This window comes from Macaca mulatta, chromosome 10, assembly GCF_049350105.2.
Source record: "Macaca mulatta isolate MMU2019108-1 chromosome 10, T2T-MMU8v2.0, whole genome shotgun sequence".
Lineage (NCBI taxonomy): Eukaryota > Metazoa > Chordata > Mammalia > Primates > Cercopithecidae > Macaca > Macaca mulatta.
Genome location: NC_133415.1, coordinates 33103406 through 33165452, shown reverse-complemented (window position 1 = coordinate 33165452; position 62047 = coordinate 33103406). Strand labels below are relative to the sequence as shown.

General features: G+C 48.1%; 1 protein-coding gene and 3 long non-coding RNA genes across 6 annotated transcripts; 2 read left to right on the top strand and 2 right to left on the bottom strand.

Moving 5' to 3' along the window:
* Positions 1-11662: 11662 nt before the first annotated feature.
* Positions 11663-42098, bottom strand: LOC107000534 (uncharacterized). Of its 3 annotated transcripts, none has more exons than XR_013399605.1 (4): positions 24544-25299; positions 17988-18071; positions 16977-17532; positions 11663-12237 (listed from the first exon to the last, which is right to left on the bottom strand). XR_013399605.1 is itself a non-coding variant. In XM_077950982.1 (4 exons), exons 2-3 carry the CDS (start codon positions 26703-26705, stop codon positions 18052-18054), a joined length of 570 nt encoding a protein of 189 aa, XP_077807108.1. In that variant the 5' UTR covers positions 26706-29110; positions 41425-42098; the 3' UTR covers positions 11663-12237; positions 17988-18051. The 3 variants fall into 3 exon arrangements, 1 of the variants encoding a protein (XP_077807108.1); XM_077950982.1 differs by lacking the exons at positions 16977-17532; positions 24544-25299 and adding exons at positions 26156-29110; positions 41425-42098; XR_001447677.3 differs by lacking the exon at positions 16977-17532 and having other exon boundaries at positions 24544-25454.
* Positions 14526-16587, top strand: LOC144331969 (uncharacterized). Its single transcript, XR_013399627.1, has 2 exons — positions 14526-14683; positions 14985-16587. It is a non-coding gene; the product is annotated as an uncharacterized LOC144331969 (long non-coding RNA).
* On the bottom strand, positions 23121-24088 carry LOC144331986 (uncharacterized). Its single transcript, XR_013399644.1, has 2 exons — positions 23882-24088; positions 23121-23571 (listed from the first exon to the last, which is right to left on the bottom strand). It is a non-coding gene; the product is annotated as an uncharacterized LOC144331986 (long non-coding RNA).
* On the top strand, positions 37263-40834 carry LOC144331983 (uncharacterized). Its single transcript, XR_013399641.1, has 2 exons — positions 37263-38318; positions 39383-40834. It is a non-coding gene; the product is annotated as an uncharacterized LOC144331983 (long non-coding RNA).
* Positions 42099-62047: the final 19949 nt, after the last annotated feature.

Sequence of the window (62047 nt, the reverse complement as noted above, 5' to 3'; positions counted from 1 at the left end):
TGAGGAGGGTGGATCACAAGGTCAGGAGATGGAGACCACCCTGGCTAACATGGTGAAACCCCATTTCTAGTAAAAATACAAAAATCAGCTGGGCGCAGTGGTGTGTGCCTGTAATTCCAGCTACTGGGGAGGCTGAGGCAGGAGAATCACTTGAACCTGTGAGGTGGAGGTTGCAGTGAGCTGAGATCGCGCCACTGTACTCCAGCCTGGGCAACAGAGCGAGACTCCGTCTCAAAAAAAAAAAGGAAAAAGAAAGATTTCTTATAGATATAGGCAAGATTATTCTAAAATTTATAAGAAAAACCAAAGAATTAAAATAGTTAAAACAATTCCAAAAAAGAAGAATAAAGTGGGAAGAGTCACTCTACCAAATTTCAAGATTTGTGTAGACTGTTTGGCATTAGTGGAGGGATAGATACATTCGTTCAGTGAAACAGCCTAGAGAACCCAGAAACAGCCCCACACAAAAGTATAACCGGCTGATTTTTGACAAGCACGTAAAAGCAATTCAATGATACAAAGGAAACCAGGAACTCAGACAGACATTTGTACCTCCATGTTCATAGCAGCATCATTCACGACATCCCAAAGGTGGAAAAACCCAAATGTCCATCAGTGAATGACGAGATAAACAAATAACTAAACCTAAAAGTGGCATATCCATACAATGGAACTTTATTCAGCCTTAAAAAGAAAGAAGATTCCAGTACATGCCACAACACAGATGAACCTTAAAGACATGATGCCAGGTGAAATAAACCAAACGCAAAAGGACAAATACTGTATGATTCCATTGATATGAGGAGGGGCCTAGAATAGTCAAATTCATAGAGACAGGAAGTGGAATGGGGATTACCAGGGGTGGGGTGGGGTGGGGCAGAGTACAAAATAGGGCTTTTCTGTATCTATTGAAATTTTGTTGTTGTTTTATTCTGTTAATGTCGTGATTCACACTACATAATTTTATACCAAACTTGTATTTTTGCGATAAATCCAACTCTTAGTCATGATGATTTATCTTTTTTTTTTTTTTGAGACGGAGTCTCGCTGTCGCCCAGGCTGGAATCATCTCAGTTCACTGCAACCTCCACCTGTTGGGTTCAAGAGATTCTCCTGCCTCAGCCTCCGTGTAACTGGGACTACAGGCGTGCACCACCACGCCACCTGGCTAATTTCTGTATTTTTAATAGAGACGGGGTTTTACCATGTTGGCCAAGCTGGTCTTGAACTCCTGACCTTAGGTGATCCGCCTGCCTCGGCCTCCCAAAGTGCTGGGATTACAGCCGTGAGCCACCACGCCCGGTTGATTTATCTTTTTTATATATTATTGGATTCAGTTTGCATCTCTGTTCATGAGTGAAATTTACCAGTAATTTTATTTTTTTGTCCTGTTCTTCTTCAGTTTGTATATCAAGATTAGGTTCGTTTTGTAAAACTGAAGTGAAAGTGTTTCTCACTTTTCTATTCTCTGAAATAATTTTTACAAGGTTGGAATTGTCTGTTTTTTGAAAGGCAGAATTTGTTTGCAAAGTTATTTTAACATTTTTGGGGGAGGAGGGGAATATTTTAAATTACTGATTACGTTTCTGTAATTGTTGTTAAGACAATTGAGGTTTATTTCTTTTTTATTCCATTAAAATAAACCTGTGTTTTTCCAAGAAATTATCCAGTTCATCTGTTTCCAAATTTGTTGGCATAAAGTTGATATAAGAGCCTCTCTTATATTTTCATATACTTCCAACAAATCAATGTTTGACTTTGCTGCCTTAAATTTTATTTAATCTGATATTGACCCAATTAACAAGTTTTCTCTTGGTTAGTCTTTGCATGGTGTATCTTTCTCTCCCTTGACTTTCTTTCTTCCTTTCTCTTTCTTTCTTTCTTTCTTTCTTTCTTTCTTTCTTTCTTTCTTTCTTTCTCTCTCTCTCTCTCTCTCTCTCTCTCTCTCTCTCTCTCTCTCTCTCTCTTTCTTCTTTTTTGTCAGTGTCTCACTCTGTCACGAAGGCTGGAGTGCAGTAGTGCAGTCATAGCTCACTGCAGCCTTCAACTCCTGGGCTTAAGTGATCCTCCCACCTCAGCCTCCCACCCAAGTAGCGAGACCACAGGTGCACACCACCACTCCAAACTTTTTTTTCTTTTGCAGAGACAGGGTCTCACCATGTTGCCCAGGCAGGTCTTGAACTCCTGCCTCAAGCAATCTTCTGCCTTCATCTCCCAAAGTGCTGGGATTATGGGCGTGAGCCACCACACCTGGCCCATTTGGGTTTATCTGTGACATTTTATTTTATTTTATTTTATTTATTTATTTATTTATTTTTTGAGACAGAGTCTCGCTCTGTCCCCCAGGCTGGAGTGCAGTGGCACGATCTCGGCTCACTGCAAGCTCCGTCTCCTGGGTTCAGGCCATTCTCCTGCCTCAGCCTCCCGAGTAGCTGGGACTATAGGCGCCCGCCACCGCACCCGGCTAATTTTTTGTATTTTTAGTAGAGACGGGGTTTCACCGTGGTCTCGATCTCCTGACCTTGTGATCCGCCCGCCTCGGCCTCCCAAAGTGCTGGGATTACAGGCGTGAGCCACCGCGCCCGGCCTATCTGTGACATTTTATATCCAACTCTCCCACTCATTGCTCCTTTCTTGCATCTTTTGGGTGAGAGAAAGAGTGTGTGTCTTTTTTTTTTTTTTGAGACAGAGTCTCGCTCTGTCACCAAACTGGAGTGCAGTGGCAAAATCTCAGCTCACTGCAACCTCCGTCTCCCGGGTTCAAGTGATTCTCCTGCCTCAGCCTCCCTAGTAGATGGGACTACAGGTGCCTGCCACCATGCCCGGCTAAGTTTTGTATTTTTAGTAGAGACGAAACGGGGTTTCTCCATATTGGTCAGGCTGGTCTCGATCTCCTGACCTCAAGTGATCTGCCCGCCTTGGCCTCCCGAAGTGTTGGGATTACAGGCATGAGCCACTGCGCCCGGCCGTGTGTGTGTCTTTTATTCCCTGCTTTCCCTCCTGCCTGTTTGGCACTTATAACTACTGTGCCTATTTCATGGTTGCCCTCCAAAGTTAATGGCTGAGGTTAGTGTTTTTCCCTCCTCCCATTCCAGTGGGTATTCTCCCGATACCAGAGCCTTAGCATGTGTCATCTGTTACCAGCTCACATGCTGTTGTTGCCCAGCGCACGTGCTGGGTGTGACTGGTGTGCAGAGTGCAACAGGAGGGCTGGGAGAAGGCCCCCGACCTCCCTGCCCTCTCAGACTGTGGCCGCACCCAGCTTGCCAGACGGAGAGCCCAGGAGCAGGAAGCTGGTGTAAACACGGGGCGGGCACCCACACTGTTCCCAGGAGCCAGTCCTTAGATCCTATCTGGCTCTCACCCTGCTTTTGTCAAGCCCTCAGGACTTGGCATCCAGGCCTGGCCTGGGTGGGCGTTTGTCCAAACAAGAAGTGAGCCAGTGCTGGACATCCAGGACCAGAGCAGACCATGCAGAGGGCATGGGGACACTCTCCCAGGGCCTGCAGCCCTTCCTGGGGCTGCTCTTGGCAGCCCAGTCACCCTGGAGGATGTGCAGTCCCTCTCTGCCCACTCGCACCCCTCAGGGGCTGGCAGGACCTGGGGTGTGCGTGGGCATGCAGGCACATACACATCTAGCCCTTGGCTCTCCTCATTGGCCCCCTTTAGACACTCCTTTCTCTTCATACTTTTAGGGAAAAGGCACAAGTGGGGATGTCCTGCCCTGTGACTGGCCTTGGTTGACCTGGCCCCTGTAGCACACGCTGGTGGAAGGAACGTCCGCGTTGCAGAAGGCGCTGCTGCAGACGGTGGGCTCACCCGTTCTCATTCCACCTGCTTGTGGACCAAGCCTGGGGTGGCGGGGACAGGCCCCACAGACTGAAGTGACAGGGGATGGAGAAGGGCTGGGCAGAGGGGACACAGCCACCTACCTGGCAAGCTAAGAGGTCGGGAGGAGTAGCTGCCCCTTATGTGGGTTTAGAGAAACAAGCAGGAGTTCACCAGGGTGAAGGGAAACGGGAGACCTGGGTAAAAGCAGGAAAAAGTACCAGCGGGAGGGCGGGGGCAATGGCGGAACCCCAGGGAGGGTCAGTTGGGGTGCGGCGCTGGGAGGCCAGCCAGTGCCCTGGAAGAGAGTTTGCAGGACTGAAGCCCAGAGCGTAGGTTGCTGCAAAGTTTCCCAGAAGCGGCTGTTCAACAATAGTCATACGGCCACATCCAGCTGGGAGGAAAGGTGAAATGTGTTTTAGCTGGATGGCCGCGACTAGCGAAACATGGGGCCTGGAATCTGGCTGGGGCAGGGAGCATCCTTGGCCACATGCTGGGCTCCAGGGGGAGGGCTGGGGGCTTTGGCCAGGGAAGGAGCCCAGGAGAGCAGACAGAACCTGCACGCTCACTCATCTCCCTCCCAGTCCCATGTAATCTAACTGTGAAGACAGTGAAAACTAGTAAGCCCATAGTAAGACGGGAAATATTCGAGACTGCCATCAGTTGACCAGAAATTTTAGAAGAGTTTGAAGAATTTTTGGAAGAGAGGAAGCAGATAGGATCAGGGCATAGTTAAGAATACCCAGGCAGGGCCAGGCGCGGTGGCTCAAGCCTGTAATCCCAGCACTTTGGGAGGCCGAGACGGGCGGATCACGAGATCAGGAGATCGAGACTATCCTGGCTAACCCGGTGAAACCCCGTCTCTACTAAAAAATACAAAAAACTAGCCGGGCGAGGTGGCGGGTGCCTGTAGTCCCAGCTACTCGGGAGGCTGAGGCAGGAGAATGGCGTGAACCCGGGAGGCGGAGCTTGCAGTGAGCTGAGATCCGGCCACTGCACTCCAGCCTGGGCGACAGAGCGAGACTCCGTCTCAAAAAAAAAAAAACAACAAAAAACACAATACCCAGGCAGGAGCCACGGCCCTGTAGGAGCCCCCGGCAAGGGCAAGGATGGCTGCAGGTGCCAGCTTCAGCCCTGAAAGCAGCTTTGTGAGGCAGGCAGAGCAGTTCCCGGGAGGGCCCACCACAGTGGCCGGGGAGGCAGCAAACTGGCTCCGCCGTGCAGCTTTGGGTGAAAGGGCAGGTCCTGCCAGGAAAGAAACCAAGCAGAGTCCATTAAAGGAGGTCTCCTGGTGGTTCTAGAGTGTTGTGGGGGAGGTTACGAACAGGTCTCTCACACACCTGGTGGGAGTGTGAGGTGACACAACCACTTGGAAAATAGTTCCCCAGTATCTCACGAAGCAGAACGTGATAGTGCCTAGCCCATGAGCCAGAAAACAAGGACCTATGTGTGCCAGAGCAGTGGTACAAGAATATCCATGGGAGCATTGTCCTTAATCCCTTAATAGTGCTAACTAGAGTGCACACAAGTGTCCGTCAACAGTAGGCTGGATGAATGCATTGTGGTATATCCATACAGTGGAATACGTGCAATGTAAAGCAACTCGCAGCTTGTATGAATTTTATAAAGGTAACAGCGGGTGAGAGGCACAAGCCCCCGAACTGTATGTTGTATGATTCTGTGGCAGATTGTATTTTCCAAAGATGCCACCAAATGTAGAGACATTCAAAGATATCACCCATTGCACATTCTCTTTTTCATTTTAATTTTTTAAAAATTGTGGATGGTGGTGATGGCTGTACAATGTGAATGTACTTATTGCTACTGAACTGCATACTGAAAATGGTTAAGATGAGACCAGGCGCGTTGGCTCATGCCTATAATCCCAGCACTTTGGGAGGCCAAGGCAGGTGGATCACTTGAGGTCAGGAGTTTGAGACTAGCCTGGGCAACTTAGCAAGGCCCTATCTCTACCAAAAACAAACAAACAAACAAAAAAACACTTTTTTTTATTAGCCAGGCGTGGTGGCACATGTCTGTAGTCCCAGGTATTCAGGAGGCTGAGGCAAGAGGATCACTTGAGGCAGGAGGATCACTTGAGCCACGAGGTGAAGGCTGCAGTGAGCTATGATTACGTCATTACACTCCTGAGTGAGATTCTGTGTCTAAAAAAAGAATGTGGTAAAATATACATGACATGCACTTTACTTTTTTTTTTTTAAACAGAGTTTTGCTCTGTCGCCCAGTCTGCAGTGCAGTGGCGTGATCTTGGTTCACTACAGCCTCCACCTGCCGGGTTTAAGGGTTTAAGCAATTCTCCTGCCTCAGCCTCCCTAGTAGCTGGCATTACAGGTGCACACCACCACGCAGAGCTAATTTTGTATTTTTAGTAGAGACGGGATTTCGCCATGCTGACCAGGCTGGTCTCAAACTCCTGACCTCAAATGATCCACTTGTGTCGGCCTCCCAAAGTGCTGGGATTACAGGCGTAAGCCATGGCGCCCGGCTTCATCTTAACCATTTTCAGTATGTAGTTCAGTAGCAATAGGTACATTCACATTGTTGTACAGCCATCTCCCATCTCCAGAACTCTTTTCATCTTGTAAAACTGATACTCCATACCTGCCAAACACTACCTCCCCAGAACCCTCCTCTTCCCTCCTCCCTAGAGGCAACCATATCTACTCTCTGTCTCTATGAATTTGACTACTCTAGGTACTTCATGTAAGCGGAATCATACATGAGGTATTTGCCCTTTTGTGACTGACTTGTTTCACTAAGCATAATGGCCTCAAAGTTCAAAGTTCATATATTTTATAGCATGTATCAGTACTTCATGCATTTTTTTTTTTTGACACAGAGTCTCACTCTGTTTCTCAGGCTGGAGTGCAGTGGTGCAGTCTCAGCTCACTGCAACCCCCGCCTCCCAGGTTCAAGCAATTATTCTGCCTCAGCCTCCCAAGTAGCTGGGACTATAGGCGCTCGCCACCATTCCTGGCTTTTTTTTTTTTTTCCCATAGAGATGAGGTTTCTCCATGTTGGCCAGGTCTCAAACTCCTGACCTCGAGTGATCCACCCACCTTGGCCTCCCAAAGTGCTAGGATGACAGGCGTGAGACACCACACTCAGCCTTTGTTGTTGTTGTTGTTGTTGTTGTTGCGACAGGGTCTGGCTCTGTCACCCAGGCTGGAGTGCAGTGACCTGATCATGTCTCACTACAGCCTCTACCTCCCAGGCTCAAGCAATCCTCCCACCTCAGCCTCCCAAGTAGTTGGGACTACAGGTGCACACCACCACGCCTTGCTAATTTTTTTGTATTTTTTGTAGAGATAAAGCTTTGCCATGTTACCTGGGCTTGTCTCAAACTACTGGGCTCAAGCATCCACCTGTCTCTGCTTCCCAGAATGCTGGGATTACAGGTGTGAGACACCATGCTTGGCCCTTCATTCCATTTTTCTTTTTCAAGACAGAGTTTTACTCTTACATCCAGGCTGAAGTGAAGTGGTGAGATCTCTGCTCACTGCAACATCCTCCCCCCAGGTTCAAGTGATTCTCCTGCCTCAGCCTCCAGAATAGCTGGGATTACAGGCGCCTGTCACCACACCCTGCTAATTTTTTATTTTTAGTAGAGATGGGATTTTGCCATGTTGGTCAGGCCGGTCTTGAACTTCTGACCTCAGGTGATCCACCCGCCTCAACCTCCCAAAGTACAGGCGTGAGCCACCGCGCCCGGCCCCTTCATTCCTTTTTAAGGCTGAGTAAAATTCCCCTATATGGTTATATTACATTTGTTTATTCATTCATTGACCAAAAGCCCACTTGGGGCCAGGGATGGTAGCTCATGCCTGTAATCTCAACACTTTGAGAGGCCAAGGTGGGAGGATCACTTGAGCCTAGGAATTCAAGACCAGTCTGGGCAACATAGCAAGACCCCATCTCTTAAAAAAAAATTAGCCAGGCATGATGATGCATGCCTGTAGTCCCAGCTACTTGGGAGGCTGAAGTGGGAGGATCACTTGAGCCTGGGAAGTTGAGGCTGCAGTGAGCAGTGATCGCACCACTGCACTTGAGTCTGGGTGACAGAGTGAGACTGCCTCAAAAAATGTTTTAAAAAATACACTTGTATTGGCTGTTGCAAATGATGGTGCCATGAACATGGGTGTACAATCACGTGCTGTTCTTATGATACAACGCGGATGTGCTCGCCATGAACATGGGTGTACAATCACGTGCTGTTCTTATGATACAACGTGGATGTGCTCCCCACCAAAAGCTGGGGTCTATATTCCCTCTCCTTGCACCTGGGAAGGTTGTGACAGAAATGATGCTATGTGACTTCGAGGCTGGATCATCAGAGGTGACACAGCTTGCTCCTCGTCCTCTTCAGTGGCTCACTCTTGGAGCCCAGTCGCCATGTCGTGAGCAACTCAGACCAGACTTACAGGCCACATGTAGATGCTCCAGCTGGCAGCCAGCATCAACTACCAGAAAGAGGGAAAGAGTTTTCCAAGCAACCCCAGCCTCCGTGACTATCTGAGCCAGAAGCACCCAGGGAAGCCCAGTCGACCCCAGAGCCATGAGAGATGACAGAAATGACTGTTGCTGTTTCCGGCCACTGAGGTTGGGGTGTTTGGAGTACAGCCACTACAGGCATCCTACAAAGAGGTCTGCCCTGGGATGGGACCCCCCCCACATCCCACAGCCACCTCCCAACACAGGGCCAGAGACCCCAGGATCAGCAGGCCAGCATGACCATAAAGGAAGCCCAAGCTTTCCACCCTGTCAACCAGGAAGTCCCAGATGGGAGATAGTAATGTGAGAACAAAGGCAAACGTAAGCAACTTTGATGATGTGAAATAATAGTAAAGCTGATGGAAACGGGAGGTAGAGCAGGAAGGAGATTTCTTCATCTTGCACAGTGAGGGTCGTCATAAAATATCTACAGCAACAGAGATCTGGGGCAGGTCCAGGCTCCGCTGGGTGGCTGTAAGGTGGCTTGTTGGACTGACCTGAGTCACTGGTGTCACTAGTCCCTGAAATCACAGCATCTCCACTGCTCTGACAATGATAGGTTTAGAGGCTAGGCCCCAGCCTACTGGGTATACATTTCCTTTCGTGCTGGAGATGGACTCAGAATGCGCATGTGACCCTATGTGGGCCAGCAATTGGCCAGTGCAAGATCACTGGGGCTTCTGGGACCAGGGTTCTTATTTTCAAGATACAGCCGTGTGAAAAAATGGCCCCTAGCAACACACGAAGAGGGAAGCTCCACACTCCTATTGCTTGGCAGCCATCCTTCCGTCACTAAGGGAGCCAGCCTTAGGATAAAGCTGAGGGGTGGAGCAATGGAAGGTACTCAGGTCTCTGCGACAGTTTTTTGTTTTGTTTTGTTTTGTTTTGTTTTGTTTTGTTTTGAGACAGAGTTTCACTCTTATAGCCCAGGCTGGAGTGCAATGACACAATCTCGGCTCACTGCATCCTCTGCCTCTTGGGTTCAAGCGATTCTCCTGCCTCAGTCTCCCAAGTAGCTGGCCCACCACCACACCCAGCTAATTTTTTTGTATTTTTAGTAGAGACGGGGTTTCACCATGTTGGCCAGGCTGGTCTCGAACTCCTGACCTCAGGTGATCCGCCTGCCTTGGGCTCCCAAAGTGCTGTGATTACAGGCATGAGCTACTGCGCCTGGCCCCAGCTAATTTTTATATTTTTAGTAGAGATGGGGTTTCACCATGTTGGCCAGGCTGGTCTTGAACACCTGACCTCAGGTGATCTGCCCACCTCAGCCTTCCAAAGTGCTGGGATTACAGGCAGGAGCCACTGCGTCCAGACTCTATGATGGTTCTGTAGAGCCTGTAAGCTGAACAGTCCTGGAGCCTACCTTACCTCTGAACATCCACTGGCATGAGCCAATAAATTGCTATATTAAGACCGTTCTAGTTGGAATTTTTTCCTTTTTTTTTTTGACAGGGTGTCACTCTGTCACCCAGGCTGCAGTGCAGTGGTATAATCATGGCTCACTGCAGTCTCAAACTCCTGGGCTCAAGCTATCCTCCTCCCTCAGCCTCCTGAGTAGCTTGCACTACAAACACGTGCCACCACATCTGGTGAATTTTTAAATTTTTCTTTTGTAGAGATGAAGTCTTGCTATGGTCACCCAGGCTAGTTTAGAACTCCTGGCCTCAAGTGATCCAACCACCTCGGCCTCCCAAAGTGCTGGGATTACAGGCATGAGCCACCATGCTCGACTGTTTCTTTCCTTTTTAAAACATTTTTTATTGAGATATAATTCCCAAAACATAAAATTAATCATTTTAAAGTTTATACTTCAGTGGCTTTTAGTATATTCCCTATGCTGTACATGCATCGCCACGATGTACAGAACATTTCCATTTCCCCAAAAGAAACCCCCAATCTGTTGGCAGTTATTCCCCACTTCTCCCCAACCCATGCCCTAGGTATCCACTAATCTACTTTCTGTCTCTGTGGGTTTGCCTATTCTGGACATTTCATAGAACTGGAATCACACAGTATGTGGGTTTTTGTGTCTGGCGTCTTCCAGGTTCATCGGTGCCATAGCCCGATTCAGCACCTCATTATCTGTGATGCTGAATAATATTCCTTTATTCTGTTTATCCATTTTTCTGTTGGTGGTCATTTGTGTTGCTTCCACTTTTGGGCTATTGTGAATAGTGCTGTTATGAACGTTCTTTTTTTTTTTTCTTTTTTTGAGACAGAGTCTTGCTCTGTTGCCCAGGCTGGAGTGCAATGGCGTGATCTCGGCTCACCGCAACCTCTGCCTACCAGGTTCAAGCAATTCTCCTGCCTCAGCCTCCTGAGTAGCTGGGATTATAGGCACCGCCGCCACGTCCAGCTAATTTTTTTGTATTTTTAGTAGAGACGGGTTTTCACCGTGTTGATCAGGCTGGTCTGGAACTCCTGTCCCCAACTGATCTACCCGCTTCAGCCTCCCACAGTGTTGGGATTACAGGCGTGAGCCACCGCACCCAGCCTGTTATGAACATTTGTGTACAAGTTTTTGTGAGGACATATGTTTTCCTTTGAGTACCTACAAGCAGAAGTGCTACGTCATAAGGTACTTCTATATTTAACGTTCTGAATTCCTGCTAAACTTTTCCACAGTAGCTGTACCACTTCATATTCTCACCAGCAATGTATGAAAGTTCGTTTTTCTACATTCTCACCATCACTTATTTTTTTTAAATTATTATTGTACTCATCCTAGTGGATGGGAAGTGGTACCTCATTGTGGCTTGAATTTGTATTTCCCTGATGACCAATAGTATTGAGTACCTTTCCATGTGCTTATTGGCCAGTTGCATATCTTCTTCAGAAAACTGTCTATTCAAATCCTTTGCCCATTTTCAAATTGAGTTATCTTTTTCTGCTTAGTTATAAGAGCTCATAAATATTCTCTATACTCAATACTTATGACATAGGTAATTTGCAAATATTTTTACCCATTCAATGAGTTGTCTTTTTACTTTACTGGTAGTGTCCTTTGATGCATATTTTTAATTTTAAGGAGGTCTAATTTATCTATTTTTTTCTTTGGTTGCTTATGTTTTTAGTGCCAAATCTAAATATTGCCTAATCTAAGATCATGCAGATTTTTACCTGTTTTCTTCTAAGAGTTTTATAGATTTGGCTCTTACATTTAGGTTATTTAGTTGACTTTCAGTTCATTTTCATATTAGCCCTAAGATAGAGTTCCAAGTTTATTCTTTAGTATGTGAATATCTGGTTGACCCAGCACCATATGTTGAAAAGGCTATTCTTTCTCCATTGAATGTTTTTGGCAAACATTCAATATCAATTGACATTAACATAAATGTATAGATTTATTTCTGGACTTTCAATTCTATTCTGTATCTATACTCATGCCAATATCACACAGTAATGATTACTCTCTCTCTCTCATATATATATACACATACTTTTTGTTGTTGTTTTTTTGTTTGTTTGTTTGTTTTTGAGACAGAGTCTCACTTGGTCACCCAGGCAAACTGGAGTGCAGTGGCACGATCTCAGCCCACTGCAACATCCACCTCCCAGGCTCAAGCAATCCTCTTGCCTCAGCCTCCTGAGTAGCTGGGATTATAGGCACTTGCCACCAAACCCAGCTAAGTTTTGTATTTTTAGTTGAGACGGGGTTTCACCATGTTGGCCAGGCTGGTCTCAAACTTCTGACCTCAAGTGATCTGCCTGCCTCGGCCTCCCAAAGTGCTGGAATTACAGGCATGAGCCACTGCACCCCGCCGATTACTATAGTTTTGTAGTAAGTTTTGAAATGGAGAAGTGAATCTTCTAACATTGTTCTTGTTGAAGATTGCTTTGGTTCTTCTGGTCCCTTGCAGTTCCAAATGAATTTTAGAATCAGCTTGTCCATTTCTGGGAGAAAAAAAAAAAAAGTTGAAATTTTGATAGGGATTGCATTAAATTTGAAGATCTTAATGTTAAGTCTTCTAGTCCATGAATATAGAATATCTTTCCATTTTCTTTCAACAATGTTTTGAAGTTTTTGTATACCAGCCTTGCACTTTTTTTTTTTTTTTTTTTTGAGATGGAGTCTTGCTCTGTCGCCCAGGCTGGAGTGCAGTGGCCGGATCTCAGCTCACTGCAAGCTCCGCCTCCCGGGTTTACACCATTCTCCGGCCTCAGCCTCCTGAGTAGCTGGGACTACAGGCGTCCGCCACTTCGCCTAGCTAGTTTTTTGTATTTTTAGTAGAGACGGGGTTTCACCATGTTAACCAGGATAGTCTCGATCTCCTGATCTCGTGATCCGCCTGTCCCGGCCTCCCAAAGTGCTGGGATTACAGGCTTGAGCCACCGCGCCTGGCCTGCACTTCTTTAATTAAATTTATTTCTAAGAATTTAAGGAGTATTCTTTTGATGCTATATTTTCTTAATTTGATTTTCAAATTGTTCATTGCTGGTAGATAGAAATGCAACTGGTTTTGTATATCAATCTTGTATACTGCAACTTTACTAAACTCACTTATTAGCTCTACCAGTTTTTCTGCAGATTCTTTTTTTTTTTTTTTTTGAGATGGAGCCTTGCTCTGTCGCCCAGGCTGGAGTGCAGTGGTGTGATCTCAGCTCACTGCAAGCTCCACCTCCCAGGTTCACGCCATTCTCCTGCCTCAGCCTCCTGAGTAGCTGGGACTACAGGCGCCCGCCACCACACCTGGCTAGTTTTTTGTATTTTTAGCAGAGACAGGGTTTCACTGTGTTAGCCAGGATGGTCTCGATCTCCTGACCTCGTGATCCATCCGCCTCAGCCTCCCAAAGTGCTGGGATTACAGCCGTAAGCCACCGTGCCCGGCCCTGCAGATTCTTTAGGGTTTGGTTTTGTTTTGTTTTGACAGGGTATTGCTCTGCCACCCAGGCTGGAGTGCAGTGGCATGATCATGGCTCACTTAATCTTCCAGGCTTAGGTGATCCTCCCACCTCAGTCTCCTAACTAGAACTACAGGTGTGTGCCACCATGCCCAGCTAATTTATTGTAGAGACGGGGTTTTGCCAGACTGCCTGGGCTGATCTTGAACTCCTGGACTCAAGCAATCCACCCACCTCAACCTCCCAAAGTGCTGGTATTAAAGGTATAAGCCACCATGCCCAGCTTCTTTGGGGTGTTCTTTAAACAAGATCATGTCATCTGCAAATGGAGACTGTTTTACTTCTTTCTCTCCAATCTAGATGGCTTTTTGTTATTTTTTCTTGTCTAACTGCCCTGCCTAGAATTTCTAGTACAATGTTAAGTAAGTGGCAAGAGTGGCCATCTTTGTCTTGTTCCTAATCTCAGGGGAAGGCTTTCAGTTTTGTACCATTAAGTATGTTAGCTGTGGGTTTTTTTCATAGATTCCCTTTATCAGACTGTGCGAGTTCCCTCCTTTGCCTAGTTTGTTGCATGATTTTTATCACTAAAGGGTATCCTGACTTTGTTAAAGGTTTTTTTTTTTCCTTTTTTTTTGAGACAGAGTTTCACTCCTGTTGCCTAGGCTGGAGTGCAATGGTGTGATCTCGGCTCACCGCAACCTCCGCCTCCCAGGTTCAAGCAATTCTCCTGCCTCAGCCTCTACAGTAGCTGGGATTACAGGCACCTGCCACCATACCCAGCTAATTTTTTTGTATTTTTAGTAGAGACGGGGTTTCACCATGTTGGTCAGGCTGGTCTCAAACTTGTGACCTCAGGTCATCCACCCACCTTGGACTCTCAAAGTGCTGGGATTACAGGCGTAAGCCACCACACCCTGCCTGTTAAATGTTTCTTTGTCAAATTCTTTTGTGACTATTTAAATAACCTTGTGGTTCTGTCCCTTTATTCTATTAATATGATGTATTACATTGATTGGGCTCTGTATTTTAAACCAATCTTGCATTCCTGGGATAGATTCCACTTGGTCATGGTGTACAATCCTTTAACATGTTGCTGAATTTGGTTTGTTAGTTGTTCGTTAAGGATTTTTGAATCCAAATTTACAAGGGATATTGGTCTGTATTTTTTATTGTGATGTCTTTGTCGAGCTTCACAGCATTAAGTCAAAAGTGTTCCTTCCTCTTCTCTTTTTTTGGACACATCTGAGAAGTACTGGTGTTAACTCCTCTTTAAACATTTGGTGGAATTTGCCAGTAAAGCCATCTGATCCTCTGATCCTGGGCTTTTCTTGCTAGAACAATTTTTTTTTTTTTTTTAAACTACTAACTCCAAATTCATCAAATTCGGGAAGATTTCAGCCTTTATTTCTTACTGAGAATGAGCCATTTCTCTTGAATGTTTTCCCTCATGTTGCTGCAAGCCTGTTTTTGTTTGTTTGCTTTTGTTTTTTTAAGATAGGTCTTGCGGCCGGGCGTGGTGGCTGACGCCTGTAATCCCAGCACTTTGGGAGGCCGAGGTGGGCGGATCACAAGGTCAGGAGATCGAGACCATGGTGAAACCCCGTCTCTACTAAAAATAGAAAAAATTAGCCGGGCGCAGGGGCGGGCGCCTGTAGTCCCAGCTACTCGGGAGGCTGAGGCAGGAGAATGGCGTGAACCCGGGAGGCGGAGCTTGCAGTGAGCCGAGATTGCGCCACTGCACTCCAGCCTGGGCGACAGAGCGAGACTCCGTCTCAAAAAAAAAAAAAAAAAAAAGATAGGACTTGCTCTGTTGCCCAGGCTGGAGTGCAGTGGCATGATCTCAGCTCACTGAAACCTCTGTGTCCCGGTTCGGGCGATTCTCCTGCCTCAGTTTCCCAAGTAGCTGGGGTTACTGGCATGCGCCACCACGCCTGGCTGGTTTGTTGTTTTTTTGTTTGTTTTTGCATTTTTAGTAGATACTGGGTTTCGCTCTAAGACTGGTCTCAAACTGCTGATCTCAAGTGACCCATCTGACTCGGCCTCCCAAAATGCTGGAATAATAGACATGAGCCACCACGCCCAGTCTGCTGCAAGCCTTTTAATGTCCAGAGCTATAAAAAAAAAAGTTGATTTTTGAGTTTTTTCCCTTTTTTCATTGTTTTTGTGAAGGGGTGAAATTTGTATTTCTTCATCCTCCATCTTCATTGATGTCCCTCCTTAGCTGGATTTCTGATAGGGCAGACACAAATGCCCCAACTCACAAGACACTTATTTAGTTATAAGGATGATGGTTCTCAAACTTTAGTGAACACAATTAACTAGGGGAGACTATTATAAATGCATATTCCTAGGTCCCACCACAAATTCCGATGAGTTTGTCTGTGGCCTGGGGACCTGCATTTTGAAAGCACTGGATTACAAGATCTAAAAGTAACGAACAAATTGGGAGGTTGAGAGGAGGAAAGGTTGTATAAATATGTTAACTTCACATTGATTTCATACAATAGAGCCAAAAAAAACTACACAGTTGAGAAATCAAGATGTGGGGTGTATGCTTTAGAGTTACGAAGGCAACCACTGTAAGAACTAGAAACAAAAATAGTTAAGACAGGCCACCTTCAGGGAGTGGAGCTGAAGTAAGACAGGGCAATTTTAAATTTTCTTTATAGTTTGAGCTTTCTTTCTCAAATACAGCTGTTATCTTTATAATAAAACAAACACAAAAATGACAAGAAAATCAGTAAAAGGGGGCTACTGGCCAACAATTCTGTCTTTCCTTCCCAGTGCCTCTGCCAGCATAGTCATCCATCCACCAGCAGCTATGGCCCAGGGGCGTGCAGACTGGCTCCTCGGAATGGCACATGGAGCTGGGCTCCTCCCAGGAGCCACATTCCTTCCCACCTCCCGCCAGAGGCAGGCATGGGCAACTGAATGCAAACAAGATGAAGAGGACACTGTAATCTTAGCAATTGTTAGCTGCCAGCCGCAGCCATAACCTGGAGTCACAGAGCCCTGGACTCAAGGTCAAAAGAGACCTACACAAGGTCACATAGTGACCCAGTCCTTACCAGAACCAGTAGTCTTTGGAGCTTAAAACAAGTATAGGCCAGGCGTGATGGCTCATGCCTGTAATCCTAGCACTTTGGGAGGCCGAGGCAGGCAGATTTCTTGAGCTCAGGAGTTCGAGACCAGCCTGGGGAACACGGTGAAACCCTGTCTCTACTAAAGTAATAAAGAAATTAGCCAGCTTCGTGGTGTGTGCCTGTAGTCCCAGCTACTTGGGAGGCTGAGGCAGGAGAATTGCTTGAGCCAGGGAGGTGGAGGTTGCAGTGAGCTGAGATCGCACCACTGCACTCCAGCGCGAGATAGAGCAAGACTCCATCTCTAAAAAATAAAATAGGGCCGGGCGCGGTGGCTCAAGCCTGTAATCCCAGCACTTTGGGAGGCCGAGATGGGCGAATCACGAGGTCAGGAGATCGAGACCATCCTGGCTAACACAGTGAAACCCTGTTTCTACTAAAAAATACAAAAAACTAGCCGGGCGAGGTGGCGGGCGCCTGTAGTCCCAGCTACTTGGGAGGCTGAGGCAGGAGAATGGCGTAGACCCGGGAGGCGGAGCTTGCAGTGAGCTGAGATCCGGCCACTGCACTCCAGCCTGGGAGACTCCGTCTCCAAAAAAAATAAAATAAAATAAAATAAAATAAAATAAAATAAAATAAAATAAATAAGCATAAATCTAAAACACTTTGCTTGGAAGCTGGCCTCAGGTTTAGCTTATACCATAAATTCACCTGCCAACTGTTTCAGAGGTCTGGAACATGCAAGTGGGGATGGCCGATTCTGAGGGAGGTATGGGCATGTGACAGCTGTGCCCTCTGAGCTGTGGGGGAATGTGGCTTCCCCGATCCCTGGGCTCTGGAGGGCTGTTTTCTGGGTGAAGGTGATCCAGACCATTCAGGCCAAAGCCCCAGTGCCAGAGACTCATTGTCCTTCCCACGGTGGAGACGTTTCTCCCTCTCAAGACATCCTGCACTAGCATGGGACGGGCTCCTCCACTCCACAGTGCCTGGAATCCATGTGGGCAGGGATGAGGAGGGAGGCAGCTGTTAGTGGGAAGCGAGGCTGTGGGACTCCAGCGTTCTGGACAGCCCCAGCCAGAGGTGACACTACTCTGATGTGCTGAGTGGCTGACTGGTAGGGTGTTAGTGAATGGAGGTTTTCTCACAACTCCATGAGAATCCGGGGCAGGCCATGATAGTGGGGAAGGCTTTCAGATGACGCAGCACTGGAGCTGGACCTGCTGGCTGGGCAAGCTTCAGACACAGGAGGGTGGTGGCTTGTCCCTTGCTGTAACAGGCAGAAAATGTAATGATGTGACACGCCCCACCTGGGCCCATCTTGCCTCTGGCTCTGCAGGCCTCCTGAAATCAGCTCTAGGAGGCCCAGGGAACCCCACAGGCAACACCAGATTTGACCCCACCGAGGAGGCCATACCAGGTCCCAGTCCACAAGATGAACACTGTGCTCTTTAAAAAGAACCCCTGTCTTTGTTGGTGTTAGTTCCCAGCCAGTGAAGTCACAATGATGGTAGCAACCAGTACCATCACCTGGTACCTGAGTGCCAGGCACGGCTCCGAGGGATGCACACACACAATGCTACCCCTCAGCCCCAGCCATCCATGGACCCTGTGGAAAGGAAGGCATGGAGACACATCGCAGGACTTGAGAGTGGCAGAATCAGGATCTAGGTGGGTAGTCAGCTCCAGTGGGGGGTTCACGGCCCCTCGCTCCTCTGCCCTTACCTTCACCCATGAGAATGTGACCAATCATCTCTGTAGCTGCAGAGGCCAGCAAAGGGTGAGACTCCTAATTCCAGTGCATATTTGCTGAAAGAGAGAATGAAAATGAGTACCCGCATATCTCAGGTACCTACAACAGACTGTCATTATAACTGCAAGGGACAGAGTGAACTTAATAGACACCAACATGTCCTCAGCAGTTCCAACAAAACAAATGGTGACAAGTACCAAGTCAGTATGACCTACTAGTCTCCATAGTAACTGGAGGTCAAAATGAAGAGGCAGGACATTCCAGAACAGTACGGACGCACCAAAGGAACAGGCAAAAATGCGCACCTCCTTCTTCTTCTTCTCAAAAGTATGTATACTGGTTTTCTGTTGCTGTCATACAAATTACCATAAATTAAGCAACTTAAAATAATACATCCCAGTGCTTTGGGAGGCCAAGGCGGGAGGATCACTTGAGCCCAGGAATTCGAGGGTGCAGTGAGCTATGATCAAGCCACTACACTCCAGTCTGGGTGACAGAGTGAGACGCTGTCTCTAACAACAGCAAAGCCCAGTTCTGGCGGTAAAGGTGGCATTTCATAGCAATGGGAAGGTGCAGGGTGATCCTGGCAGGGCACGTGATGAGGGTGTGGAGGCAGCGCCTGGGAAACATCCATGTCAATACGATCACAGAAACAATGGCAGCTCCCTCGTGACTGAAGCAAAGTAGAAAATGCACCGATGAAGGTGGAGGGTGCAGAATGCAACCCAAAGTACAGAAGAGGTGAGGGTGCAGAAAATTATGGGCAAGAAACAATGCTCTCAGGTTCTAGATTTGTGGTCTTAATTGAATCATAATTTGGAGAGTCTTTTTTTTTTTGAGATAGTCTCGCTCTGTCGTGTAGGCTAGAGTACAATGGCGCCATCTCAGCTTACTGCTACCTCCGCCTCCCCGGTTCCAGTGATTCTCCTACCTCAGCCTCCTGAGTAGCTTAGATTATAGGCACGCACCACCATGCCCAGCTAATTTTTGTATTTTTAATAGGGACTGGGTTTTACTATGTTGGCCAGGCTGGTCTTGGACTCCTGACCTCAGATGATCCACCCGCCTCGGCCTCCCAAAGTGCTGGATTACAGGCATGAACCACTGTGCCTGGCTGGAGAGTCCATTTGGGCCACGTGTGGTGGCTCATGCCTGTAATCCCAGCACTTTGGGAGGCCAAGGCGAGTGGATTACCTGAGGTCAGGAGTCCAGGACCAGCCTGACCAATATGGTGAAACCCTGTCTCTACCAAAAATACAAAATTTAGCTGGGCATGGGGGCACGCACCTGTAGTCCTAGCTACTCGGGAGGCTGAGACAGGAGAACTGCTTGAACTCAGGAGGCAGAGGTTGCAGTGAGCTGAGATCATGCCACTGCACTCTAGCCTGGGCAATAGAGTGAGACTCCGTCTCAAAAAAAAAAATATTGTTTTTGTACAGATGGAGTCTCACTGGGTTGCCCAGGCTGATTTCAAACTCCTGGCCTCAAGCGATCCTCCCACCTTGGTCTCCCAAAGTGCTGGGATTACAGGCATGAGCCACCTTGACCAGCCAAATAAACTCTTTTAGACTGTTCCCAGGACAAGTTTAGGGCAAATGTTCCACAAACCATTACATGTAAGCACATGTGTGATTATGACTGAACTTTCACCTGATTTGTGAGGCCCCACAGTAGCCTCAGAAGGAAAGAGCCTGGCCCCTCAGACTGCAGGGAGGTGAGTATTCCATGCTCACCTGGGCCACCTCCACCTCCTGCAGCTCAAGGGCTCAGCCTGGTGGGTGCTGGTCCCCAGGGTGCAAAGGAGGAGCCAGCTTCCGTCTTGCATGGGTTGATGGCCATGCAGTTTGATTTCTTCTTTGAGTCAAAGGAATCCCGTCAGGGCCAGCCTGCAGCTGCCCTCCTGTCTTGGAAGACTAAGAACTGCACCCCGCTCCTGCAAGCTCGTCCATAGCCCCGGCAATGCCACGTGCTGCCTTCCTTTGCTGCATACTGGTCTTGGCCACCTGCTATCACCATGTGGCTTCTCCCATGTCCTGGTCCTTGCCCCTGCGGCATTTAAGCACATCTCCGCACGCGCTCAACACTGCAGTGCAGCCACTTTTGTGTGCTTCTGATCTCAATGAGTTCACATGCTCAAGAAGCCGCAGAGCAGCCATTGCTGTGTGCTTCTGATCTCGGTGAGTTCGCATGCTCAAGAAGCCTTTGGCACAGAGTTTATGACCTCAGGCTCTCCAGTTCAGTGGGCTTAGGTTCACCCCAGACCTGTTCTATTTACTAGCTAAGTGCAATTCTCTTAACCTCAGTGTGCTCATCTAGTTATATACAGAATGGTGATGGCAGTACCTACCTTATAACATTGGACTGATTCACCCAGCAAACATACCTTGGGCACCTTCCGGTGCTCTCTGTGTGGGGGTACAGCTGAACTGCTGCAGGGTGACAATGGAACTAGAGCTGGGGCGGGGGCTGGGGGCTGCAGGGGCTGGCCCAGGCAGGACCTTCAGTGCCTGGCTAGGAGCCTTGGACTCTGTCCTCAGAGCAGTGGGAACCCACTGGAGGGCTTCAGTTGCAGGGTGGGAAGGGTGATGGGGTATGCCAGACTCATCTGAACAAAGCCACAGTCTTTGTGGAGGGGGCAGCAACTAGAGCCCCGGGGACTACACAGGCAGCTGTTTGCAAGGATTCTGCAGGCAAAAGTAGTGTGGGGGGAAACTGAGGATGAACTTGAAACTTAGGGTGACAGGTGGGCGTGTAAATTCGTTCAACCTTTATGGAAAACAGTATGAAGATTTCTCAAAGAACTGAAAATTAAACTACCATTCGCTCTGGCAATTCCATTGTTGGGTATCTAAAGGAAAAGAAATCATTACATCAAAAAGACACCTGTATTTGTATGTTTATTGCAGTACTATTCACAACAGCAAAGACACAGAATCAGCTTAAGTGTCCATGGATGGATGAATGAAGAAAGCAAACATGGCATATGTACACAATGGAATACTATTTGGACTTAAAAAAGAATAAAATCATATCTTTTGCAGCAGCAAGGATGAAGCTGGAGGCTATTATCTTAAGTGAAACAAGCTGGACACAGAAAGACAAATACCACAGGTTCTCACTTATAAGTGGGAGCTAAATAACATGTACACAAGGACATAGAGTGTGAAATGATAGACAATGGAGACTTTGAAGGGTGAGGGGTGGGAGGGGGTGGCTGGTGAGAAGTCACTTAATGGGTACAGATATTTGGGTGATACCCTAAAAGCCCACACTTCACCAATATACAATCTATGGATGTAACAAAACTGCACCTGTACCCCATAAATTCATACAAATAAAAAAGAAATTTAGGTGATAAGAGCTACGGGCCTTGGTTACCAGTCCTGCGCATGTGCATGAGTGTGTGATTTGTGGCGTCACACCGTGTCAGGAAGCCAATCGGGGCACTGGGAGAGGTGATAAACTGGAATTTGGAAATGCTGAATTTGCGGTGCCTGTGAGGTAGAAAGTGAGGAAGTCCAGCAGCAATGGGCTAGACATCTGGAATTTAGGAGAGATCTTAATGGAAGAAAAATATTTGGGAATTAGGGTTTTCAGGGGGTAACTGGCAGAGAATTGAGGGAGGAGATGGCGTGGGGTTAATAACGTGATTATATCTTCTTTTTTTTTTTGAAATGGATTCTCGCTCTGTTGCCCAGGCTGGAGTGCAGTGGTGCAATCTTGGCTCACTATAACCTCTGCCTCCCAGGTTCAAGCAATTCTCTGCCTCAGCCTCCTGAGTAGCTGGGATTACAGGTGCCCACCACAATGCCCGGCTAATTGTTTGTATTTTTAGTAGAGATGGGGTTTCACCATCTTGGCCAGGCTGGTCTTGAACTCCTGACCTTATGATTCACCTGCCTCAGCCTTCCAAAGTGCTGGGATTACAGGCATGAACCACTGCACCTGGCCCATATCTTCTTCTTCTTCTTTTTTTTTTTTTTTTTGAGATGTAGTCTCGCTCTGTTGCCCAGGCTGGAGTGTAGTGGCACAATCTCAGCTCACTGCAAGCTTTGCCTCCTGGGTTCACGCCATTCTCCTGCCTTAGCCTCCCGAGTAGCTGGCACTACAGGCACCCTCCACCACACCCGGCTAATTTTTTGTATTTTTAGTAGAGACGGGGTTTCACGATATTAGCCAGGATAGTCTTGATCTCCTGACCTCATGATCCGCCTGCCTTGGCCTCCCAAAATGTTGGAATTACAGGCAGGAGCCACTGCGCCCGGCCCCATTCCCATTCTTGTTTCCAAAGGACTGTATCAGCTGTACTATCACCCCTGTAGGGACACGCCCTCAAACACCAAGGACTCCATTTTACAGACAAAAAATTGCAAAGTATAACAGTTGCACTTTGAGTATCTGCTGATCAAGAGAATACATAATGATAAAAGTGCATTATAAGTTCAGCAGCCTAGGATTTTTTTATAATTTTTTTTTTTTTAAAGACAGGGTCTTGTCATGTCCACACTGATCTCAAACCTCTGGGCTCAAGTGATCTGCCTGTGTTGGCCTCCCAAAGTGCTAGAATTACAGGCATGAGCCACTATGCCAGGCCAAGCTCAGCAATATCTTAAGTGAGTCTGTATTTTATTAACTGCGATGACATCTATACACATTTGGAAAATACAGTATTGTGTCCACATGTTCTGTAGAAGCTTTGTTATATTAATTTAACGATAAATGCAAATTACTGAGCTATCTGATCTCAGGAGGTATAAATTACTTTCTCTAATTGCTGCCTTCAATCAATTTCTGTCAAATTTCCCTTATTTCCCTTAACAATACTTTGGGCAGATCCCGTAAGTTCCCAAGCAGTTATTCAAAGTCCAGTCAGTTCAATCTCAAATACAAGGTAAGCCTTTGCCCACTCCCATCACCACCTGGGTTTATGGCTTAGGACACTTTAAGAGAACAGGTGGGATGTGCTGCCTCAGAATTCCCACCACTCTCCTTAGGGTCTCCCTTCTCTGATGTCAGGTCATGGAGAATGAATTAGGGAAAAGGGCAAAAATCTTTCCATCCACAGGGTCACTGGCTGTATTTTTCTCAGGCTAACACTAATTCAATTTTTTTAAATTGAGGTATACTTTACTTATAACAAAGTTCACCAATTTTAAGCACACATTTTAATTTTTGACAAATAACTACCACCATTATGATACAAAATATTTTCACTGCCGAGCCCACTTTGTGCTCCATGCAGTCAATCCTTTCCCCCAACACCCAGCCCCTAAGTACTCATCTGCTTTCTCTCACCACAGTGTTGGCTTTCTGGAATTTCACAGTACGCAGCCCTTGGTGTCTGGCTTCTCCTGCTGAGCCTGACAAACGTGAGACTCCTTGCCACGTGCAGCAGCAGTCTGGTCCTTTATTCTGCCGAGTGGTATTCCACTGTATGGATCCACTTGTTCCACTTTTTTTTTTTTTTTTTTTTTTTTTTTTTTGAAACGGAGTTTCACTCTGTCACCCAGGCTGGAGTGCAGTGGTGCGATCTCGGCTCACTGCAACCTTTACCTCCTGGACTCAGGTGACTGTTCCACTTCAGCCTCCCGAGCAGCTGGGACTACAGGCATGCACCACCACACATGGCTAACTTCTTTTTTGTTTGTAGAGATGGGGTTTTGCCATGTTACCCAAGCTGGTCTCAAACTCCTGGGCTCAAGTGATCTGCCCACTTCGGCCTCCCAAAATGCTAAGACACTGCATTCAGCCTGTTTGTAATTTTCTTTTTTTTTTTTTTTTTTTTTTTTTTGAGACGGAGTCTCGCTCTGTCGCCCAGGCTGGAGTGCAGTGCAGTGGCGCGATCTTGGCTCACTGCAAGCTCCACCTCCCGGGTTCACACCATTCTCCTGCCTCAGCCTCCCGAGTAGCTGGGACTACAGGCGCCCACAACCACGCCCGGCTAATTTTTTGTATTTTTTAGTAGAGACGGGGTTTCACCGTGGTCTCGATCTCCTGACCTTGTGATCCACCCGCCTCGGCCTCCCAAAGTGCTGGGATTACAGGCGTGAGCCACCGCGCCCGGCGTAATTTTCTTACACAGCCAAATTAGTTCTTTATGTATTCTGAGTAGAAATCCTTTATATGTATTTAGATTTTCTCCTAGTCTGTAGCTTGCCTTTCATTGTCTAAATGAGATCTTATTAAAAATTAATTTTCTCTGGGTTTATTGAAGTATAACTTACATTTAATAACACTCACCCTTTTTAGGCAGAGTTCTGTGAATTCTACCACTACAATCAAGATACAGAATTTTCCCATCACCCTCCCAAAATTTCCCTATACCCTCTTCTAGTCAATCCCCTCCCCTCAAATGCAACCCCTGGCAACCAACCACTGGCCTAATAGTGTCTTTTGAAGTGGTCAAAGTTTAAAATTTGATGCAGTACAATTAATCAATTTTTAAAATTATGTGTCTTAGTCTGTTTGTGCTGCTATAACAAAATACCTGAAACTGGATAATTTGTAAACAACAAATTCATCACTTACAGTCATAGAGGCTGGGAAGTCCAAGATCAAGGCACCTGCAGGTTTGGTGTCCAGTGAGGGCCCACTCTCTGCTTCCAAGATGGTGCCTTGTTGTGTCCCCTCGAGGATATGAACACTGTGTACTCACGGTGAAAGAGATGGAAAGGCATAAAAGGGCTAGCTGGTTTCTTTGGGCCCTTTTATAGGGGTACTAATCTATTCATGAAGTTGGAGTCCTCATGATCTAATTCCTCCCTAAAGTCTTAAACTCAAGTAGCTTAAGTTCTCCAACTAGCTGTTTTTGATCTCTGTGAGGCCAGTCTGTACAGTGACTTTCTTCTTTCTTTCTTGTTTTGAGATGGAGTCTCGCTCTGTCACCCAGGCTGGAGTGCAATGGCATGATCTCGGCTCACTGCAACCTCTTCCTCCCGGGTTCAAACAATTCTCCTGCCTCAGCCTCCTGAGTAGCTGGGATTACAGGCAAGTGCCACCACGCCTGGCTAATTTTTGTATTTTTAGTAGAGACGGGGTTTTACCACGTTGGTCAGGCTGGTCTCGAACTCCTGACCTCGTGATCCACCCACCTCAGCCTCCCAAAGTGTTGGGATTACAGGCATGAGCCACCGCACCCAGCCCCACTGACTTTCTTTCATGGGTAGTTGATGTAAGTTTTTCCAAAGGCTCTGCAGGGTATCCTCAGTGTACAGTGTTCTGATATGGGAAACGGGCTCTAGCTCAACCTCCTTCACTCCCAACTCCAACTAGTTTTGCCATCAGTGTTACTCCCTATTGCTGCTTGCTTCACAGCCTCTGGCCTAGTGGATGGGGTCTGGCATTGGACAGCACAAGCAATGACAGGCAAGCCCCTGAAGACCCCTGCCCAGAGGTCTCTCTTTTAGTTTTCTCGCTTTCTTCAAAGGCAAGTATAAGGGCAGTCTAGCAAGCTCACACTGTCCAAGCAGACATCCAATCAGGGAAGATGCCAGCCTCTCTTTTTAGGCATCTGAAGTCATTATGGTAACTCTCTTGGAGCTACACCTTATTGGCTTTAGTAATAGCACAGCACCCTCCCTATTTCTGCACCCAGGAGGCTGCTTAGGGAAACTCCTACCCTTCCTCCCACCCCATCCCTCTCCTGTTGCCCAGTTAAGCCTGAGGGTAGGGTGGTGGCAGTTCAGAATGACAGGGCTGGCTCTTCAGCCCTCTAACGATAAGTTCTGGGTGCTGCTATGTTGTGCTGCCTTTACAGTGTGGGATACTGAATGCCTCTGGGTACTCACCTTTGTGCCCTGACTCACTAATTCCAGGGTAACAGGAAAAGGCTCATTAAACGTTCCGTTACATGTAGCTCTAATAAAAACAGCAATAATAACACCAAAACACTCACACAGTGCTTGCCAGGCACCAGTGTCTTTCTCTACTTATGTTAACTCATTTCCTCTTCACAACAACCCACCCCGTTAAGTAGGATCAGTAACCCCTTTGCACAGCTGAGGAAACTGAGACATAGAAGCGGTAAACTGCCCCAGTTCACAGGGATAGAGAGCCAGAGAGCTGCAATCCAACTCGGGGAGTTTGGCTGGAGTCCACGCTGTGCTGCTTTCCACATAAGAGAGACAGAGAAAAGCTGCACCTGCAAGATCCATGGTTTCGGCTGCGTATTTGAATAATGAAGTCAGCAGTCGGGAGCAAAGAGAAAGCACACATCTGCAGCCGCATCTCTGTCCCTGAGCGCTCCCCCACACTGCCAGACCATGGCGGTAGAGGGGAGTCCCGCGTCCTGACCCCCGGCAGCCGCGCACTGGGGGGCCCTCAACCTCCGGGTTACTTGAGGGCACTCTGTAGCCACCCACGGAGAAGAAACGACGGCGGCGGTCACCCTTCCCCACTCCAGCCGCCTGCGGTCCCGCTACCCCTCGGCCAGGACGCGTAGCAGCAGCCACTAGGCCAGGTGGCCCCAAGTTGCGTGCAAGAGCGACGGCTGCGCATGTGCGCGGCGTGCGTGGTGCGTGCGTGCTGACGCGGGTGTCTGCTCCAACGTGGGGGTCACTAGACAGCAACTGCCTTCCAAGTTCTCGTATCAGCTGCGGGAAGGACAGAATGGTTCCAGTCACCCGAGTGTGGAAGGAGACCCAATGCTCAGCAAATGCACGGACTTGAGTCCCTAGGAGCGGGGCGGCCATGGTGCGGAAGCAGCTGGCACGGCCCCCTCAACCGCGGACCCCTGGGGTTCTCACTGCCGACCCGCGCGCGTTCAGTGCTGCGCATAAGTAAGATTTCCAATTGGAAGGCCTAGGTCCCAGCTTTGCCCCGCACCACACCGTGGCTTTGGGCCAGACACGTCATAGCCCTGGAGCTCTTTCTCCCCATTGTTGAGATGAAGAGGGTGCACGAGGTGTTCGACGCAGCAAGGTTAAATGGAAGGAAACGGGGTGGCCACTTAAGTGAGTGGTTGCACGCGCTTGCGTTGGGTGCTGCAGCCTGGAGCCAGGAAGGTGGGGCAGGGACCTTGTGGTGTAAGGAGTGGCAGTGAAAGTGCCTGGGGTCAGAGGGAGGCAGGGGATGAGTTCTGAGTGGGAGGAGGGGCAGCTCAGGTTTCATCAAACAGATGACCTCTGAACCAGAACTTGAAGGATGAGAAGGCACATGACTGAGAGGGGCGATGGCCCTGGGAGCATCCTGGCACAGCGGGTGCTGAAAGCCTGCATAGAGCATAGATGTGTCTAGAGAGTTCTGGGATTGATCGCTAGCGCAGTGTTGGGCTCATGAGGAGGCAAGAGGTGGGCTTGGAGCTGGAGGTGGGAAAGGCATGGGGAGTGTCTTGAAAGCCCCCTTCACCTGCTGGTCTTGAAACACTGCAGAGGGTCTTTAGGCATGGAATTTATATGAGATGTGTGTTTCAGTAAAGTAACCGACAGGAACTACACAGGAATTGTAATTGTACAAAGGGGATTTCGGAGGAAGGAAGTTAGTCTCAGTCCAGGGAATAACGAAGGCCTGGGCTCAGGAGTTCAGTGGGGAAGGAGAAAGAAGCAGGATTCCAGAGAGATTTTCGGCCTAGTAATTGACAGGCTCCCGATTAGAGCAGAATCTAAGATGATGCCTGGGTTTGGAAGACTGGGTGAACTGAATCATTAAGACACTGAAGTGTCTACCAAGTGCAGACCTTGTGCCAGGTATTCAGCATCCAAAGATCAAAAAAGACCTAGACTCTGCCCTCAGATATTTCTACTTGAATAGGGCAGATGGACACATAACTAGATAATTGTATCTATACCTTGTGATGTGGAGGATTACAGCTGTCCCTGCCTGACCTGGAGCTGGGGGTGAGGGCAGGGGGGCTTCCTAGAGAAGTGGAGCCTGAGCTTGGCAGAAATGGGAGTTCACAGGCAGTGTGAGATGGGTCCCCTAGGTACAGTAAGAACGCAAGCAGGAAGCCCAGGGAGTTTGTGGTGTGTTTGGAGAACTAGAAGCAGATGCTGGAGTGTAAAAGGAGAGCTTGACTTTTATTCTCCAGAGGGTGGGGAGCCATTGCAGAGCCTTAGGTAGAGAAGGGCCTGGTCAGATTTGGGTTTAGGGCAACTTACCCTGGTGCCTTGTGGAGAACGGTTGTAAAGGGGAGAAGCTAGGAGGGAGAGGTGGCTGTAGGAAGTGCTGGTGAAAGAGAGTGGAAGCTGGAGCTGACACAGGGAGTTCAGGAAGGAGAGAGGGGTGGGGGATGGTGGGGTGGGGAAGTGAAGGATGAGGAGGGAGGGCAGAGGTGAGGTCAGTGCTGCATACCAGGTGCATGAGGCCTGGGGACCATCTCTGTGGAGGTACCTAATGGCAATGTACTAGCTAAGTCATCTTGACCAGTTCACTTAGCCTTGGTGATTTGCCTCATATTGCAGAATGTGGATGATAAGACCTACCTCATAATGTTGCAGTGATTCACTCAACGAGTATTTACTGAGTATCTGTTGGTGTTCTGGGTGCCAGGGATTCATCCGGATGGCCTCAGCAGAAAATACACAAGAAATATGGGTTGAGCTAAAAATCAAGGGCCCAATTAGAACAGATTTGACTGTCATCCATATTAACACTCCCAGAAAAGAGGGAGATGAGCAGAGAGAGAGAGAGAGAGACTCTTCCAAGGCAAGGCAAGAGTAGGCTGCAGGATCACCCTGTGCTGGCCGGCAGGAGCCAGGGGCTGGCATGTATTTGGCCAGATCATCTTTAAGTGGCAGTTTGAGAGTAGGCTCTCTAAGCTCTTGCACTGGTGTCATCACTTCTGGGGATTTCCTGAAGAAATCCCCAGATTTCTTGTGTGGGTAGAGGGAGCTGGTGATAAGTATTCAGCCAGGTGCATCCCAGATCCCAGGGCCTCATGGGAGGACCCGGGAGTGCTGGAACCGGCCTCCTCATACCACGGTACAGCTCTGCCTAGAGCCTCTTTCTCTGCTGAGTGGTTCTCTTAGCACAAAATGAGTGTTGTCAAAAGGGCATGTATTCTGCTTTCACTAGCTGCACAAGAGAAGAACAGCAGCTGTTGGTATGCCTTAGAACTACTCTTTTTTCTTTTTTTTTTTTTTTGAGACGGAGTCTCACTCTGTAGCCCGGGCTGGAGTGCAGTGGCCGGATCTCGGCTCACTGCAGGCTCCGCCTCCCGGGTTTACGCGATTCTCCTGCCTCAGCCTCCCGAGTAGCTGGGACTACAGGCGCCCGCCACCTTGCCCCGCTAGTTTTTTGTATTTTTTTAGTAGAGACGGGGTTTCACCGTGTTAGCCAGGATGGTCTCGATCTCCTGACCTCGTGATCTGCCCGTCTCGGCCTCCCAAAGTGCTGGGATTACAGGCTTGAGCCACCGCACCCGGCCAGAACTACTGTTTAGAATACCTACCCCTTTGACAACACGTACTTCGTTCTCAACCATAAACAACCATACCCCTTGTTTATGGTTGAGAAGATGAAGGCCTGGTGGAATTAGCTTCTTGCCAGAGACTACACAGTGGCCCTAAGGACTCTGCCTTTTCCTTGGCTCTCTGAGCTTTGTCTCAGAGGTGTTTAATTGCTCCAGCCAGATCCATGTAAATAGCAAATTAAGCCCACATGGTGGCTCATGCCTGTAATCTCAACACTTTGGGAGGCTGAGGTGGGCAGATCACTTGAGGTCAGGAGTCTGAGATAGCCTGGTCAATACAGTAAAACCCTGTCTCTACTAAAAACACAAAATTTAGCCAGGTGTGGTGGCACACGCCTGTAGCCCCAGCTACTGAAGTGGAAGCTACGGTGAGCTGAGATCATGCCATTGCACTCCAGGCTGTGTGACAGAGCGAGACTCCATCTTGATAAATAAATAGCAAATTAATGTTTTAAGTGAGGTAACAATAATGGTTTACTCTGATTTAATTTACAAATAAACATGGAGTTTTTGTTTATAAATTTTCACCACTTTTAAAATCTTCAAAGGCGAATTAAAATAGTTAATATTTGTTGAGTGCTTCATATGTATTTTCTCATTTGATTTTCACAACATCCCTGTGAGTTAGATATGATTATTGCCATTTTACTGACAGAGTAAGGTTGGAGCAAGGTGGAGTAAGATGGGGTAAGGATGAGGTTAAGGGTGGAGTAAGGTAGAGTAAGGTTGGCGTATGTTGGGCTAAAGTTGGGGTAAGGTAAAATAAGGTTAGGGTAAGGTGGGATAAAGTTGAGGTAAGGCGGAGTAAGGTTGGGGTAAGGTGGGCTAAGATGAAGTAAGGTTTGGCAAGGTTGGGGCAAGGTTGGAGCAAGGTTGGAGTAAGGTGGGTAAGGTGGCAAGGTTGGAGTAAGGTTGGAGTAAGCTTGGGGTAAAGTGGGGTAAGCTTGGGGTAAGGTTGGAGTAAGTTTGGGGTAAAGTTGGAGTCAGAATGGGGTAAGGTGGGGTAAGACTGGGATAAGATAGAGCAAGGTTGGGGTAAAGTGGGGTAAGGTTGGGGTAAGGTGGCCTACAGTTGGAGTAAGGTGAGGTAAAGTGAGGGCAAGGCGAGGTAAGGTTGGGGTAAGGTGGGGGTAAGGTGGAGGGTAACTTTTAAGATGTGAGACTCTTTTTGCACGCCTTGTCTTACCCTTCTTGCTGTCCAGTAAGGAGCAGCTTTTCTCCTCAGTTTAACTGTAGTGAGCATTTGCTGGCGAAGTTGAGGGGACACGCACATTGTGCATCTCTGTTTGTCTGAGCTGAGGCTTGTGTTTGTCCTAGGAAGGGCCATTTGGGAGCTGTTTGAGATGGCATCTCACAGTGAGCAGAGGAGGGCACAGTCAGGGTGGTGATTGGGGTGAAAATTCTGCTCATGAACAATGATTTGGCGTGTGCACAGATAATAGCTTTTCTAAATCTTGTTTTGTTTTTCTGAAAAATAAGTGACTGTAACCTGAACACCTTTGAGTTTCTCCAATGCTGGTTTAGTCTGAGGCTGGGGCCTGCCTGCCTTCCCTTTCCCTTTCTCACTAAGTGGCTGCTGCTTGCCCATCTCTGACCTTTCAGAGTCTCAGGTCTGATGGTGGTAGAGATGGAGCACAGGTGACTGATTCAGGGGACTCAGAGACACCCCTTGGAGGCGGGACAGGAAGGGTTGGAGGTAACTGGTTTCATGTGGGCAGAACACAGGACATAGATATCCTCGTCAACCTTGGTCTTCTCTGTAGTATTTCATGCAGGGTCCTGGTCAGTAAATCTGGCCAAGTGAGTCATTTGAAAGCAGTCATGTGATCTGGGTTGATAAGTGGGTAAGCCATTGGCTTTCATCAATCTCTGAATTTATTAGTGAACTTTAAAAAAGAAACCTTTCTTGTGCTTTTAAATAATGACTTTTTTTCTTGTTTTTGTTTTTTGTTTGTTTTTTGTTTTTTGAGACAGTCTCGCTGTGTCACCCAGGCTGGAGTGCAGTGGCGCCATCTCGGCTCACTGCAAGCTCCGCCTCCCGGGTTCACGCCATTCTCCTGACTCAGCCTCCTGAGTAGCTGGGACTATAGGCGCCCTCCTCCAAGCCCAGCTAAATTTTTTTTTTTTTTTTTTTTTGTATTTTTAGTAGAGACAGGATTTCACCGTGTTAGCCAGGATGGTCTCGATCTCCTGACCTGGTGATCTGCCTGCATTGGCCTCCCAAAGTGCTGGGATTATAGGCATGAGCCACCCCGCCCAGCCATGACTGTGTTTTTTAATCTTACCATTTAAATCTAGTTTTCCTGAAGATGCTTGTGTGCCTTTGGCCAATAGGATCTTTGTCCGAGGTGGCAATGAAGATAGTATACCATGAGCCCATAATGCCTCCAGGGTAGTGGCTGCCAAAATTAACAGCTGTGGAATTATTTGTGACCCTGTTAAGGATAAACATATTTGTCCCTTTTCATTTTATGATCAGCAACTGCTAGAGTTCTTACTTGTAATTGCAATTTACTGCCCTCACTGTATTGCTTAGTTTAGAGGTGGACACAGAAAGAATGGAACATTTGTTTTCTTTTGGATCTGAGCTATGAATTTGGGCCTCATTATCATGCAGGCCTTGGCCCCTCTGTCTCTACAAGATTGGGCTTTCCTGTTTTTGTCATTCTCAGCTTACTTCGTAGGCACGCTTTGTGTAGAGGAGAAAAATACCCTCCAAAGAACCTCCCAAGGAGGTTACCAGGTACACGGTTCAGCCAAGTGGGTGACTCGATGGGATGCATCTCTTTGTGTTTGTCCGGGCCGGGAAGGGTGTGACAGCATGTTGGGAGAGACAGCTCCCAGCCAAATAACTTTACCACCTGAGCTATGAGGCAGTTCCTGCACATCACCACTCCAGCAGGGTCCAGCCTTGCTGCCGCAGAAAGCGAGGGTGTGGGAAAGCAAATGGCTCCACACGACGCTTGCGGTGTTCAGAGGGATGAGTATGAGTTGTGTGGATCTCAGGGACCCCTTTGGCCCGGGAATACATGTATTGAGCTCCTCCTATATGCGCATTTATGTGGGTGAAGTGTATCTACTTACATACTGAAGTATTTGTGAGTAAAACAAGAAAAAAAAAAGATGTGAAGGATGGATAGAGAAAATAAAACAGCAGGAGGCTGGTAGTTCCTGAGGCTGGATGCTGGGCACATGGGCATCCATTCTACTCTTCTCTCTACTTCTGTGTATATTTGAACATTTTCAAAATAAGAGTTTTTGTTTGTTTGTTTGTTTGTTTTGTAGTTTGTTTGTTTTAGATGGAGTCTCACTCTATCACCAGGCTGGAGTGCAGTGGTGTGATATAGGCTCACTGCAACCTCCACCTCCCGGGTTCAAGCAATTCTCCTGCCTCAGCCTCCTAAGTAGCTGGGACTAGAGGTGCGTGCCACCACGCCCAACTAATTTTTTTTTTTGTATTTTTAGCAGAGATGGGGTGTCACTATGTTGGCCAGGATGGTCTCCATCTCTTGACCTCGTGATCCACCCGCCTTGGCCTTCCAAAGTGCTGGGATTACAGGCGTGAGCCACCGCGCCTGGCCTTTTTTCTTTCTTTCTTTTTTTCTTTTTTTCTTTCTTTTTTTTTTTTTTTAGATGGAGTCTCACTCTGTAGCCTAAGCTGGAGTGCAGTGGTGCGATCTTGGCTCACTGCAACCTCTGCCTGTGGGGCTCAAGCGATTCTCGTGCCTCAGCCTCTTGAGTAGTTGGGACTACAGGTACACACCACCACACCCTGCTCATTTTTTTTGTTTTAGTAGAGACGGGGTATCACCATGTTGCCCAGGGTGGTCTCGAACTCCTGAACTCAGGCAGTCCCCCTGCCTTGGCCTCCCAAGGTGCTGGGATTACAGGTGTGAGCCACCATGCCCAGACAGAATAAAAGGTTTTTTTTAAAAGTATGCATAGTATTTGTCTTAGCCTGTTGTACTGCTGTAACAAGATACTTGAGACAGGGTAGTTTATAAACAGCAGATATTTATTTCTTACAGTTCTGGAGGCTGGGAAGTCTGAGACCAAGGCACCAGCATTCAGTGTCTGGTGAGGGCCTTCTTGCTGTGTCCCTATGGGGCAGAAGGCAGAAGGGCAAAAGGGCCTCACTGGTTCCTTCAAGCCCTTTTACAAGGGCACTGATCCTGTTTCTCAGAGCTCCTCCTCCAGAACTTAATCACCTCCTAAAGGCCCTTTATCTTAATGCTATCACATTGGCAGTTAAGTTTCAACACATGAATTTTGGGGGCATGCAGGCCATGACAGTTTTCAAACATTTGTCTGCATACATAGGACCCATCAAACACTGTACTGCTTTGGCGCACACACCGAGCTGGGCCTCTGAGTTCAGCAATGCTTCACTTTCCTGGCATGCAGAGCTGAGGGGCAGGGACAGAGATGAAGTCTCTGAGGCACAGTGATGGTATCATGGAAACCTTGAACTGTGGGGACTCACCAGGGGAGGGTCGGGGTTGGCTTCACTGAGGAATCGAGGACTGAGCCAAGACCCTAAGGATGACTGGGAACCTCCTGGGTGCTGTGGGACTGGGGGAGAGGAAGAGGGAGTCTCAGATGGGGGGAATTCCCTGCGTAGTGGCCCCGGGGCCTGAGGGTGGCCAGAGGACGGAGCCCAGAGGGAGGGGAGGATGGTGAGGCAAGCATGGAAGGTGTGGGGCATTCCAGGCCCGGTTAGGGGATTGGCCTTTGTCTTCGTGCCATGGACAGCCATTGAGGCGTCTAAGTAGGGAGTAGCCGCAAATCAGGCTCCCGCTTTCCAGCCACCATTTATTTATGGCTTGGAGGGTGAGTGGCACAGGCAGGCACTGGCATCCAGGTGAGAGATGACAGCTCCTCAGACTGAGGCTGTTGGGGGGGTGTGGTGGCAGGGGTGGGAGTAGAGGTGTGTTTGAGAGAGATGGAGGACATAGTGGCAGTCTGGACATGGGTCATGGGGAGGAGGGGTCAGCATAAACAGTGATGGGGCCATTGCAGAGACAGAACGCCAGAACAGGACCCGATGTGGAGGGGAAGCCTTGCATCTGACTTGGGTGGATCTGGAGGGAGATTTTGCAAAGGCAATTGGTCATATAGACTTGGGGCTCAGAGGAGGCCCCTGGGAAATGAGTCTGGGGGACTCCCCCACATGCAGATGCTACTGAGAGTATGGAGGAGTTGCTTAGGGAGAGGTATGAGCCTGGGGACCACAGGAGGTGGCTCCAGCAGACTCTAGAGCCCCAGCTTGGGTTTTTTCTTTTTAAAATTAAACAAGCCACGCTTAGGTGTGCTTGTTGTAAAGATGTGAAGCCAAAGCAACTATATACAGATGCAGACACTTTCAGACACTTTTCCAGACAGCACAGCTACACGTACGCACATACGCATAGATATTATTTTCAATTTTATGTGAATGGGATCATACCATCGTCCCACCAACTAATTTTTCTTGAAGATTTGCTTTCTGATTATAAATGTCACACAAAAGTATAATGGGAGTCCTCTCCTAAAATCCCATTCTCCAGAGATAACAGTTAACATATTCTTCAACATTTTCTTCTATACCTATATAGTATTTTATTATATAGATGAATCGTTATTTATAATTATTTCTCTGAGGAAGAACATTTAGATGCCTGTAAGTTTTCTTCTGATAAAAAATAGCCCTACAGGGAATATCCTTGAGTGTCTGTATTCACTTGCATGCATTTGTGAGTAGTTTTGCAGGCTGGGCTCCTCCAAGTGGAATTGCTAGGCTAAAGGGCATGCACCTTTTAGAGGTTTTTGTTTGTTTGTTTGTTTGTTTGTTTGTTTGTTTGTTGAGAGGAAGTCTTGCTCTATCACCCAAGCTGGAGCGCAGTGGCGCCATCTTGGCTCACTGCAACCTCCGCCTCCTGAGTTCAAACAATTCTTCTGCCTCTGCCTCCGAAGTAGCTGGGATTACAGGCATGCACCACCACACCCAGGTAATTTTGTATTTTTAGTAGAGACAGGGTTTCACCATGTTGGTCAGGCTGGTCTTGAACTTCTCCTGACCTGTAGTGACCCACCCGCCTCGGCCTCCCAAAGTGTTGGGATTACAGGCATGAGCCACCACACCTGCCCAACCTTTTAGAGTTTTAACAGATGTTGCCCCGCGGCCTGAGAATGCCTGTTTCCCCACACTTTCACCAGCACTAGATTTAACCTAATCTGTTGGGTGAAAAAGGTTGTCTTATTGATGCCTTAATTTACATTCTATCCATGACTTGCAACTTTAAGCATCTTTTAAAATGTTTATTGGTTATAGGCAGTCTTCATGAGAACATTGTATCCTTTGTCTGTTTTTCTTTTGGGTTTCCTTTATTTTTCCTGAATGGATTTGAAACAGTTCTTTACAGGATCTGGCAGTTGATTGACAGCTTCTTAATTCTAAGAATGTCCCCAACTTAAAAGTAGCCCTGGAGAGTCCCCTTCTTCCGTGTCACCCCCAGTGTCTTGTGTGAGTTGTCACCAGGCCCCACTTGTTTTCCTCTGAAGCGTTCTGACAGCTCTGCTTACGGCCCCTGTGTTGAAGGGACATGCTGCAGGCCGGGCATGGTGGCTCACGCCTGTAATCCCAACACTTTGGGAGGCCAAGGCAGGCGGATCACTTGAAGTCAGGAGTTCAAGGCCACCCTGGCAAACATGGGGAGACCCCATCCCTACCAAAAATACAAAACAGCTGGGCGTGGTGGTGGGCGCCTGTAATCCCAGTTACTTAGGAGGCTGAGGCAGGAGAATTGATTGAACACAGGAGGTAGAGGTTGCAGTGAGTCAGGATCATGTCACTGCACTCCAGCCTGGGCAAGAGAGTGAGACCCTGTCTCAAAAAAAAAGAGAGAGAGACATGCTGCAGAGCACCCTGCAGTGTTCCCGAGGTGTGAGGTGACAGAGCCCTAGTCTCTGATTCTGTGACAGCTTCGGAGGGTGAGTGCTCCCCTGGGCTGTCAGTAGTGTACTTCTCTGATCACCTTTCAGGGGTGCAGTAACCTCACCTCTGCTCAGTTTCTCAGATGGCCAGTCAGGGAAAATAGTGGCCATCAATATATCATGAAAATGTTCTGTTTGAAAATGCAGAGTACAGTTCCTGGGGACACAGGGATCTCCCAGTCCTCAGTGCTTCAAGACCCTGGGCAGTTCATATTGGACAATGACACAGGAAGGTGTGAGTCATTCTGGGCAGTTGCTAGTGTGCTGTGCTGTGCCTGTCGGCTTGGCGGTGGGGAGGCCAGGCGTGGGAGTGATGTTCCTGACTATGCCTTCTCTCCCAGTCACTCCTTTCTGGGTTTTGTTAGGGGAGGGGGTGTCTAGGGTCCAGGCCATCACCAGAAGCTTGGCCCCCTGCTCTTGACCCCTTGCTTCTGCCAAACACTCCACAGTTCAGCTGGAAGCGCCCTCAGGGTTGTCCAAGCTGCCTGCCTCCATCTGGCTCTGGCCCTGCCTCCCAGCCTCCGTAGCTGGTTCCTGAGCCCTGCTCCTGGGGCTGCCAGCCTCTCCTACTTCCCTCCTCTCCCTCTACCTGTTTCGTAGCCGCTTTACTGAGATATGATTCACATACCCTACAATTCACCCCTCTAAAGAAGAGTTCTTAGTAGAGTTTTCGTCATTTTTAGTCTGTTCACAGAGTTATGTAACCATCACCATCCAGTTTAGAACGTTTGCATGGCCCCCAAAAGAAACCCAATACTCATTAATCAGTCACTCTCATTTCTCCCCTTCACCTACCTCCTCTCCCAGCCCCTGACAACCACTAATCTACTTTCTGTCTCTGGATTTGCCCTTTCTGGACATTTCATGTAAGTGGGATCAGATGATATGTGGCCACTTGTGTTTAGAGTGGCGAGCAAAGCCCAAGCCGCTGCAGACATCCAGACCAAGGCAGGCTAGGCCAGGTGACAGCCTGGCTAGAGTTTGGCGAAGTCGGTTCCTCCTGCCTCAGTGGGGCCCGTGAGCCGCAGTCCCCAGAGATGCATCCAGAGGGCATCAGAGGCAGGACGCCGAGCAAGCCAAGACCCAAGGAGTCACAGCCACCCAGGAGCTTCAAGGGGCGATGCAGGGATTGGGAGGCCGTGGTCTGGGTCAGTTGGGAACTGAGGGTGATCAGGGATGGCCACTCATGGAACCTCTGGATCCTGTAATCTAGAGAGAGCCGGAACGTGAGCTCCCGTGTTGGTGTTTCTCCTGAACCCATTCCCTCAATACAGACACACTTCTCCTTTGATGCTGTAGACAGCCTGAGATGTAGTCTACTAATTGTTACCAGTTAGGCTTTCCGTGAATGGGTACCTCATTAAACTCCTCTAGGGGGTTTTGACATTCATTTTCATTCATTCACATCTTAGGGTGAATTATTTTAATCCGGGTACTTTCTTCCTAACAGGAAGAATCAAGTTAATGAAACTGGAAGTCCCTAGTCACCTTAGCTTTCATAACTGGCCTCATAATGTCACGAGAACTCTCATCTTGGCACTTGTCCTTTCAGGTGCCGTGCAAGGGAAGCCCTGTGAGAAATCAAGCAAAGCCAGGCATCTTTCAGTCAAGGATTTTCTCTCCAGTGGTGTGCGAAATAAGAAATGACTCTATGTAGCCAATAGGCTGAGGCAGGAGGATGGCTTGAGGCCAGCGGTTTGGGACGAGCTTAGGCAACATAGTGAGGTCTCTACAAAAAATTTTAAAAATAGCCAGGTTTGGTGGTGCGTGCCTGGGGTCCCAGCTGCTGGGGATGCTGAAGCAGGAGGGGACTGCTTGAGCCCAGGCTGCAGTGAGCCATGATCGCACCACTGCACTCCAATCTATGTCCCTGTCTCTTAAAAAAAACCAAATCCAAAAACAAAACACCACCTCTCTGGATTATGTTGCTCCTCTGCTCCGCACCGTGCTGTGGCTTCTGTTCACAGTCAAAGGCCCCCGAGTGGCGTGGCCTGCTGCTGCTCTCCAGCCCCTGGCCACTTGGTCCCCAGGAGACCAGGTGTGCTCCTGCCACAGGGCCTTTGCACTGGCTGCTCTCTGGGTCTGGAACAGGCCCCACCCCACTCAGCTTCCCCCAAGTCTGCTCAGATGCCACTTCCGTACTTTCTAGCAGAAGGAAGCTGCAGGTGCCAGTAACTTACCTGTGGCCAAAAGGAGCCAGTGGCTCCAGTACGCGTGTGGAAAGCTGGCTCTCCTGGGTCACTTCTCTCACGGAGCCTCGGGTTTCTGCTGCCCAGAGGACTGCGTGGCTCCTCGTACCTGGCAGTTCTAACACTGCTGGAATTGGGAAAAAAAGGGACCCTGAGACTAGGCCAGTGCTTCCTGGGGTCTCGAGGGGCCCTGTGCCTGGGGCTGGAGGCTGAGCCTCCTCCTCCGTGTCCCCACCCTGGGGATGGCCTGTTTTCCGTCTTCCTTGTGCTGACCACTGGCGCCTGTTGGCTGAGGCAAGAGGGCCTCCAGCTGGGTTCTTCCTGTCCTCCAGTTGGTGCCTTAAGGCCCCCACTGGGTGGGGTCTCTCTTTACCCTCTGGTCACATAGCAAACTGTGGCTGATGTGTGGCGAGTCAGCCCTGTGTGCAGGCAGGGGCCCATTTCCCAAAGGCCACAGTCTGTCCCAGCGCCTGCAAGGCCTCTGCCCTGGCTGGCCTGGACCCCCCTTGCCAGACTCTGCTCTTTGTGGGGCTCTGCCCACATCTACTGCCCAGTAGGACACCCAGTCTCCACTGCTCTTTGGAGACAGAAGAGAGCCTGGCACACTGGCACGGGGTATTTTCCCGAAGGTCAAAGATGTGTTGAGTGAACGAAGGTAGAGAGTCCATTTCTGAGACCTTTGCTGGCCTGACTTAGCTCAGTGGGGTGAAGTTATTACTGCTGAGGTGCTTGCTGTTTTGATTGTCTTTAGAGAGCATGCTTAATCTTTGGATGGTTTGAAATACCAAGGAGAAAAAAGGGAGGAGAGGCTTCTAAAAAAAAAAAACTTTGGCCCGGTGCAGTGGCTCACGCCTGTAATCCCAGCACTTTGGGAGGCTGAGGCAGGCAGATCACAAGGTCAGGAGATCAAGACCATCCTGGCTAACACGGTGAAACCCCGTCTCTACTAAAAAATACAAAAATTAGCCGGGCATGGTGGCGGGCGCCTGTAGTCCCAGCTACTCAGGAGGCTGAGGCAGGAGAATGGTGTGAACCTGGTAGGCAGAGCTTGCAGTGAGCCAAGATCATGCCACTGCACTCTAGCCTGGGTGACAAGCGAGACTCCGTCTCAAAAAAACAACAACAACAACCAACTTCATTATGAAAACACACAAATGTATACACAAATAGAATAATATAATGACACCCCTCCCCCCACCACACGGCCCATCACACAGCTCCAACAGGCCCCTGTTCACACCGGTCTTGTATGCTCAGCCCTTATCTCCACCCCTGGAAGAATTAGAAGCAAACCCCAGACATTATATCTCACTGCCTGTTGCAGTCTGTGTCCACAGTGAGGCTTCTGAAGGAAAGGGTGTGGAGGGGGTGAGCTGGCGGAGCCCATGTTCTCCTGGGCCTGGCCGGGATGTGCTTGCCACTGTCACAGCTCCCCCATCTCCACCCGTCACATGACATTGAGTGAGGCCGGCCTGGCTCCAGCCACTGCACAGGTGTCCTGTGGTCATTTCCTTCCTGTGCTGGTGAGGGGCACAGTCACCCGCTTGCACACTCTGAGGTGTTTTCCCTTTTTCCATTTCCTGTCACTGTTTTGAAACTGTGAGAGGAAGAGAGAGACCTCGATCTGATAACCATTCATTTACTATCAAAATTGGGGTCACATCTTTATAAGAACGTGTGGCTTGAGGTCATGAATAGCAGTAATGTGAGGGAAGCTAAGGTTCTGGCAGGATGCAAATAATCTGGGAGTTTTCATTTTGTGGTTATGTATGAGCTGTTTTCTGCTGCATTGCTAACTATTGGAAGAGATTTTCCATGGATTATTATATGGATTATAGAGGAAAACGCAAATCTCCAACCTCTGTACATTTAATCACTTAAATGAAATGTCAAGCCTTCTTGTTAAGAATTACAGTACTGACTGGAACAACGTGACTTTAAATATGACTTATTAGTTTCTTTCCACTTCTAAAGCTCACAATAAAACACCACAGTTGGCAAAACAAATCAAGGTGAAATACGTTTTGAAAAGTCATAACTTTACTCAACAACAAAAAACTAAGAAATAGAGGACTTGAATAGACGTTTTTCCAAAGAAGACATACAAGTGGCTAAGAAGTAGATGAAAAGATGCTCAACATCACTAGTTATTAGGGAAATGCAAATCAGCCACAATGAGATGCCACTTCACAGGCATTAGGATGGCTATTATTTAAAAAAAGCCAAACAAAACCAACAACAGAAAATAAAAGCATTGGCAAGGATGTAGAAAACGTGAAGATGTGGAGAAATTGGTGCACTGTTGGTGGGAATGTAAAATGGTGCTGCCACCATGGAAAAGTTTGATAGTTCCTTAAAAAGTGAATCAGAATTACCATATGATCGAGGAATTCCACGCCCAGGATAGGCACGCACTGAAAAGAATTGGAAGCAGGGACTCAAACAGACACTTGTGCATCAATGTTCGTAGCAACATCATTCACACTAGCTAAAAGATAGAAACAACTCAAACATGCACCGACGGATGAATGGATAAGCAATGTGGTCTACAGACATGGACAATGGAATATTATCCAGCCTTAAAGAAGGAACTCTGGCCAGGTGCAGTGGCTCATGCCTATAATCCCAGCATTTTGGGAAGCCGAGGCGGACAGATCACGAGGTCAGGGGTTCAAGACCAGCCTGGCCAAGATGGTGAAACCCTGTCTCTACTAAAAATACAGAAATTAGCTGGGCATGGTGGCAGGTACCTGTAATCCCAACTACTTGGGAGGCTGAGGCAGAGAATTGCTTGAACCCAGGAGGCAGAGGTTGCAGCAAGCCAAGATCGTGCCACTGCACTCCAGCCTAGGCGACAGAGTAAGATTCTGTCTCAGAAAAAAAAAAGGAATTTTTGACACATGTTACTACATAGATGAACGTTGAAGCCATGTCCAGTGAAATAAGCCAGTGACAAAAAGACAAATATTGTCTGATTTCACTTATATGAGGTATCTAGAATAGCCAAATTCATAGAGACAGAAATTAGAATAGTAGTAACCAGAAGCTGGGGAAGCGGGAAATGGGAAGTTATTATTGAATTAGTATAGACTTACAGTTTGGGATGACAACAAAGTTCTGGAGATGGATGATACTGATGATTGTACAATAGGGTGAATGTGCTTACTGCTACAGAACTGTACAATTAAAATGATTAAAATGATCCTCTTGACCAGGCACCGTGGCTCACGCCTGTAATGCCAGCACTTTGGGAGGCTGAGGCGGGTGGATTACGAGGTCAAGAGATCAAGACCAGTCTGGCCAACATAGTGAATCCCGTCTCTACCAAAAATACAAAAATTAGCTGGGTATGGTGGCGTGTGCCTGTAATCCCCGCTACTTGGGGGGCTGAGGCAGGAGAATTGCTTGAACTGGAACCCGGGAGGCAGAAGTTGCAGTAAGCCAAAATCGCGCCACTGCACTCCAGCCTGGTGACAGAGTGAGACTCCATCTCAAAAAAAAAAAAAAAAAAAAAAGATCCTTTTGTGCTGTGTGTATTTTACCACAATTAAAAATGTAGGATGGGCCGGGCGCGGTGGCTCAAGCCTGTAATCCCAGCACTTTGGGAGGCCGAGATGGACGGATCACGAGGTCAGGAGATCAAGACCCTCCTGGCTAACACGGTGAAACCCCGTCTCTACTAAAAAAAAAAAATACAAAAAACTAGCCGGGCGAGGTGGCGGGCGCCTGTAGTCCCAGCTACTCAGGAGGCTGAGGCAGGAGAATGGCGTAAACCCGGGAGGCGGAGCTTGCAGTGAGCTGAGATCCGGCCACTGCACCCCAGCCTGGGCGACAGAGCGAGACTCGGTCTCAAAAAAAAAGTAGGAGGAAGTAAAGGAATGGAACAAGATCGTGTGAACATGAGTTATGAGAATGCTGGAATGGCATCCGGCAAAGCAGACTCAGAACAGGACTGTTCCTAGAGATAGGGAGGACTGTTTTATGCGGATAAAGGGGTCAAGTCATCAAGAAGACATTATGATCCTTAATATGTGTGCACCTGATACAGAGCAAAAACTGACAGAACCAAGAGAACAAATAGACAAATGTGCAGTTATAGCTAGAGATTTCCACACTTCTCTCAGTAAATGACAGAACAAGGAGGCAGAAAATCAGTTTAAGAATGCAGAATACTGCCTGGGTGCGGTGGCTCACACCTGTAATTCCAGCACTTTGGGAGGCCACGGTGGGCAGATTACTTGAGGTTAGGAGTTCGAGACCAGCTTGGCCAACATCGCAAAACCCTGTCTCTACCAAAAATACAAAACTTAGCAAGGTGTGGTGGCACATGTCTGTAATCCCAGCTACGTGGTAGGCTAAGGCAGGAGAATTGCTTGAACCCGGGAGGTGGAGGTTGTAGTGAGCTGAAATCATGCCATTGCACTGCAGCCTGGGCGACAAGAACAAAACTCCATCACGAGAAACAACAACAACAACAAAAACTAGCCAGTTGAGTTGGGCACAGTGGCTTACGGCTGTAATTCCAGCACTTTGGGAGGCTAAGGCAGGCAGATCGCTTGAGCTCAGGAGATGAAGACCAGCCTGGGCAACATGGTGAAACCCCGACTCTACAAAAAATCCAAAAAATTAGCCGGGTGTGGTGGTGTACATCTGTGGTCCTAGCTACTTGGGAGGCTGAGGTGGGAGGATCACTTACGCCTGGGAGGTCAAGGCTGCAGTGAGCGGAGATCGCATCACTGCACTCCAGCATGGGTGTCAGAGTGAGACCCTGTCTGGAAAAAAAAAAAAAGCCACCACGCCTGGCTAATTTTTTGTATTTTTAGTAGAGACGGGGTTTCACCGTGTTAGCCAGGATGGTCTCGATCTCCTGACCTCGTGATCCACCCACCTCGGCCTCCCAAAGCACTGGGATTACAGGCGTGAGCCACCGCGCCCGGCCTTGAGTATTTTTTTCTAAGTGTTGGTAATGAGGTAGGAGGCAGGTGAGACTCAACTCTGGACCAGATTGAAGACTGGCCAAAACTAGGAAGAAGTGCACAAAGCACCTCTCCATAAGACATGCCCACCAGCGCCATGACAGTTTCCCATAGCCATAGCAACACCCCAAAATTACCGCCCATTTTCTAACTGTTTCTGGATAACCTGCCCCTTAATTAGCATGCCACTAAAAGTGGCTATAAGATATGACTGTAAAACTACCCCTTGGCTGCGACCCTCAGCACACTGCCTGTGGGGTAGCTCTGCTCTGCAGGGGCAGCCAGCCAGAGCTGCAGCACTGCCACCACCTCAAGAAAGCTGTTTTCTTCCACCACCAGCTTGCTCTTGAATTCCTCCCTGAGGAAGCCAAGAACCTGCCCTGCATCAGTAACATTTCAAGTCCTCTCTTCTAGCTACTCTGAAATATGCAATACATGGTTGCCAGCTATAGACACCCTACTACTCTGCTATGGAATGTTAGGGCTTATTTCCTCTACCTAACCATACGTTTGTACCCATTAGCCAACTTCTCTTTATCCTCCTCCCACCCACACATGCTTCCCAGCCTCTGGTATCTATCATTCTATTCTCTCCCTCCATGACATCAACTTTTTAGCTCCCACATATGAGGTGAGAACATATGGTAGCTGTCTGTCTGTGCTTGGCCTATTTCTTTCTTTCTTTCTTTTTTTTTTTTTTTTTTTTTGAGTCGGAGTCTCGCACTGTCACCCAGGCTGGAGTGCAGTGGCCGGATCTCAGCTCACTGCAAGCTCTGCCTCCCGAGTTTACGCCATTCTCCTGCCTCAGCCTCCTGAGTAGCTGGGACTACAGGCGCCCGCCACCTCGCCCGGCTAGTTTTTTGTATTTTTTAGTAGAGACGGGGTTTCACCGTGCTAGCCAGGATGGTCTCGATCTCCTGACCGCGTGATCCACCCATCTCGGCCTCCCAAAGTGCTGGGATTACAGGCTTGAGCCACCGCATCCGGCCAGGCCTATTTCACTTAACATTACAATCATCAGTTCCATCCATTCTGCTGCAAATGACATGATTTCATTCATCTTATGGCTGAATAGAATTCCATTTTATATATATATACTGCATTTTATTTATTCATCTGTCAGTGGACACAGTTTGATTCCATATCTTTGCTGTTGTGAATAGGAGAGTGCTACCACTGTTAAAGGATCTATTTACATACATGCTTATAACTAAATGCATCCAGGATTTTTGTAAAGATCTATCATTACTTTCACCTTACACTCTTCTGTAGCTTTCGAATATTTCATCATGTGCATCCACTTCCTAAAAACAACAAAACTTCTTTTTTTTTTTTTTCTTTTGAGACAGGGTCTCGTTCTGTCACCCAGGCTGGAGTGCAATGGTGTGACCTCAGCTCACTGCGACCTGCACCTCCTGGGATCAAACAATCCTCCCTACCTCAGCCTCCTGAGTAGCTGAGACTACACGCTCATGCCACCACGCCCAGCTAATTTTCGTATTTTTTGTAGAAATGGGGTTTTGTTATGTTGCCAAGGCTGGTCTCTAACTCCTGGGCACAAGCAATCTGCCTGCCTTGGCCCAAAGTGCTGGGATTACAGGCATGAACCACCACACTCAACTTTTTTTTCATTTTACTTTTTTGAGACAGAGTCTCCCTCTATTACCCAGGCTGGAGTGCAGTGGTGCTGAAACAGGAAGAGTTCCCGTGTCCCCCTCGCAGGGCGTGTGATGGGGGTGTGGCTCGCTTCTTCAGAGCCCCACTGCTCAAACCGCTAGGGGAGCATACAGATGGGCAGGCTGTGGGGCTCTGACCCCACGACAGTGTCTAGGGGTTAATGTTTACAGCCAGGACCCAGTGGGCATGTCCTACCGTTTGCTCTTTTAGTTTTGCCATCTATAGGTGGCTTTTGTTAACCAGCTCAATTAGACCCTCTAGGACTGGCATGGTGGCTCACGCCTGTAACCCCAGCACTTTCGGATGCCGAGGTGGGCAGATCACTTGAGGTCAGAAGTTCAAAACCAGCCTGGCGAACATTAACAGGGTTAAGTGAAACCCCATCTCTACTTAAAAATACAAAAATTAGCCAGGTGTGGTGGCTCACACCTGTAATCTTACCTATTTGGGAGGCTGAGGCATGAGAATCACTTGAACCTCAGAGGTGGAGGTTGCAGTGAGCCAAGATCACGCCACTGCACTCTAGCCTGGGTGACAGAGGGAGACACCATCTCAAAAAAAATTTAATTTAATTTTAAAAAAGACCCTCTACCGGCCGGGCGCGGTGGCTCAAGCCTGTAATCCCAGCACTTTGGGAGGCCGAGACGGGCGGATCACGAGGTCAGGAGATCGAGACCATCCTGGCTAACACGGTGAAACCCCGTCTCTACTAAAAAATACAAAAAAAAAAAACTAGCCGGGCGAGGTGGCAGGCGCCTGTAGTCCCAGCTACTCGGGAGGCTGAGACAGGAGAATGGCTTAAACCTGGGAGGCAGAGCTTGCAGTGAGCTGAGATCTGGCCACTGCACTCCAGCCCGGGCAACAGAGAGAGACTCCGTCTCAAAAAAAAAAAAAAAAAAAAAAAAGACCCTCTACCTTGTCACAAGGACAGAGGCTTTCTGTATCCCGGGTTCCTGCCTTGGTGTACCAGAAGAATCGGATCACACGTTGGCTTGGAGAATGAGTGCAAGGTTTTATTGAGTGGAAGTAGCTCTCAGTAGATGGGGGAGCCAGAAGAGAGATGGAGTGGGAAGGTAGCTTTCCCCTGGAGTCGGGTTACTCAGCAGTCCAGGCTCTCCTCGACTGCCCTGGCCAAACTCTGCATCGTTCCACCAGTCGAGGGCCTGCCAGTGTCTGCCAGTGTGCTCTTCTGCTGGTGTGCTTCTTTTGACGTCCTCTCAAAATCCAGCGATTTGTGTCTCCTTCTGCCAATGTGTTCCTCATGATGTCCAGCCACTTGTGTGCCTGCTAGGGTCTTGGGGGTTTTCATAGGCACATGATGAGGGTGCAGCAGGCCAGGGTGTTCTTGGGAAATGCAACATTTGGGCAGGAGTGCCTATCCTCACCTAGGTCCATGGCGGTGGAGCTCTAGCCAGGGACCATGCCCTCCTCATACCAGCACTTCCCTTCCCCTCTCCTGTATCATTTAAAGGGACCACATTCTTCCCTTCCATATCAGCACCATAGCTCCCTGCAGCCACAAACTCCTGCGCTCAAGCAATCCTCCTGCCTCTACTTCCCAAGAAGCCAGGACTAAAGGCGTGCGTCACCATGCCTGGCTAACTTTTAAAAAATTGTGTTGTGGAGATAGGGTCTCACTATGTTGCCCAGGCTGAATTAACTGGACTATTGTTAAGGAAACCAAAGTACCAGGCAGTAGTAAAATGCTAGATTTCAAGCGTATGAAAACAGTACCCTCTGAATCATTAAGGTGCCTCTTCCTGTGAGAGGTGGTTTGAGCCAGACCCTGGTGGCCAGGGACAGTGTGTGTCTGGACCTTTCCACCAACAGGCTGTGCACCCCTGGCCAGCCCCTATTGCTCCTGTACTCTTTCCTTACCTGCTAAACACACCCAAATCACAGCAGAAATCCAATTCACTTGAAGACAGGGGCTAAGCCTTTCTCATAACCGAAGGCTGTGCGCTTCCCAGAGCAAGATTCTGTATTTGTCCCCTCATGTTCTGAGCTGCCATGCAGTAATTCTAGCCTATAGTTACTCAGTGTGAGCTAAAATAACAATTACCCAAGAAATGAAATCCTGATAATTTCAAGTAGAATAAAATGGAACATATTTTAGTGAATGGATTGTAGGGAAAAGCTTAAAGATTTGGAACTGCCCATACGTGGCACTTTAAAAATCTTGGGCTCATTATTTCAGGTCATCAGTTCATAAAGCAAAAATCCATGTGACTGCCAAGACTTGTTATTAGTTCAAGCCCATGAACTTCTCTAGGATCATCACATCTTCAAAGGAAGAGAATGAATTTATCCACAGTTCTGATTGTTTTTTACGTTCTAAAATCACACTTATTATTAAAATATAATTCACTTAATGGTGACGGTAATTACATCAGCCAATTCACTTAAAAATGAATGCGCAAAAGTGCACTCATTTTTCAGTAACTTGGCTGATGTACTTACCATCACCATTGACATGTAGAGCATTCCTTTCCCGGGAAGCTTCCTTGTGCTGCGGTCTCTGTCAAATCCGTTGTTCACAGACCTGGCCAAACACTGATCATTAGAGATTAGATTTAGCTTTCAGGGTTTCACAGAAGTGGAATCATTCACTCTATGCTGCTGCTTGTCTGGCACCTTTTGCTCAGCACAGTGTTTTTCAGCTTCATCTATGTTGTCACGTGCGCCAAACCTTTCTTCCTTCGTTGTTGTTTTGAAACGGTCTTGCTTTGTTGCCCAGGCTGGAGTGCATCGGTGCCATTGTAGCTCACTGCAGCCCTGAACTCCTGGGCTCAAATTATCCTCCCGCCCCAGCCTCCCAAGTAGGTGGGATGACAGGTGTGTGCCACTGTGCCCTGCTAATTTTTTATTTTTGTTTTTTTTTAGAGATGGGGTCTTAACTATGTTGCCCAGGCTGGTGTTGAACTCCTGGCCTCAAGTGATCCTCCCACCTTGGTCTCCCAAAGTGCTGGGATTACAGGTGTGAGCCACTGCACCCGGCCTCATTTATTCCTTCTGATTGCTGAGCAGTATTCCTCAAATGATTTTTTTTTTAAATAACTACCTGCTTCCTCATGACCTGCTAGTCACTCCTAGAAAAGCGATGGAGAATTATGGAATGGTCCTTCTAAGCTCCTGAATAATTAGCCCAGAGAGTAGAGCCACTGTCCCATCCCATTGGCCACACCAGACACTTGGGAATTATTTTTGGTTCCTCCTTCTACCTCTTTTCAATTCCAATAATTACCAAGTTCTATCAATTTTAATCCCCTAATATTTCTCTAATTGATCTCTTCAGCTGCTATTTAAGTAACTCTTCATTTCTTCTCACCTGTGTTACTACAGAAACCCATTTTTCTATAGTTTTGCCTTCCATCAATCCCTTCTCCATCTTAAACCAAAATTATCTTACTGAAAGGAATGTTTTGATTTCCTCTCTCTTTCTCTCTCTCTCTCTCTCTGGAATGAATATATATATATATATTCCAGAACCTTTTCATCACCCTAAAGAGAAACTCTGTCCCTAAATCCCATTCCCCCTCCTCTAGCCCCTGGCACTCACCAACCACCATCCCACTTTTGCCCTACAAATTTGATTATTCTAGGTACCTCATATAACTGGACTGGTACAGTATTTGTCCTTTTGTGTCTGGCTTATGTCACTTAGCACAATATTTTTCAGGTTTATCTATGTTGTGCATGTGTCACTATCAGGATTTCATCTCTTTCTGAGGCTGAATAATGCTCCACTGTGTTTATCCATTCAGCCCAGGACATCTGGGCTGCTTCTGTCTCTTGCTATTGTGAAGAATGCTGCTGTGAACATGGGCGCACAAGCTTCTGTTCCAGTTCCTGCTTTAATTCTCTGGGGCATACACTTAGGAGTGGGATTGATGGGTCATATGGTAATTCTGTGTTCAAATTTTTGAGAAACCACCTGACTGTTTTCCACAACGGCTGCACCATTTTACATTCCCACAAGCAATGCGCAAAGGTTCCATTTTCTCCAAAATTGGATGCAGTGAACAACAATGAAGTTTTTTGGTTGTAAACATATATATATATATGTTGTTTATATAGTTTATATGCTCTACACACATCTCTGTGTGTGTATCTTAAAATGGGTGCCAGTGACTCACCATTCAGTTTTGGGCAACGTGGTCTCTCGGTGCCTCAGTTTCCTCACCCCTAATGGAGGTACTGATACTGTTATCATTCTTGAAGTGATTGTGCCGTTTAAATGAGCAAATATATGTAAATGACTTAAGCGGGACCCGACCAATGCAAATGCTATAATGTAAGGATGGCTGATCTCATTATTGTTGTCATCGCTAATTACTGAAAATCAGTGTGTGTGAAATCTGTAAACTTTGCAATCAACAGCCCTCAGCTGGGTCTCCATAGAAGCTGCGGCGAGCTGGGGCTGAGGCAGACAAGCCTGAGGACATGAGAACAGACACATGCGCTCCTCAGACAGAAAGAGAGTGAGGGTGTTGTGGAAGGCGCCATCCTTAGAGGCCACACAGTGCAGTCCATCTCCATCACAGAGCAGGAAGGTGAAGCTTGCCAAGCCTGAAGGAATCCTCCAGCCCAGACATCCTGTGAGGGCATTGCCAGGACTTGGTAGTGCCCTCGCTCCAGGCATGTCTTTTTCCCATCCCTTGAGCAGGAAGAAGCACAGCAGACAGCAGGGTGCATGCAAAGTACCTGGCAGAACCGCCTCGGTAGTGAGAGCAAGCCTGCAGTGATGCTGCAGGTGCCCCCGACTGTGACCAAGCCTGGCTTCACACACCTGGGTTTCCTCATAGCTGTTTTCAGCAATTTGGTTATTGTGGTCCCGGGATGTGTAGTCCCTCAAGATTCCACAGAACAACCTGGCTCAGCCTGAAGGCTGCACGGTGCCTGGTGCCATCTCTCAACGTGTTTGTTAAAAGGGAAGCTTTGTGGCCTCTTCATCTAATATAGAGGGCCTTCAAATTATAGACTTCCAAGTCCATAGCTTTAGAGATTTTCACTTTAAAATATGTGTATTGGCTGGGCATAATGGCTTACGCCCATAATCACAGTACTTTGGGAGACCAAGGTGGGATGATCACTTGAGGCCAGGAGTTCAAGACCAGCCTGGGCAACAGAATGAGCCCCTGTTTCTCCTAAAATAAAAATTTAAAAATTAGCTAAGGATGGTGGCATGCACCTGTAGTTCCAGCTACTTGGGAGGCTGAAGTGGGAGGATCATTTGAGCCAAGGAGTTTGAGGCTGCAATAAGCTGTGATTTCACCACTGCACTCTGGCCTGGGTGACACAGCAAGACTCTTTCTCTAAAAACAAAACAAAACAAATAAAATACAGTAAAAAATAGTGTGTCATGTGCGGGATCTGATGCGGATGTCTACAGCTCTTCATTCCTAATGCATTTGCGTTTTTCCAGCTCCCCGTGAGGCTACGGGCCACACAGGCCACAGGGGCTCTGTCTGCCCAGCTGGGTCCACAGGAAGTCTGCCAAGAAGGGCTTTCTTTTGCCCTTGTGGGAGCTGGTGGGTCACTTCCTGGTTTTTTTCTCATTATTATTGTTTGTGAAGTTTGAATAGAACTGACTCCTGGCTTGTTTTTTAATTATTAAAGGTTTAAGAACTTTTGAAAAGATTAAAAAAGAATTTTGCTCCTATTCCTGCCAGCCTTGCATGATAATTGTTTTCATTTCTATAGACGTTTTTTCTGGTCTTTTCTCATGCTGACACAGATTTTACATTGTTGTAATCATTGTGTGGGGACAATTTAGGTTCTTCCTTCTCAGCTTTGTTTGTAAACCTCTCTTTCATATCACATTATTTATTTATTATTATTATTTTTTGAGACAGGGTCTCACTCTGTCACCCAGGCTGCAGTGCAGTGGTGCAATCATAGCTCACTGCAGCCTCACCTCCAGGCTCATGCAATCCTTTTGCCTCAGCTCCCTGAGTAGCTGGGACCACAGGCGTGCACCATCATGCCCGGCTAATTTTTACATTTTTTGTAGAGATGGAGTCTCGCTGTGTTGCCCAGACTGGTCTTGAACTCTTGGCCTCGAGGGACCCTCCTGCCTCAACTTCCACAGTCCTGGGATTACAGGCATGAGCCACTGTGCCCACATTATTTATTTTTGACAGGCAAATAGTAATCTGTCAGGTTAACATACTATAATATGTTATAGAGAAGAGACAATGTCTATAACATACCATATATATTACAGAGAAGAGACATTCTTCTCTCATTGGCATTTAATTTTACCCAAATTTCCACTATCATGAACTTTGTTTAACTCTTCTTGGTTTTATGCAATTTGTAAAAAATCACTGTTCATAATTTGTCTTCCATTCAGTTCATGCCACAGCATTTTAGAGTGGGTGCTGCCTTCCTCCACTGTCCCTCTTCTTTCAGACTTTCACCACAAGAAATGTCCTGGCATCAACCTTTTGGAAGCTGCTTTAGTGAGGGCCACTCTTGGGGCTGGACAAACGGCTCCCTGGGGGGTGGTATCTGCCATGAGGTTGGTCAGGCACAGGGGCTTGGCTGGCCTGGCCTGCTGTGGAGTATTCCAAGGTCATGTCATCGGCATCAAGGTGGGTTAGCTATGGTGCACATACTCTGCTACCCTAAGCAACTGGAAACCCGGACAAAACGTCTGAATCAACTGTTTTCAGGTGTTGAGCATCGGGCCAAGCAGAGCTGTGACCCTGGAGTCTACAGAAATGAGACGGCAAGGCGCCGCAGCTGCCCTGGATTTCCGCCTTCACGGGGTGGGGGGTGCTTCATGGACATCAAGCTGTGCGAGTGCCTTGGCTGCATTGAGGAGCGGAGATGGGGGGCTTTGAACAGCTGTGGTGTGTGGGCTGGGTCCTGGAGGAATGGGAGCACTGCAGAGAGGGGGCTTCAGTAATCCTCAGGGTTGCCCCGAGCATTGGGGGATCCTCAGCTGGGTGTGTGCGGTGTGCAACGTCATGGAGACAGGAAAGAACGAGTGTCCAGGAGCAGAAAGGCAGCTGAGTCCAAGAGTTCACCTGTTCTGGGAGATGCGCGGGTGGCAGCCAGACTCAGTGGACGGCTCTCACTGAACCCCTGGGATGCCCTAGAGACCCCTGAAGAGCCCCACCTGAGTAGCGGAGCAACTAAGCTCTAGAGCAAGGGTACGTTAGACTGTCCCCTGCAGAGCTTAAAACAAGGCTTGAAAGTGAGGTTGGGGCCGGGCACGGTGGCTCACACCTGTAATCCCAGCACTTTGGGAGGCTGAGGGGGGCGGATCACGAGGTCAGGAGATCAAGACCATCCTGGCTAACAAGGTGAAACCCCGTCTCTACTAAAAATACAAAAAATTAGCCGGGCTTGGTGGCGGGCGCCTGTGGTCCCAGCTGCTCGGGAGGCCGAGGTAGGAGAATGGCGTGAACCCAGAGGTGGAGCTTGCAGTGAGCGGAGATTGCACCACTGCACTCCAGCCCAGGCGACAGAGCGAGACTCCGTCTCAAAAAAAAAAAAGAAAAGAAAAAAGAAAGTGAGGTTGGAGGCGGGCCCCAATCTGGAGGCTTGGCTCATACAAGGGACCAAATTGAGGCCTAGCTAGAACAAGGAGGGGGCAGAAGCAGCTCTCCCTAAAATACACCCACCAGTGTGCCATGTCAGTTTACCATTGCCATGGCAACACCGAGAATTGACCTCTCCTTTCTTTTTTTTTTTTTTTTTTTTTTGAGATGGAGTCTCGCTCTGTCACCCAGGCTGGAGTGCGGTGGCCGGATCTCAGCTCACTGCAAGCTCCGCCTCCCGGGTTCACGCCATTCTCCTGCCTCAGCCTCCCGAGTAGCTGGGACTACAGGCGCCCGCCACCTCGCCCGGCTAGTTTTTTGTATTTTTTTAGTAGAGACGGGGTTTCACCGTGTTAGCCAGGATGGTCTCGATCTCCTGACCTCGTGATCCGCCCGTCTCGGCCTCCCAAAGTGCTGGGATTACAGGCGTGAGCCACCACGCCCGGCCTGACCTCTCCTTTCCATGGCAATGACCAGACAACCCAGGAGTTCCCACTGCTTCCCTAGAAATTTCTGCATAAACCACTCCTTAATCTGCATGTAATTAAAAGTAGGTGTAAGTATGCCTGCAAAGCTGCCCTGAGCTGCTACTCTCTGCCTATGGGGTCCCCCTGCCCTGCAGGAGCAGTCACAGAGCTGCAGCACTGCTGCTTCAATAAAAGCTGTTTCTCCTATCCTACCACCAGCTTGCTCTTGAATTCTTTCCTGGGTGAGGCCAAGAACCCTTGAGGGCTAAGCCCCACTTTGGGGCTCATCTGCCCTGCATCAAAACAATCAAGCTAGTCTGCAAGTGACTTTGCTGCTTAACCAGGCTTGGAAGAAAAGAAAACGATAGATCACGGTCCTTCGTGAACACAAATGTGAAAATCTTCAACAAAATATTACCAAATATGACTCAGCCATGTACAAAAAGCCATATACACCACAATCAAGTAGAGTGTATCCCAGGAGTAAATGGCTAGTTCAACGTTTGAAAGTCAATCAACACAATTCTTCCTACCAACCAACTCAAGAAGGAAGCATTTATGATCGGCTCAATGGATCCAGAAATGGCATTTAACAGCATTCAACACTCATGTGCGACCCAAACACAGGAAACCAGGATTTAAAGGGAATTTCCTTAATGTGATAAAGGCATCTGCAAATGCCCTACAGTTAGCAGCATACCTAAGGGTGAAAGACTGAATACTTTTCCTCTAAGGGCCAGAGCAAGGCCAGGTTGTCTGATCCCATCATCTCTGTTCACCATTGTACTGGAGGTTCTAGCAAGTGCAAAAGGTGAGAAAAAGAAAAGAAAGGCATACAGATTGGAGAGGAATAAAACCATCTTTATTCCCAGATGATATGATTTTCCATCTAGAAAATCCAATGGAATCTACAGAAAAGCTACTAAAACTCACAAGGGAATTTATCTGCTAGCAAACAACCATTGAAAATTGAAATAAGCATGTCCATTTATAACAGCACCAAAACACAAATTTGGTCATGAATCCTATAAAATATGTGCAAGAGCTACCTGCTGAAAACAATAAAACTTGACCAGTGCAGTGGCTCATGCCTGTGATCCCAGCAGTGTGAGCGGCTGAGGCAGGAGGATTGCTTGAACCCAGGAGTTCAAGACCAGCCTGGGCAGCATAGCAGGACCCCATCTTTATATCAAAAAAGAAGAAAGAGGCCAGGTACAGTGGCTCATGCCTGTAATCCCAGCACTTTGGGAGGCCAAGGCAGGCGGATCACCTGAGGTCAGGAGTTCAAGACCAACCTGGCCAATATGGTGAAACCCCATCTCTACAAAATACAAAAATTAGCAGGGCGTGATGGCTACTCGGAAGGCTGAGACAAGAGAATTGCTTGAACCTGGGAGGTAGAGGTTGCAATGAGCCGAGATCGCACCATTGCACTCCAGCCTGGGTGACAGAGCGAGACTCTGTCTCAAAAAAAGAAGAAAGAAAGAAAAAGATATATAAAAAGCTGTAAAATGCTGATTAAAAAAATCAAATAATTCCTAAATAAATGGAGAGGTATATTGTGTTCTTGTATTGGAATAGTCAATATTCCAAGGTTTACAAGATGTCAGTTCTCCCACACTGATCTAGAAATTAAACCAAGTCCCAATGAAAATCCCTGCAGGCTTTTTGGTAGGAATTGACAAGTGGACTCTGAAATTCACAGAAAAAGGCAGGAAGCTAACATAGACACAATTCCAGAGAAGAATATGGTTGGAGGACACACACTATCTGGTTTGAAGTCTTACTACAAAGCTACAGTCATACAGACAGGGTGGTGTTGGAGAAGGGATAGACAGATCAATGGACAGACAGGCAGGGCACAGAAATCACCCCACACAACTGTGGTAAATTGCCTTTTGACAGAGTGTGAGGCCAGCTTAGTGGAGGATGGATTGTTTCGGGATGAAGTTCTTGGTTCAGAGAGTCTAAGACTCAAGGAGGAGTTCTGGAGCCCAGAGACAGAGTTTTGGGAGTTATTGACTTAGAGTTGGAATGGAGGATGTGGGAAGGTGTGAGCATCCCCAGGGAGATGGGAAGATGGAGGAGAAAGCTGGGGTCCTGACTCTGGAATGGGAGAGAGGCAGGAGCAAGAGAGGGACCTGAAGGTGGGGAAGCTCACGTCTGCACAATGGGGAACGTATCTGGGGAAGGAGCTGGTACATGCTGTCAGGTGCTGCTTCGAGCACAAGATGGCCCAGGCTGGAAAAGGGATTTCAGGGAGATAAAGAAGTACAGAAGAATGGGAGAGCAGAACGGAGACACAATGGCGCTGCACATCAGACTAGTGTTGCTCTGCCGCACATGGAGGGATGGGGGTCACGCCAACAAACAGCCATACAGTTTTCCTTCTTAGCTGCCTTTTTTTTTTTGAGACATGGTCTAGCTTTGTTGCCCAGGCTGGAGTGCAGTGGCACAATCTTGGCTCACTGCAATCTCAATCTCCCGAGCTCAAGCAATCGTCGCACCTCAGCCTCCCAAGTACCTGGGACCATAGGCATGCACCACCATGCCTGGCTAATTTTTAAAAATTTTTGTAGAGACAGGGTCTCACTATGTTGCCCAGGCTGATGTTGAACTACTGAGCCTAAGTGATCCTCCTGCCTCAGCCTCCCAAATCACGCTGAGATTATAGGCATGAGCTACCAGGCCCAGCCTCTCAACTCTTTAAAGTAAGATCGGCCGGGCGCGGTGGCTCAAGCCTGTAATCCCAGCACTTTGGGAGGCCGAGACGGGCGGATCACAAGGTCAGGAGATCGAGACCATCCTGGCTAACCCAGTGAAACCCCGTCTCTAGTGTATTTAGTAAATACAAAAAACTAGCCAGGCGAGGTGGTGGGCGCCTGTAGTCCCGGCTACTCGGGAGGCTGAGGCAGGAGAATGGCGTAAACCCGGGAGGCGGAGCTTGCAGTGAGCTGAGATCCGGCCACTGCACTCCAGCCTGGGCGACAGAGCGAGACTCCATCTCAAAAAAATAAAATAAATAAAATAAAGTAAGATCTATCATCCCCATTTTACAGACAGGGGAACTGAGGCTGGGTTTCTGCTACCAGTGAGTGGGAACCCTGGCCTTTGAACCCCCGCCCTTCCCACTACCCTCTGCTGCTCGAGCTTAGCCCTTGGGCACGTGGTTGTGTTAATGGAGAGCCATGGCCATGACTTGGAGGGACGGGAGAGTGTGCACATCATGCCTGCTTCTCATGATGCCCTGCGAGGTGGGCAGAGGCCAAGGGTGCTCAGGCCGAGCCCTTGCTACAGCAGAGCTGAGGCACCAGCAGGGACTGGCCAGGTCCTCCCGTGCAGGCCAATGTGCCCGGGTCTTGGGCCTCTCTCTCTCATGCCTCACTGCCTCTCAGGTGCCCAGGCAAATGCCACCCAGTGTCCCCTGCAGAGCAGCCCTGGCGCCCAGCCCTGGGCTGTGTTGCTGGCTCCTGCCCCCATGGGGCTGCGTCTGCACACAGCCTGAGTCGTTTCCTCCCTGGGCAGGTTTCAAAACGGCTAAGTCCAGTGGAGAAAAGAATGGCTCAAAGGGACCACAGGCTTGAATTTGAAAAAAATTAAAATGCTCGATTCCAAAGCGTAGACGCACATTTATTTGAACAACTTACGCTTTGACCTGAAACAGTTATTTCCAAATTGTTTTCCACAGCAGTAATCTCTTCAAAATGAACACACGTGAGGTCTTCGAATATATGTTAAAGGCCAATATTTGTTTTTTTGTGTGTGTGTGTTTTTTTTTTTTTTTTTTTTTTTTGCTTAGGTAGGACCGACCTCATCGTTTCCATGAGGACCTGATATTCTTGGTCCTCTGTACCTTTTGTAACTTCCTCTGAATGAGAGGAAATAGGTTTCCAGTTATGTTTAATTTACTTTAAACAAATCAAAGCACAGATTTCTACTTCCTGCCTGTGTAATACTTGACTGCAGGCAGCTTCAAAGGGCAGAATCACTGTGTTCTCGTGTTTGTGCCTCTGTTGTGTTCTGTTATAAACAGTTCAAAGCTCCGCATTGTGTAGCAGCACACGGAACACATGCAGAGATCGCTTTCTCTGTAGTGGCGGCAGAGCTGTGTGTGCCCTTTTGGTTTGCCTTGTGCAGGTGGTGGATTAAGTTTAGGTTTTCATAGAATATATATTTATGTAGAGACTCAGAGTTTATTTTTCCTGTTTTCTCCAGCAGTGCTTAACTCGTTCTCTGAAATGTTTACACAAATGGCAGGTGGGGCTCAGAGGATGTCTCTATCTTTGTTCCTTGGCTTAAACGGGCAGGTTGTTGTAAAGGGCATTGGGAGGGAAAGAAAGCTAAAGGAAAACCAAAATACTTATTTAAGGCTTGATTTTCTGGCAGGTGAATTGGGCTTAGGAAACCCCACCTAGATTAGGAGCTGTTCCTGACCGGCCTCTCGCCAAAGCTGCGTCCCAGGGTGGTGGTGGGGGCTTCAGATTCGGGTGTCCCGAGGCCTGGATTGTTCCAGCAAAAATGTTCCTGGATGCCTAAAGCAAGTTCACTTGTTTTAGGAACAGTTCCCCAAGGCCCTGCAGGGGCTGCTGGGCTGCCCTGTCTCCCCAGGTCCATGACGCCCAGGCCACCATCCATGCATCCTGCTGTGTGCTGGGACGGTGTGCCAGATGCTGGCATCCAGGAACAGAGAGTGGATTGCATGAACACGGCTACTGTGCGGTTGGTTCTCTGCTGCTGGGGTGCAGGCACCTGAAAGACACTAAGGAGCTAACCCAGCTGAGAAGGGTGCGTGCCAGTCAGGACCTGGGGTGCAGGACACACACGTCACATCACTGGGCTGCACAAGGCTTGGAGGAGGGGCCCAGAAGGACAGCATCAAGGTCTGGAGGGGGTTTCTCAACAACACACCTGGATGTGCAGTGCAGGCATGGCACTGCCTCTGCAGCAGGGCCTAGAAAGACTCCATGGGGCTGCCATCTGGCCTGATGTGAGTTGGAGTGAGGCTGTGACCCCCAGGTGAAGGCTGCAGCCTGCGTGCATTGATCACAAGCGAGGGCTGGCTGTGTCCTCCTCCCAGGAAGGGCGGGGTGAGAGCCTCACCACGGTGTGGGCAGGGCCGACTCACGCCCTCACCGATGGGAAGTGAATCAGGAGGTGGCAGCAGGCACTGGGGCGCTCTAATCTCTTGCCCATCTTTGTCCAGTTGTTGTGAGAGCTCCAATTCCCTGTTCTCGTTTCTTTGAAAGTGGTGATAAGATGGGTACAGAATAAATCAAATGCAAAGTTAACGTTTCCTGGCTTAGAAAGCAAAAACCTAAGAATAAGCTTGGAAGTGCTCAGGGGCACTCCTTTCTTTCCCCAAGGTGATTCTTTCCTCTTAAAAAAATTACAGTAAAATATAGACAACATTCACCACTTTAATCATTTTTTTTTTTCTTTTTGAGACAGGGTCTCGCTTTGTTGCCCAGGCTGGACTGCAGTGGAACAAGCACAGCTCACTGCAACCTCTGCCTTCTGGGCTCAAACAATCCTCCCAAGTAGCTGAGACTACAGGTGTGGCCCACAGTACCCGGCTGCTTTTTAAAAAATTGTTTGTAGAGACAGGGTCTGGCTATGTTGCCCAGGCTGGTCCAAACTTCTGGCCTCAAACTGTCCTCCAGGCTGGGACTCCCGAAGTGCTGGAATTACACATGTGAGCCACTGTGTCTGGCCCACTTTAACATTTTTTTTTTTTTTGAGATGGAGTCTCTGTCACCCAGGCTGGCGTGCAGTGGCACGATCTTGACTCACTGCAATCTCTGCCTCCCGGGTTCAAGTGATTCTCCTGCCTCAGCTTCCCTAGTAGCTGGGACTATAGGCGTGGGCCACCACGCTTGGCTGATTTTTTTTTTGTATTTTTTAGTAGAGATGGGGTTTCACCACGTTGGTCAGGCTAGTCTCGAACTCCTGACCTCAGGTGATCCACATGCCTCGGTCTCCTAAAGTTCTGGAATTACAGGTGTGAGCCACCGCCCCTGGCCCCACTTTACCCATTTTTAAGTGCATTAAATACATTCACAGTGTTGTCCACCACCATCTCCAGAACGTGGTCATCTTCCCAGGCTGAAACTCTGTTCCCATTGAACACCAGCTCCCCACTCCCCATGGCTGTCTCAGGAGCTGCCCTCAAGGTCACTCTAGAAGCAGAGCTTCAGTTCAGCCCCCACTTCCTGTAGCTCCATCTCCGCAGGTGTGCCCGGGATCCAGAGGTGGCCCCAGGTGGCCTTGTCCCGGCAGGTCTGGCTGGCCCCTTGCTCCTCTTGGAGCTGGGTAGGGCTGGGTGGTCTGGGTAGGAATGTTCGGGACAGTGGTCACCTGTTGCGCAGCTCTGGGTGGAGCCCTGTCTGAGGACAGCTGTTCTTTTCTAAAGAAAGGAGATCTGTCAGACGTTAGTCATCTGCACCGCTGTCATCGCTGACGTTGATTGAGCTCTTGTGTCCTGGGCACTATCCCAAAAGCCCCCTGCATGCAGTTCTTGCCATTTAGTACTTTTTGTTTTGTGTATACTGAATGGATACAGCCGGAAGCTAGTTAAATTTAACTCACGCCCTTGACTTGGGTGGAGGTGAGGAAGGGGCTCTCTGAGGCAGAGAATTGGGTGTGGGCTTTTTTTTATAGGCATACTTTGGAGATACTGTGAGCTCAGTTCCAGACCACACTGCAGTAAAGTGAATATCATAATAAAGTGGGTTTTGCCAGCACATATAAAAGTTATGTTTACCCTAAACTGTAGTCTATTAAGTATACGATAGCATTATGTCTAAAAAATATATATATATGTGCCTTAATTTAAAAATACTTGGCCGGGCCCGGTGGCTCGTGCCTATAATCCCAGCACTTTGGGAGGTCGCAGCAGGAGGATCATGAGGTCAGGAATTCAAGACCAGCCTGGCCAATATGGTGAAACCCCATCTCTACTAAAAATACCAAAAAAATGAGCTGAGCGTGGTGGCGCGCGCCTGTAATCCCAGCTACTTGGGAGGCTGAGGCAGAAGAATCGCTTGAACTCAGGAGATGGAGATTGCAGTGAGCCGAGATCATGCCACTGCACTCCAGACTGGGTGACAGAGCGAGACTCCATCTAAAAAGAAAAAGAAAAAAGCTTTATTGCTAAAAATGCTAATGATCATCCAAGTCTTCGGTGAGTCAGAATCTTTCTGCTGGTGGAGGGTCTTGCCTCAATGCTGGTGGCTGCTGACTGATCAGGGTGGTGGTTGCTGAAGGGTAAAGGGGCTGTGACAATGTATTAAAATAAGACAACAGTGAAGTTTACCACATTGATTGACTCTGCCTTTCACAGGCGATGACCCCAGCACTGGAGGCTGCTTGATAACATTTTACCCACAGAAGAAGGTCTTTCAAAATTAGAAATCCTCTCAAATCTGCTGTGCTTTATCAATTATGAAATACTCTAAATCCCTTGTTGTCCATTGCAACCACGTTCACAGCATCTGCCCCAGGAGGAGATTCTGTCTCAAGGAGCCACTTTCTTTGCTCATCCCTAAGAAGCAACTCCTCATCTGTTCAAGTTGGATCCTAATATTGCAGAAATTCAGCCCCTTCTTCAGGCTCCACTTCTAATTCTAATTCTCCTGCTGTTTCCTCCACATCTGCAGTGACTTTCTCCACTGAAGTCCTGAACCCCCAAAGTCATCCATGAGGGTTGGAATCCACTTCTTCCAAACTCCTGTTAATGCTATTTTGATGTCCTACCATGAAACAAAAATGTTCTTTTTTTTTTTTTTTTTTTTTTTGAGACAGGGTCTCACTCATTGTCCCGTCTGGAGTGCAGTGCTGTGGTTGTGACTACATCAACAACGTTCCGGGCTCAAGTGAGCCCCGCCTCAGCCTCCCGATTAGCTGGAACTACAGGCATGCACCACCACACCTGGCTAGTTTTTTTGTTTTTTGTTTTTTGTTTTAACAAACAGAGCCTCCCTATGTTGCCCTGGCTGGTCTCAAACTCCTGGACTGAAGTGATTCCTGCCTCAGCCTCCCAAACTGTTGGAATTACAGGTGTGAGTCACCACATCTTGCTGTTTTTCATGGCATCTAGAATGGTGAATCTTTTCCAAAAGGTTTTCAACGTACTTTGCCCGAATCCATCAGAGGAATCACTATCTATGGCAACTATAGCCTTATGAAATGTATTTCTTTTTTTTTTTTTTTTTTTTTTTTTGAGACGGAGTCTCGCTCTGTCGCCCAGGCTGGAGTGCAGTGGCCGGATCTCAGCTCACTGCAAGCTCCGCCTCCCGGGTTCACGCCATTCTTCTGCCTCAGCCTCCGGAGTAGCTGGGACTACAGGCGCCCGCCACCTCGCCCGGCTAGTTTTTTGTATTTTTAGTAGAGACGGGGTTTCACCATGTTAGCCAGGATGGTCTCGATCTCCTGACCTTGTGATCCGCCCGTCTCGGCCTCCCAAAGTGCTGGGATTACAGGCTTGAGCCACCGCGCCCGGCCATATTTCTTGAATAATAAGATTTGAAACAGAAATTACTCTTCAATCCATGGGCTGTGGAATGGATGTTGTGTTAGCAGGCATGCAAACAGCTTTCATCTCCTTGTCCTTCTCCATCACAGCTCCTGGATGACTAGGTGCATGGTCAATGAGCAGTCATATTTTGAAAGGATTCTTTTTATTTTCTGAGCAGTGTTTCTCAACAGTGGGCTTAAAATACTCAGACAGCCCTGCTGTAAACAAATATGCTATCATCTAGGTTTACTTCTTCCATTTCTAGAGCACAGGCAGAGAAGA

Excerpts from the sequence above, each read along its gene's own strand:
- LOC107000534 (XM_077950982.1), bottom strand. The coding sequence starts at position 26,705 with ATGGCCGCCCCGCTCCTAGGGACTCAAGTCCGTGCATTTGCTGAGCAT. Across the intron at positions 18,072-26,155 it reads CGAAACCATGGATCTTGCAG|CAAATATGCACTGGAATTAG; the intron begins GTGCAGCTTTTC and ends TCTCTCTTTCAG.